General features: G+C 43.5%; 2 protein-coding genes and 1 pseudogene across 2 annotated transcripts in view; all 3 read right to left on the minus strand.

The window, feature by feature from the left end:
* Positions 1 to 17,710: 17,710 nt before the first annotated feature.
* Positions 17,711 to 18,188, minus strand: LOC120852598 (annotated as a pseudogene).
* A 12,201-nt stretch (positions 18,189 to 30,389) lies between these two features.
* On the minus strand, positions 30,390 to 46,690 carry LOC120852599 (proteinase-activated receptor 1-like). Its single transcript, XM_040225929.1, has 2 exons — positions 46,454 to 46,690; positions 30,390 to 31,664 (listed from the first exon to the last, which is right to left on the minus strand). The coding sequence occupies exons 1-2, from the start codon at positions 46,539 to 46,541 to the stop codon at positions 30,469 to 30,471; spliced, it is 1,284 nt and encodes a 427-aa protein (XP_040081863.1). The 5' UTR covers positions 46,542 to 46,690; the 3' UTR covers positions 30,390 to 30,468.
* An 11,116-nt stretch (positions 46,691 to 57,806) lies between these two features.
* The window catches only part of LOC120852603 (ras GTPase-activating-like protein IQGAP2), a 309,398-nt gene continuing 295,115 nt past the window's right edge, over positions 57,807 to 72,089 (minus strand). The window contains exons 31-36 of the mRNA XM_040225934.1: positions 70,994 to 71,081; positions 68,853 to 69,065; positions 66,234 to 66,394; positions 64,525 to 64,662; positions 62,474 to 62,582; positions 57,807 to 58,757 (exon numbers count right to left, since the gene is read on the minus strand). Of these exons, the coding sequence (XP_040081868.1) occupies positions 58,644 to 58,757; positions 62,474 to 62,582; positions 64,525 to 64,662; positions 66,234 to 66,394; positions 68,853 to 69,065; positions 70,994 to 71,081 (823 nt within the window). The 3' untranslated portion in view covers positions 57,807 to 58,643. The remainder of the gene's footprint in view (positions 58,758 to 62,473; positions 62,583 to 64,524; positions 64,663 to 66,233; positions 66,395 to 68,852; positions 69,066 to 70,993; positions 71,082 to 72,089) is intronic.

A 72,089-nucleotide genomic window follows, 5' to 3' on the forward strand; every position in this document is an offset into this window, starting at 1 on the left:
CCCACCGAACAGAAGGGCCCACACAGCCCATAGGGGGCGCTCCTGGAGCATTTAACTCTGGTGATCAGAACGAAGTGAGTTGCTAAGCCCCAGAGGATAAGATCACTTCCCCAAGTGGTTACATCTCCAAGAGATGGGACCAAGTTACCTAATACATAAAAATAAACACAAAGACTGGCAAAATGAGGAGACAGAGACATATGTTCCAAAGAAGGACCAAGACCAAATCCCAGAAAAAGATCTAAGTAAAGTGGAAATAAGGAATCTAACTGACAAAGAGCTCAGGCTAATGGCCAGAATCTAACTGACAAAGGGCTCAGAGTAATGGTCATAAAGATGCTCAATGAGTTTGAGAGAAGAATGGATGGAGCACAGTGAGAATTTTAACCATGAATTAGAAAATATTAATAACAAGAAGAACCAAAAAGGGCTGAAGAATACAATGGCTGAAATAAAAAATACACTAGAAGGAATCAACAGTAGATCAGACAGTACAGAGAAATGGATTAGAAAAAAGAGTAGTGGAAACCACTGAAGCTGAGCAGAAAAAAGGAAAAAAGATTAAAAAGAAAATGAGGATAGTTTAAGACAGCATCAAGCATAGTAACATTCACATTATAGGTGTTGCAGAAGGAGAATAGAGAATTTCTCCATTCCAAATAAACGAATGGAGAAATTACTTGAAGGTACAATAGCTGTATATTGTCACCCTGCTTATTTAACTTATATGCAGAGTACATCATGAGAAACACTGGGCTGGAAGAAGCACAAGCTGGAATCAAGATTGCCGGGAGAAATATCAATAACCTCAGATATGCAGATGATACCACCCTTATGGCAGAAAGTGAAGAGGAACTAAAAAGCCTCCTGATGAAAGTGAAAGAGGAGAGTGAAAAAGTTGGCTTAAAGCTCAACATTCAGAAAATGAAGATCATGGCATCCGGTCCCATCACTTCATGGATGGGGAAACAGTGGAAACAGTGTCAGACTTTATTTTTTGGGGCTGCAAAAACACTGCAGATGGTGACTGCAGCCATGAAATCAAAAGACGCTTACCCCTTGGAAGAAAAGTTATGACCAACCTAGACAGCATATTCAAAAGCAGAGACATTACTTTGCCAACTAAGGTCCGACTAGTCAAGGCTATGGTTTTTCCAATAGTCACGAATGGATGTGAGAGTTGGACTGTGAAGAAGGCTGAGTGCCAAAGAATTGATGCTTTTGAACTGTGGTGTTGGAGAAGACTTTTGAGAATCCCTTGGACTGCAAGGAGATCCAACCAGTCCATTCTGAAGGAGATCAGCCCTGGGATTTCTTTGGAAGGAATGATGCTAAAGCTTCAGTACTTTGGCTACCTCATGAGAAGAGTTGACTCATTGGAAAAGACTCTGATGCTGGGAGGGATTAGGGGCAGGAGGAGAAGGGGATGACCGAGGATGAGATGGCTGCATGGCATCACTGACTCGATGGATGTGAGTTTGAGTGAACTCTGGGAGTTGGTGATGGACAGGGAGGCCTGGCGTGCTGCGATTCATGGGGGTGCAAAGAGTCGGACATGACTGAGCAACTGAACTGAACTGAACAATAGCTGAAAATTTCCCTAATCTGAGGAAGGAAACAGACATCAGGAACCACAGAGAGTCCCAAACCAGAAAAATCCAAAGAGATATACATAAAGACACATTGTAATTTAAATAGTGAAAATTAAAGATAAAGAGAGAATATTAAAACAACAAGAGAAAAGCAATAAGTTACATACAATGGAGCTCCCATAAAGCTATCAGTTGGCTTTTTAGTGAATGGTATCATATACTCAGAGCAATGAAAAAACCTACAACCAAGAATATTCTACCTGTCAAAGCTGGCCTTAGACTGGAAGGAGAAAGAAAGAAGTTTCAGTTCAGTTCAGTCATTCAGTCATGTCTGACTCTTTGTGACCCCATGAATTGCAGCACACCAGACCTCCCTGTCCATCACCAACTCCCGGAGTTTACCCAAACTCATGTCCATCGAGTCGGTGATGCCATCCAGCCATCTCTTCCTCTGTCGTCCCCTTCTCCTCCTGCCCTCAATCCTTCCCAGCATCAGGGTCTTTTCCAGTGAGTCAACTCTTCACATGATGTGGCCAAAGTACTGGAGTTTCAGCTTCAGCATCAGTCCTTCCAATGAACACCCAGGATTGGTCTCCTTTAGGAAGGACTGGTTGGATCTCCTTGCAGTCCAAGGGACTCTCAAGAGTCTTATCCAACACCACAGCTCAAAAGCATCAGTTCTTCAGCACTCAGCTTTCTTCACAGTCCAACTCTCACATCCATACATGACCACTGGAAAAAGCATAGCTTTGACTAGATGGACCTTTGTTGGCAAAGTAATGTCTCTGCTTTTTAATATGCTCTCTAGGTTTTTGTCATAACTTTCCTCCCAAGGAGTAAGCATTTTTTAATTTCATGGCTGCCAAGACCACAATGAGGTACCATTTCACACCAGTCAGAATGGCTGCGATCCAAAAGTCTACAAGCAATAAGTGCTGGAGAGGGTGTGGAGAAAGGGAACCCTCTTACACTGTTGTGTGGGAATTCAAACTAGTACAGCCACTATGGAGAACAGTGTGGAGATTCCTTAAAAACCTGGAAATAGAACTGCCTTATGACCCAGCAATCCCACTGCTGGGCATACACACCGAGGAAACCAGAATTGAAAGAGACACGTGTACCCTAATGTTCATCGCAGCACTGTTTATAATAGCCAGGACATGGAAACAACCTAGATGTCCATTAGCAGACGGATGGATAAGAAAGCTGTGGTACATATACACAGTGGAGCATTACTCAGCCATTAAAAAGAATACATTTGAATCAGTTCTAATGAGGTGGATGAAACTGGAGCCGATTATACAGAGTGAAGTAAGCCAGAAAGAGAAACATCAATACAGTATACTAACGCATATATATGGAATTTAGAAAGATGGTAATGATAACCCTGTATGCGAGACAGCAAAATAGACACAGATGTTTAGAATGGACTTTTGGACTCTGTGGGAGAGGGAGAGGGTGGAATGATTTGGGAGAATGGCTTTGAAACATGTATACTATCATGTAAGAAATGAATCGCTAGTCTAGGTTCAATACAGGATACAGGATGCTTGGGGCTGGTGCACTGGGATGACCCAGAGAGACGATATGAGGAGGGTGGTGGGAGGGGGGTTCAGGATTGGGAACTCATGTACACCCGTGGCGGATTCATGTCAATGTATGGCAAAACCAATACAGTATTTTAAAGTAAAAAATAAAATAAAATAAAGAGCAAAAAAAAAAAATTTTTTCATGGCTGCAATCACCATCTGCAGTGATTTTGGAGCCCCAAAAATAAAGTCTGACACTGTTTCCACTGTTTCCCCATCTATTTCCCATGAAGTCATAGGACCAGATGCCATGATCTTCATTTTCTGAATGTTGAGTTTAAGCCAACTTTTTCACTCTCCTCTTTCACTTTCATCAAGAGGCTTTTTACAGATAAGCAAAAGCTAAAAAAGAATTCAGCACCACTAAAACATCTTTACAAGAAATTTTCAAGGCAGTTTTCTAAGTGGAAAAGAAAAGACTCAAACTAAAAATATAAAAATTATGAAAAGAAAAGTCTCATTAGGAAAGGCAAACACACAGTAAAGGTCGCAAGCACTTGATTGACCGCTTATAAAGCTAGTAGGAAGATTAACATACAAAAGCAATAAAATCATCTATATCCATAATAAGGAGCTAGGGGATACATAAAACAAACAGGTAAAATATCATGTAAAAATATTAAATATTGAGGAGAAATAAAAATGCAGGCCTGGCAGAATGTATTCTAACTGAAAAGACCACCAACTTAAAATAATCATGTATATACATAGATTGCTTTAAATAAGCAAACACGTGAAAGTGATAGTCACTCAGTCGTGTCCGATGCTTTGCGACCCCATGGATTGTACCCCACCAGGCTCTCCATCCATGGAATTCTCCAGGCAAGAATACAGGAGCGGGTTGCCATTTCCTTCTCCAGGGGATCTTCCTGACCCAGGGATCAAACCTGGGTCTCCCTCATTGCCTGCAGACGCTTTACCATCTGAGCCACCAGGGAAGACCAGGCTAACCATATGCTGCTAAACAACCAATGGGTCACTGAAGAAGTCAGAGAAGAAATTTAAAAATACCTGGAGACAAGTGAAAATGGAAACACAATGATCCAAACAGATGGGACATAGAAAAAGCCGTTTTAAGAGGGAAATTTCTAGCACTATGAGTCTACTTCACGAAAGAACAAAAATCTCAAATAAACAATCTAATCTTACACCTAAAGGAACCAGAAAAAGAACAACAACAACAAAAGGTTAGGAGAAGAAAAGAAATAATAAAGATCAGAGCAGAAATAAGTGAAATAGAAACCAGACAAATAAAAATTCAACTAAGAGTAGGTACTTTGAAAAGATACACAAAATTGATAAACCTTTAGCCAGGCTCATCAAGAATGAAAAAGAAAGGGCCCAAAGTAACAACCAGAAATGCAAGAGAAGTTACAACTGATACCACAAAAATACAAAGGATCACAAGCAATCACTATGAACAATTATATAGTGATACAATGGACAACTTACTAGGAATGAATAAATTCCTAGAAACATAAACTTCCAAGTCTGAATCAGAAAGAAATAGAAAATATGAAAGAAAAAATTACCAGTAATGAAATTACATCAATAACAGAAAAATTTCCCAACAAAAGTCCAGGACGAGATGGCTTCAAGATAAATTCTACCAAACGTTTAGAGAGGAGTTAATACCTATCCTTTTCAAACTGTTTTTAAAAGTGCAGAGGAAGGAACACTTCTAAATTAATTCCGTGGGTCTCCCTGGTGGTTCAGTGGCTAAGACTGTATGTTCCCAATGCAGGGGGCCTGGGTTCAATCCTTGGTCAGGGAACTAGATCCCACATGCTGCAAATAAATAAATAAATATAAATATTTTAAAAATTAATTAAAAAACCTCATTCTATGATGCTGGCATCAATCACCCTGGTACCAAAATCAGACAAAGATAGCACATAAACACACAAAATTATAGGCCAATATCACTGATAAACATAGACATAAAAACCCTCAACAGAACATTAGCAACCCAAATTCAGAAATACATTAAGAGAATCATATCCCAACATCAAGTGGAATTTATGCCAGGGATGCAAGAATGGTTCAATATCTGTAAGTAAATCAGTGTGACACATCAGATTAACAAACTGAAGAATAAGTCATGTGATCATTTCACCTAGCCTACTTCTTGATTCTTGATTTTAGAAAGTTTCTATTGATTTCTAACAATGAGCGATTAGAATTTTATTTACCTAGACTAAATTTAACTTTCTTCTCCCTTGCCTCATAATCTTGTTAGCCATATTATGGTTTTGAATTATTTTAACTGATTATTTTCATAATTCTAAATATTTATAGTTCAACTTCTATTTCTTCTTCATTTTAGACACAAACTACAGACTCTCCACAATGTATCTTGGGAATATCAGCATCTCCATTCTTTCTTTCTTTCATCTTCTCTTCATCCTTCCACTCTCAACCTCTGCCAGATTACCTTCATCTTAACTTGATCAAAGCTGATAACATTTTCATTGTTCTATAATCACTGAATTTTCCCTGTTGGGTAGCCTCTAAAAACTGAGAATAAGTAAACTGATTATTTTATTGAAGTGTTGAAGTGTTAGTCACAGTCGTGTCTGACTCTTTGTGATCCCAGGCTCCTCTGTCCATAGAATTCTCCAGGCAAGAATAGTGGAGTGGGTAGCCATTCCCTTCTCCAAGGGATCTTCCTGACCCAGGAATAGAACCCAGGTCTCCTGCACTGTAGGCAGATTCTTTACCGTCTGAGACAACAGGAAAGTCCTGGGGCTCTTTATTTTTAGCAAAAGAGGAAAGCCAGGAAGCCAGGGCTCATTATTTTATTAAAACTTTGTAAATACTGTTCACTGAAAAGCTCAGGGGTTTTTTTTGTTTTTTTTTTTTTTTTGCTTTGAACCATGATTTTGCTTCCTTCCCCCTCCATGGAATGTCATATTCCCTAAGCCACTGTGAGAGAACGTATCTAGCATTCAGGCATAAAGATTCTTTTGTTACACTCCATTAACTGCCCAAGATCATGCTATAATTCAATTTGCTTCATATTAGGATTGTTAATTTCGTACAGATTCTTTTCTTGGAGTTTCTAACTACATCTCTAAGTGAAAGAAAAAATATGACTTTGCCACCAGCTTTTCCTGCCCTCCTGCCTACAGCTTCTTACTTTATATGTGGCCTGGAATCCAGTATTTTCTTCTTGATGATACACTTCTTGCAGCCCAAGGACTTTAACAATTTATGTAACGCTCACCCTGGTTTAGTTCCTCCACTGCTTGAACTGCCTATCTGCTCTTCCCTTGGGTTTCTCCCCTTTTCACTGGAATAACATCCTTAAGTAACTTCTTAAGAAAGAGTATGTAGCTGGAACTCTGCTCAATGTTATGTGCCAGCCTGGATGGCCGGGGGACTTGGGGGGAATGGATACATGTAATATGTATTGGAGTCCCTTCAATGTTCACTTAAAATGATCACAACATTATTAATCAGCTACACCCCAATACAACATGTTTTTGGTGTTAAAAAAAAAAAAAGGAGGCACTAAGTCTAGAAAAAAAAAAAAAAAAGAAAGGATATGTAGCAAGGAAACGTTATCTGACTTCTGAACATGTCTTTATTTGCCTTAATTTTGGCATATGTTTTGGATGAATAGAATTATAGATCCTAAATAGTTTTCCGACAGCATTTTGCAAATCTGTTCTCACCTTTTTCTCAGTTTGCCCCTTCTAACATGCAGACTCCAGTTCAATCCCCTCTGGGCATCTGTCAGGCAGAAAAGATCCACCCTCCATGTCCCCCCTGCACCTAACCCTGTGCACTTCATTCTGTGTTTCCTTGTTCATGTCCTCTTCCCATCTCCCAGAAATTTGTGAAAATGTATCAACTGCTGATGCCCAATAGATCTCTCATTATCCTTGTAATTATGGGTTTATACTCTTAAGTTCTTTATCACTTCAATAGGATCTTGGGAAAGAAGGATAACCAACATACATGCTCGGTCACCTTCTTGAATCAGAATTGCATATAAATTTCATTTTTTCTTGCCCTTTTCATTAAAAAAATAAATATCAGAGCTGTATTTAACTCTCTTTTGCTAAATGCAAGGACTTTAATGATACCATGTTTATACGGTAGTTTTGCAAAATTGTTTTTTTGCAATTCTGGACATTTCGGAATTACTAAAATATTAATTGATGATTAAGGGTGAAAAAGAGTATAGAAGGAGGGAGTGCCTCCCACAAGTCAGAGGATACAGCCTTGTTTATTTCTCAGAACAAGCACGCATTAATCCACAAGCTTCCTGGAACAGTACCCTTTATAGAAAAACCATTGTTCCCAATTCTGATAAGTTCATAATTTCCAAGAGGAAAACAGATACAAGCGTTTATATTTACCACCAACTAAAGTGCAAAGCAACTGAGGAATACAGCCAATTAGCAAAGTCTTTATAAATCATAGTACCCCTTTATTTTCAGTTCTAATAATTTGTTCATTTGAACAAGTGCATGCATGCTTAGTTGCTCAGTTGTGTCCAACTCTAGCCTGCCAGGCTCCTCTGTCCATGGGATTTTTTTTTTCAGGCAAGAACACTGGAGTGGGTATTTTCCCATTCCGTTTCCTCCTTCAGGGGATTTTCCTGACCCAGGGATCGAACCCTCATCTCCTGCATTGCAGGCGGATTCTTTACCGCTGAGCCGTTGCGGAAGGCTGTTTTAACAAAAATCTGTCTTAATAAGGTAATCATGACTGTAAAAGAATGGCCGTGTTTAGTCTCCACAGAATACCTTTTTTGTAAGGACCGAAGATCAAATTTTCATATTATTTAGGCATGGAATCTTATTTGAGATCAACGATATTTGACTACATATAATAGTATAAAAGCTACATATATTATAAAAGGAACATAGTAATAGTACTCTGATCTCTTTAATATTAAGCAGGGTCCACAGATGAATTAGTTCTCTGTACGAATATCATGTTTTCATATTGATGATACCCTTTTAAAGATAATATAATGTATGCGTATCGTAGATGGTGAGAATGACTGCAATATAATCGAGTACTGCCCAGAGGCTGCTGGACCCACATTTCCCTCTTTTGATTTGGGGCTCTAAGTTGTTTTTGGAGCAAATGAGAGAAGAATTGAGGGTTCAATCCCTGGGTTGGGAAAATCCCCTGGAGAAGGAGATGGCAACCTGCTCCAGTATTCTGGCCTGGAGAATCTCGGACAGAGGAGCCTGGTGGGCTACAGTACATGCGGTCCCAGAGAGTCGGACACAGCTGAACGCACACACACACGTACACAGAGAACAGTCAAGGGAACTGAATGTGTGGATCCAACCAGTCCATCCTAAAGGAAACCAGTCCTGAATACTCATTGGAAGGACTCATGCTGAAGCTGAAACTTCAAAACTTTGGCCACCTGATGCGACGAACTGACTCATTCGAAAAGACCCTGATGCTGGGGAAGATTGAAGGCAGGAGGAGAAGGGGATGACAGATGATGAGACGGTTCAATGGCATCACCGACTTCATGGACATGAGTTTGAGTAGGCTCCGGGAGTTGGTGATGGACAGGGAGGCCTGGCGTGCTGCAGTCCATGGGGTCGCAAAGAGTTGGACACGACTGAGTGACTGAACTGAACTGAATGTGTGGATGATGAGATTATGTTAGTGATGCCAGGGCAGGCTGCATGAATGAAGGTTCCAACATGGTTCCAACAGAGGGAAAGGGTTAGAGAACAGACTCACTACATGGCCAATGCTGTACAGATGGGCTGAGCTCAAACAAGAAAAGCAAATGACAACCACTCCAGTGTCCTTGGCTGCAGAAATCCAAGGAAGAGGAGCCTTGCAGGCTACAGCCTGGAGGTGGGGGACGGACTGAGCAACTAATACCTGACTTGACTTTAAAACTACACTTTCAACATAAAAACCAGTAAGACAAAACTTTGAGCAAATAGAATAGCCCTGGGCTTACATGTTTTTATGTTTTCAGATAATGATGAGTGATTTGAATTTTGAGACCCCATTAATAATTAGATGACTGCCTTCTGCCTATAGAACAGAGGACCAAATATGTACAGGCTGTGCATGTGTGTACATGCTGAATTAAAGTGCTGTCTAGCTGCCTGAGGACCTCTGTACAGGCCCATGACTGAGGCCATGAGATGACTGGGGGCAGAATGACCTAGAAGTCCGCTGCATCTCACTCCAGATCAGAGGCAAAGGGTTTAGGGTCGGATCAAGAACCACCCACCCAAGGATGTGACTTATTTCATCCTCCTTCCTGCTTCCACTGAGACTTAGTAAAAGCACCTAGAAGGAAAGGAGACAGGCAGGAAAGGATGGATGAAAGGAAGGGAGAGAGGGAGACAGCAAGAGAGCAACATTTGTGAGATGAGACTGAGCTCCTGACGGTGGAGATCTGGGTCTGGTGGTTCTGTTTTATATAGACTTCACACACTTTTTCACTTAGTAAACTCTCAAGGTGTCTGTTCCCCTGGGAAACAAATGACAAAGCCTCAAAGAACCCAAGATCAGATCTTCTCTGTGACACCCCTGAAGAGCTCTACATCCCACTATTGTTGGGATGTAGCTTTTGTTGGATTAGCTTTTGTTGAAACTGATCGCCTGGGCTCTTAGCCACTCTCCACCTGATTTGTGACAGGATAAGGACAATATTTCAGGTTGCACATCTGATGGTCTCAGGCCAAGGGGAGAGAGAGCTAACACGGAAAGCTCCACCAAGATTCATTTTTAAAGCAATAAGCTTCTATCCCACGAGCTGCCATTTATTCAAAAGGTCATCTGTTCAGGTCCTTGGCCACTTGGCTTCCTCTAAACCATTTTGCAGATAACCTAACTTGGGAAAGAATCTCATGCCTGGGGTCAGTTTCTTTTAGGGAACATTTACTTAGAATTGGAATGAGCTGGCTTCCCTGGAGGGCCAGTGGTTTGACTTTGGCCTCTGGTCTGGCAGGGACTCGCGGGTACACAGAGTCCTGGGTATCTGTCTGTCTCCCTACATATCTTGCTGTTGAAAGCTACCAGCATGTAAGTACCTTGCATCCCTACCGACCTCCACCTGCAGTTGAAATGATCAGAGACAAAATTTTTGGCAAAAGATTCCCAGCTGTGGAATTTGCAGTTGTTGGTATGTAGTCAGAGCCTGGGTCTGTCCATTTTGTAGATCTAGGGTGAGGCAGAGGTTGAGATTCACCCGCTTGGTTTTCTTCCCTCATACAAAGGACCTTTCTAGAGTTGGTTTGGAGCCACACTAAATATGTATGGAGGGCTGACTCTTAATTGAGGACAGCCACGGGGCAAATGAGCTTTAAAAATTGCCACTCATTCCACACATGTCCCAGAGGTATTACAGCCTGGGCACCGCAGCCCATTTTAAGTTTTCCAGGGTTTTCACACTGAGCCCAGAGCCGATTATTAGTTGTCTTCCTTGACTTGCATCTGACAGGGCTTTTACCTTCTTCCACTAATAAACAGGAGTCTTTCCCCCAGACAATGTGAAGAACTTCTTCATCACTCAGCCCAAGGAAGTCTGTCTTTCCTCTCCAGATCCCTCTCTTGGATAGAACCAGGAATCCCAGGGGCCCCCTTGGGATGCAGTGGGCAACCCTGGGATTCCTGGGCCTACTCAGGAGAGGAATCTGGGAGGTAATTGTCATGATCAGTGCAAAGGGCCCCATTCCCCACTGCTCTCCTTGCTTCCACTGTATGTACCCAGGGACAGGGTAAGAGAACCTTCAAGCATCAGCTGCCCACCCCACCATGCCCAGAAGCCCTTCCACTTTCCAATCCTCTGAGCAGGCTCACAACCACTCCAGTGTTCTTGCCTGGAGAATCCCAGGGACGGGGGAGCCTGATGGGCCCCCGTCTACGGGGTTGCACAGAGTCGGACATGACTGAAGCAACTTAGCAGCAGCAGCTGCAGCAGGCTCACAGTCCTCTCCCTCGAATAACAACCCAGTGATGGTTAATTCCTTGCTAAAAACACTCTAAAGAAAAAGAGTAACAAGGTCTCTTCTACAAAATGCATTATAGACATAGACCAGAGTTTTAGAAAATCTTGAGGAAGGCATGCACCTCAAATGTTGGCTGAAATTATTTTTACTATAGTGGTATGTTTTCCAAAGAAAGTATAAATATCTTGTGCTATCCAACTATAAAAAGCACAAATTAAACACAAACAAAACTAAAATAAACAGCCAAATTCAATTTAACAATATTGATGGAACATGTCAGATAATAAGATTTTAACTGAAATGGAACTGCCACTTTTAGAAGTAATTAAAATAACTGTTGACATTTTCTGAGCAAGTTCCTGGCCAAAGTATGAAGCGACTTATTTATGTAACTCCACAATAGCTCCAGCGCTCAGTACTGCTGCTGTACGTCCTGCACTCAGTTGCTTCAGTTGTGTCCGACTCTTTGCAACCCTTTGGACTGTAGCTCACCAGGCTCCTCTGTCCATGGGGTTTCTTAGGCAAGAATACTGGAGTGGGTTGCCATTTCCTCCTCCAGGCATCTTCCTGACCCAAAGATTGAACCAGAGTCTCCCGCAGCTCGTGCACTGCAGGCAGATTCTTTCCTGGTTGAGCCATCTGAATACTACTGTTAGTTCCCATATTCCTGAGAAAGACAATGGGCCCAGAGAGGTTAGATTATTTTTCAGAGGAGGAGATTCATCTGAAAGGGTGCAGAGTCCAAGCTTTGAACCCAAGATATCTGACCCAGGGCCTCTACCTCTTCTCCACTCATGCAGAAGAAGAGATACCAATTTGATATCTTCATATGGATTCTGAGAACATTCTCCAAAAAAGTCCAATTCACAGAGACTCAATCTCCCGTTCCATGTAGTGATGTAGTGATTATTTGTAATGATTACCAACTTGTGTTGAGATGCATTATATGAACAAGTGAGTCATGTGCTAATCTGACTTCAGAAATTTTTGCCATGGCCTCTGTGAGAAATCATTGATCTCTAAATAAAGGTCGGTAATAGGTTATCTTACTCGATAATTTGCTGCCCTGGTGAAGATGTTATAAATGATGTCTCTGCTTTCCCAAATGGTCTAAAGACAACTGTAAGGCTTATTTGCCAAATTAGTGTATTCTAACTGGATGGCTCTTTCCTTCTACATGAATGGAGGTAATAGAAACCTATGACTCTGCTAAATTTCTTTTATGTAAATAAGGAGTATGAACGTCTAGGTCTCTAAATGAATTCTTGTGGCTCCCTGTGGAGTCTGCTCCCAGAAGCCCACAGCCCCACACTTGCTTCAGAGTTAACTCTAAAAACATACACGCTACTACATATAGAGTAGGTAAACAACAGGCACCTACTGTAGAGCACAGGGAACCCTCCTATTTATCTTGGAATAATCTATAACAGAAAAGAATCTGGGAATTCTCTGGTGGTTCAGTGGTTAGGACTCAGTGGTTTCACTGCTGGGGCCTGGACTCAATCCCTGGTGGGAGAGCTAAGCCGTGAAACACAGCCAAAAAAAAAAAAAAAAAACAGAAAGAAAGAAAGAAATCCAGGAAATAATATATATTTTCAACTGAAGCATTTGCAATGTACACGTATACGTGTATAACTGAATCACTTTGCTATACACTTGAAACTAACACAACATTGCAAATACTTCAATAAAAAAAAAAATCTCAGGAGGGCTAAAGTGAATTTGGGGATTAATACAGTGCAGCAGATGCTGTCAGGGCCCTGCCTGCATTCCTTGAAGGTCACTGATTCATCGTCCTTCTCTGGCTGACTTTCAGCTGTCCACCTCTGCACTGAGGATTTTTTTTCTGAAACCATTCACTTTCCTGAATGTGGTCCTGCTCAGAAGTCGAAAAGTGATGGGGAGTTAACACCCCCACCCCCGACCCCAGTAGCAATACCTCGGCTTCCCTGGCGGCTCAGTGGTAAAGAATCTGACTGCAGTGCAGGAGACCTGGGTTGGATCCTTGGGTTGGGAAGATCCCCTGGAGTAGAAAATGGCAACCCACTCTAGTATTCTTGCCTGGAGAATTCCATGGACAGGGGAGCCTGGCAGGCTATAGTCCATGGGGTCGCAAAGAGTGTGTCTCGACTGAGCAACCAACACTTTCACTTCACTTCTTCCCCTGACTCCAGAAGCAACACTCAATCTGTAACTCTTGGGTGCTGGTGTAGGAATGCATCAGCTCCTTTCCCCTCAAGAGGGCTCACGTTCCCAGTCTCTCTGAGTTTCCCTGCTGGTTTCAGCCACAGGCACCTGTGTGGCAACCAGGAGCACAGCATGCCCCTTGGCACCGAGTCCTTACCACTTGCCCATCTCAGGTGCTCCCTGGACTCACCAGATAAGCCTTTCGTACTTGCACTTTGTCTCAGGATCTGCCTTTGGAAAAATCGACATGACCACAGAAAGATAAGCTTCAGTTATGCAAACCTGCATGTATTTGAAATCCAAGAAAGAGTGAGGTCTACATCAAAAATCCACGCACCTTTTCTCTTCCCTGGGTGTTCGTGTTCATTCACACACACACGTTTCTTCTCCTTCCATTTTTCCATTCCTCTTCTTTTTTTTTAACAGCAGTTTGGCTCATAGACTACTTAGGAACAACCAGGCATTTTCCCTTGAATCCTCCCAGCCCCTCAAATCAAACAATATTTTTTAAAAAGCAGCTATCTTCACCTAGCATTCAGATTTCTCCTAAGGCTTAGGAAAATGCCCTAAAACCCACAAACTCTCTTAGCAAGAAGGGCTGCACAAACCTTCCCCTTGTGGAGTGTTCCCTTGGCTGTGTGGATCTGGGTTTTCAAGAGTCAGCTGGATGGAGAATGGAGCCTAGAGGCCTCCGTTGCTGAGCTGGTGGCCGCCCATCACCACCCACTGCAGGAAGCTGCTGGGAATGGGCGCCCTTGGGCCTGGGTCTGGTTGGTTCAGCGCTGCGGAAGCCCGGGTGGATCTACTTGTCCCGTCTCGGGGATGCGCGGTTCAGTGACTACCGTGGTCCCCATTCCAGAGAGAGGCCCGGGGCCTCTGCTGTGCTGGGAACCTCTTCTCCCTGTCAGGGGGGTGGCCGCAGTTGCCAGCAGGGCACAAAGCCTTCAGCGCCTTCCCCAAGAACAAACATCAGAAGCACTTGCTCAGCACACAGCTTCCAACCATGGGCTCTGATTCCTGAGTCAGCAGGGAGGGGCCCGGGGCTCTGTGCTTCACAAATCCCCCAGCTGATTCTCATGGGCAGGCATACTAGGGAAACCACGGAGAGGAGGGCAGGGGCAGGTTCAGAGCAGACAGAACCCAGCTGGTCCGGTACATTCCCTGAGCGGACAGACCCTCACATCCAGAATGCAGGGAGGGGGAGTCACTGCTCGCGTGTGGCCTTGCCAGGGCCTGGATGACTTTGAGAATTCAATGAGGTGCTTGAACAAACAAGACTTGTCTAAAGCAACCCTCACAGCCCGGGTGATCTTTTCCATGGCACTTAGGTTTGCTTCCTGGTTTGCGCTTCCCTGGTGGCTCAGACAGTAAAGAATCCGCCTGCAACATGGGAGAACTGGGTTCGATCCCTGGGTCAGGAAGATTCCCTGGAGGAGGAAGTGGCAACCCACTCCAGTATACTTGCCTGGAGAATCCCCATGGATGGAGGAGCCTGGCAGGCTACAGTTTATGGGGTTGCAAAGAGTCAGACACAACTAAGCATAGCACAGCTTAGGTTTGCTGTAGTACCTAAAAACTGGAGTCATCAGTCATTCCTCCCATTTGAGTTAGGGAATAGAAATGAGGAAGCAGAGAAAAATGGGCTATCAGACACCAGAAAGGGTAGAGTTGAAGAAATAGTCTTCATTAGGAATTACTTGCATTTTTTTAAAAATCAAAGACAATTTATATTGAAACTTCTGGGATGTTCCAAGGGTGCGAGATCTTCCTCTTTCTCCAAAAGTGGCACAGTGTGAAATGTCTGCAGTTGGCTGGGATAAAGCAAGAGCCACAGGTCTGATTGGTTGGGGGCCGGACTTCCTGACTCTCAGCCTTCCGAACCCTGCTCCCGATTCACCTTTTCCAACCCTTCTCCCTTCCCACCAACTTCCTAGTCTCAGATCATAGACCTCAGCACTCTGCTCAGAGACACTGAGAAGCTCACCACTGCCCTTGAGATGAAGACAAGCAACTGTGAGTGTGAGCCTCAGCACCCCTCTTTGGCCCTACCCTAAGTCCAACCTTACCTCTTCACTGCTCATTGTGGGCCCTCTGTTCTTGCACTGTCAGGCTACTGGAGTTCTCGGAACGTGGTAGGTACAATCCCACCTCTGAGCATTTGTTCTCCGTAGGTTTTTGCATCTCTTGTGTCTCCTGCACTGGCAGGCAGATTCTTTTCTGCTGCGCCACCTGGGAAGCCAATACTTGGATACTAAGCCAGGATTATTATTATGATGAGCTTTTGGACATTCAGATTGCAATCATGGCTTCTTCTTTTTTTTTTTTTTTGACTGTCATAATTTTTTATTGTGGTAAAAACACAAACATGAGAGCTACTCTCTTACCCTAAATTTTAAGTGTGCAATACAGTACTGTTAACTGTGGCCACAGGCTGGTACAGCAGATCTCTAGAACACGCTCTTCATGTGTAACTGACGCGATACTTTCTTAAGTCTGGGGGAGACCATAAAGCTAGTGGCCCAGTTCTGAGAGGTGGTCCAGGGCTGTATCAGGCATGCTCTCCTCTGCCTCTTTCCCTTTGTGGATGAAAGATAAAAGAAAGAGTGGAGGGTTCACAGCAGGGAGCGGCATTTGTATCATCAGAATGAGGCACGGCTTCTGTTCTCCATTCCTCCCCTGTCGCCACACCTTTGCATGTGACGCTGAAATTCCTTTCCCTAAAGAGGCACTGCCCATTTCTCCAGCCCCTCAAGTCTAGGATGGCTTTGTGTCTTGCTTGGGACGTGACTATGGTGTGGCTGTCCCAGTTTCAATCCTAAGACGTCAGGAGGTCCTGTGTGTTTCCTCTTCTCTTGCTCCTCCATTGTCATGAGAACGCGCCAGGAGCAGCATGCTTGAAGGTGAGAGGAGGGGTCCGCAGGAAGTCAACCGAGTCATCCCAGTGAAGGCTGTCCTGCACCAGCTAAGAGATGCCCAGAGGCGTTGACAGAACTGCCTGAGGACCCCAGAGCACGAGCAATACATACTTATTAATATGCGTCTCTGAGGTCTCATGTGGTTTGTTACACACTAGTACCCGACTGATATCTCTATATCAAAAGGAGTTTTTAAAACTCGCAAATCCAGGGACTTCCCCGGTGGTCCAGTGACTGGGACTCTGGGTTCCCAATGCAGGGGCGCCTGGGTTCAGTTCCTCATCAGGGAACTAGATCCCACAGGCCGTGACTAAGACCTGGTACAGCCAAATAAATAAATATTAAAACCCACAGATGCAACTTAAAAATAAAGCAGCCTACTGTATACTCTCCCTTTGCCCCCTAAAACAAAGAATGGGTTTCTAGCTTGTTTGGAAATATATCCAATACTTAAGAAGTTGTTAACTATGGTTACTTCTGAGGAAACGACAAGGATTGGAGGGGAACTTTCACTGGACCCTCCTCTTGTTCTTTGGGAATTTGAACCATGTGAGTGTTCCCTGCTTTTAAAACTGCATTAAAAATTCTACATGAGTACAGAGCACTGAGCTATATCTCTAAAGGAGGAGGTACCCATTTCCGTACATACAAAGCAACGTCAGTGACAGAGACAATTATTGGTAAAGCTAAATCTTGCAGTGAATACAGTCAGATGTCTGGAGGCAATATCTAGGGGAGACTATCTAGAGAATCTTGAAAGTGCAGGAACTTTGCAGATAGAAGTGCTGATCTACAGCATAATTCTGAAGAACTTTAGCATTTTCACAGCTAAACTGTGGTTTCCTGCTTGCTGACCAAAAAACATACCAGATTAGAGACAGTTCTGTGGCTCTCAGGGTCATCGGGGCATAAGGATCACCCCTGCCTCTTCTTTCAGATGTAAATAGTTCAGGTCCCACCACAGAGACTGATTATAGGTGGGAGATGTGGCCCCAAAATGTCTTATAGTAAGCAGCTCAAATAAATGTTCATGGACCTCATTTTGAGAAACCCTGTATTCACTACTATGTGTTCTCATCTGCCTTCATTGTACAGAAATCATGAGCCTTTGGTGCCTGATTCATTCTCCCTAAGTAGGAGATCATTTAATATGACAGGTAGTAAAGAAAAAAAAAAAAAAAAGGAATAAGTGAAATTAAGGACTCAGCAATTTGGGTCAAGAAAGGCAGAAGTGAGTTAAAGAAACAAAGCCCCTGGCCCTTTTTTGTTTCTACCCTGAGTCAGAATATTATTTTAATAGTTACAAAACGTTTTTTTTTTTTTTTAAACAGAATCAGTATAAAATAGCTGTTGATTTCTCCATAATTATCAGAATTAGTTATATGTGAGGTCTTGGCTAAGTGAGGCTGAAATCAACAAAAGTCTTGGACTGTTGGCTCAGAAATCCTCCTGGGAAGTCCACCGTGCTGTCAAGCTCAACTCTTAGGAGATGAGCTAGTCCATCTTTTAAAAGGTATCTTTTTATTCATTCTTTGCAGGCTTGAAGTGAATTTGGCAGTGTTCATTAAACACCTTCCGGCTCCTGTCATCGACCACTTCTTCAACATTCAGTCCTGACTGCATCCGTTTCAACTTTGTCTGTTCTTTTCTAACTTCCTTTAATAATGTTAAACCATCCAAATTCTATTCTGTCTCTTCTCAGAGCTGTTTTACTACTGATAAGGTCTGCGCTATACAGTTTTTTATGCCTCTGTCCCAACTGACACAGGCCACCATCAATGACTCAAAGCTGCTTACAGATTTGGCTGGCATTAATTTTCCCTGGGAAGGACCCTGTTGGAACCATGGTGTTTAATTCATGCGCTATTCTGTCATCAATTGCCCTCACCTTGAGTACTCCTGGAACTCGGTGAATGCCTCTCAGCTCACACTGCCACTGGGCACCTCCATATTGGACCTAAAGCCCGTTTTTAAAAAAAGGAGCTTATGGAAGAATTGATCAGATTTTTCAAATACTAGGTAATATATGGGTTACATACATAAATTCATTTTTAAGAATAAGAGGCCTGACATAATTATGCAACAAAATCAGTCAGAACAAAGGTTTCTGCTTTGTTATGAGTAAATAATGTTTGCTCCTTGATAAGGAAGGAGAAACTCCAGAGGAAAATAAATGACCAGCCCTTTTGATACAAGTATAAAGTCTATCAGAGAAAAAAGTACAGCTCTGGTTATGTGTGTTAACAAAATGTTGTACTGAATGTTCTGGTAGCTGTTGAGGACAAATAAAGACACTCTTGGCTTCAGAGTCTGGCTAAAGACATTTTTATGTTTTCAAGTTTTGTAGAATTCCAGGGTTCCACAAGATAATTATGCAAGAAGCGTGAACCTGTCAAATGTAGGTACAGACTCATAGAATTTTCTAACATTTTCATCTCCTGCTTGAATAACATATCAAGCACGAAATACTAATTGGTGGCTAGGAAATGCTCCAGAGTGTCTGCTTCAAAATTACTGTAGATTAAAACAAAGAAAAAAACTAGTAGAGGAAGTTCTACCTTTGTACCTTGGGGAGAAAATTAAGAATGTAGTATCAGGGTTTGTTTTTTGGTTTATTTGGTTTTTGTTTTGTTTTAATGTGCACTGCATTTTTGTTAGAGAAGTAGTACATACTCGGGCTTCCCAGATGGTGCTAGTGGTAAAGAACCCGCCTGCCAATGCAGGAGGCATAAAAGACACGGGTTGGATCCCTCGGTCAGGAAGATCTCCTGGAGGAGGGCATGGCAACCCACTCCAGTATTCTTGCCTGGAGAATTCCATGGACAGAGGAGCCTGGCAGGCTGCAGTCCATGGGGTCGTAGAGTCAGACATAACTGAGCAACTGACATTTACACTTTTTCAGAGTTGTCTTGTTTTAAACTGTAGCTATTTGATTATTACTGAGATGCAATATTTTCCCCATAAAAGTTATAGTTCCTCTTTCACTATCTAGTATTTTTTAATTTTTTTTCCCTATCCACTTGTAACAGGGCTTCTATAATGGAGAATTTGAGGTTCCCGGGTGGCACTAGTGGTAAAGAACTCACCTGCTAATGCAGCAGATGTGGGTTCAACTCCTGGGTCAGGAAGACCCCCTGGGGTGGGAAATGGCAACCCATTCCAGTTAGTATTCTTGCCTGGAAAATCCCACGGACAGAGGAGTCTAGAGGGCTAAGTCCATGGGGTCTCATGGAGTCAGACACGACCGAGCACACACACACACAATGGAGAATTTACCCCAGGTCAACTTCCTAGATCTTTGTTTTCTCCCAGGCACAGACAGAATCGTGACTCCTATCAGGATGATCCTTGGGCTGACTCATTTGCCTGAGGATTTCCAAAGCTGCTCATTCCAGCACCATCAAGATGGAAACTCCTGAGGCTGACTAGCATCCCAGCATGTCCGTGAGGTCACCATTTCCAGCCAGACCCAGAGACAAGCAGCATATCCACATCTGCTTTCTGGTAGCTAGAAGCTGCTGCTATCTGCCAGGCACTATCTTTACAAAAGGGAGTCAGGAGTTGCCGCTCTAAACCCCCAGCCTCTTGTGGAATGGTTTTATGTATGAGATTAGAACCTTTTAAGCTATCTTTCCCCTTGGCGGGGGGAGGGGAGAGGGAACCCACAAGGGGAGCAAGAAAGATATCACCTAAAACAAATTTTGATTAAGCACTTATGCGACTGCTGCATTAGAAACTGCCCCAGAAAGTGATTGCAAGGATATGAGAACTGAATTTTCTGAGTGTCTGGACCTCTGAGCTGGCCCAGTTTTGCCTCAGGGTCATATCTCAGGGCCCTGCTACTCAAAGGATGGTTCAAGGACCCACAATGTCAACGTGGTCTGGGAACTTGTTAGACTCACAGCCCCGTTCCCTCCCAGACCTACCACATCAGCCTGGAGTCTACTGATAATCCAAATACATGTTAAATTTGAGAGGTACTCGTAAAGCAGTGGTGTCAATTCTGGCATAACACATTTAGAATCCCACAAAGGGCTTGAATGTAATATGAATGTTCAGGCCCTGCCCCCAGAGAGCAGTGACTGGCCTTGAGAATTGTTTAGAAGCTCTCCAGCGATACCCTGTGCAGCCAGAGATGAGAACTGACCTAGAGTTTCTAACAATTCCTTCTAACAAGGCAACATTGATTAAAAAAAAATGACAACTCTCTCTGAAATGTGAGGTCTACAAATTCCATGCTTCTTAGCTGTTACATTTTACAATTAAACCCCCAAATCAGCTCCTGGAGGTGAGGGAAACACTGAAAAAGACATTTTTTAAAAAAAACTTTGTTTTGGCCAGTTTCAAGAGCAACTAGGTATCTCAGATAAGAAATGAAATATCACAAAAACACAAAACTGGAGAAGGAAATGGCAACCCACGCCAATACTCTTGCCTGGAAAATTCCATGGACAGAGGAGGCTGGTGGGCTACACTTCACAGGGTCACAAGACAGCATGCACGAATGAGGGGGCAGAAGGAGATGGGCTGGTAGCAATAAACAGGTAGAACTAAAAAAAAGCACACATCTGCAAAACAACTGAAGTATTGCTGCTACATGCTTCTTAGTAATGACAATCCCTGCCTCGGTGACACAGCAGCACACTAAAATGACCCAGTTTTGTGGTAATTAAGATGGGTAAGGCTTCCCTGGTGGCTCAGGAATAAAGAATCCACCTGCCAGCATAGCAGATGTGGGCTTGATCCCTGGTCTGGAAGGATCCCACGTGCCTTGGAGCAACTAAACCCATGCACCATAACTGCTGAGCCCGCGCTCTAGGGCCCGGGATCCGGAACTACTGAGCCCGCGGCCCCGGATCTGGAACTACTGAGCCCGCGCTCTAGGGCCCGGGATCCGAAACCACTGAGCCCACGTGCTGCAACTGCTGAAGCCCAGGTGCCTAGGGCCCACACTCTGTAACAAGCCACAGCCACGGGAAGCCCTCATATAGCAACTGGAAAGTAGTCCCTGCTCGCCACAACTAGAGAAGAGCCTGTGTAGCAATGAAGACCTGGCACAGCCGAATAAATAATTAAAACATTAAAAAAAAAGGGGGGGTAAAACAGCCCGGCTGGCCCTGCCACCGCCCGTCTTCAGGCTACCGTAAAAGCAGTTTCAAAACGAATTCTCCAGTGTTCACGAGTCACTTCCCGAAGTGATGAGCGGCCCACGGGGTAGAAACCTCCTGTGCTATCTGAATTCAAGATGCTGCTGAATATGGCACCTGCTTTTTAATTCTGGCTTCTTCTGTCCAGAAGACCAGTGTGCAGTGCCCAAGAGTGTGTGTGCTGTTCTCTTAATAGAGGTGCTACACTGGGTGGCATAGTGGGCAGCTGATGGAAACGAGGCCTCACATAAAGCTTTTCATTCACTAGCCACACGGGCCCTGCTGCCTGAAGTCAGTTCCTACTGCTGCAAGACACTGATCTCCCAGCTAAGAGGCTGCCAGAAACCCAATGGGATGGCCTGTAGCTATACACCAACTGTTCACCTCTTTGTGCTTTGTAATAGGACCAGTTTCCATGTCATCTTGAAGGTAACAAAGTTGGGAACTCTTGCATAAGAGCAGTGTTTTCAGATTCTCTTGAGACTTTAATATGCCTAAAAATTATGAGGACCCTAAAGAGGTTTTGGCTTTTTTTTTTTTTCATGTAGGTTATATCCAGTAGTGTGCTGGAGTCTGCTGGTACCAGTTCACGAGAATGCAACATTCAGGAATTTTTCAAGCCAACTGTTAAAACACTGGAAGCTTAAGATTGGCCACCAAGGGAATATTTATACCATGGAAATTGGCAAATGCTATTAATAACTATCAGAATCTTTTTTCTTTTTTGGGGAGATTGGGTTTAACAGCAAACCACAGATTCTATTTACATTTTAGACATTAAAATGGAGAATTTTTGAAAATGCTTCCTATAAAAATAACAACAAACCCATTGCTCAGCCATAAAAAGAATGAAATCATGCCATTGGCAGCAACATGGATAGACCTAGAGGTTATCATACTAAGTCAGCTAAAGACAAATACATCACTTTAATGTGAAATCTAAAAAGAATTATACAAATGAACTTATTTATGAACAGAAATAAGCTTACATAGAAAACAAATTTATGGTTACCAACATGGAAAGAAGTTGTGGGGTGGTAAATTAGGAGTTTGGGATTAACAGATACAAACTTTCACACATAAAATAAATAACAAGGTCTTAATGTATAGCATAGGGAACTATATTCAGCATCTTGTAACAATCTACAATAGAAGGAATCTGAAAAATAATAATATGTATATATGTATAACTGAATCATTTTGCTGTATACCAGAAACTAACATTATAAATCAACTTTATGTCAATAAAAAATAATTTAAAATATAATGACAAATCCATTACATGTTAACATAAATACCATATTTTTTACAAAGAAAAAATTTCCCCCAAACAATGATTTAATGAGGAGTTACCTTGGTTTTTATTTCAGCAAATCTCTTTAACAGCTGGCTTGATAGAAGAGTCAGGTTTTCATATCTTGCTTCTGCATTCAATCTGGCATGTAATCACATGTCACCTGGCCTCTGGAGAGGAGCAACCCCACGTCCAAGGAGTGGCGGCTGCACAGGCACAGGAGGGCTGAGAGGAGGTACTCCACGTTCAGGGTCAGGAGGGGTGAGCTTGTCCCAGGTAAGGAGCAGCGGCCGTGCTTTGCTGGAGCAGAAACCCCAGGTCCAAGGTAAGAGAAACCCAAGTGAGACAGTAGGTGTTGCGAGAGGGCATCAGAGGGTAGACACGCTGAAACCATAATCACAGAAAATTAGCCAATCTGATCACATGGACCACAGCCTTGTCTAATTCAATGAAATTAAGCCATGCCATGTGGGGCCACCCAAGATGGACAGGTCATGGTGGAGAGGCCTGACAGAATGTGGTCCACTGGAGAAGGGAATGGCAAACCACTTCAGTATTCTTGCCTTGAGAACCCCATGAACAGTATGAAAAGGCAAAATGATAGGATACTGAAAGAGGAACTCCCCAGGTCAGTAGGTCCCCAATATGCTACTGGAGATCAGTGGAGAAATAACTTCAGAAAGAATGAAGGGATGGAGCCAAAGAAAAACCAATACCCAGTTGTGGATGTGATTGGTACTAGAAGCAAGATCCGATGCTGTAAAGAGCAATATTGCATAGGAACCTGGAATGTCAGGTCCATGAATCAAGGCAAATTGGAAATTGTCAAACAGGAGATGGCAAGAGTGAATGTCAATATTCTAGGAATCAGTGAACTAAAATGGACTGGAATGAGTGAATTTAACTCAGATGACCATTATATCTACTACTGTGGACAGGAATCCCTTAGAAGAAATGGAGTAGCCATCATGGTCAACAAAAGAGTCCAAAATGCTGTACTTGGATGCAATCTCAAAAACGACAGAACGATTTCTGTTCATTTCCAAGGCAAACCATTGAATATCATGGTGATCCAAGCCTATGCCCCAACCAGTAACGCTGAAGAAGCTGAAGTTGAATGGTTCTATGAAGACCTACAAGACCTTTTAGAACTAACAACCCCAAAAGATGTCCTTTTCATTATAGGGGACTGGAATGTAAAAGTAGGAAGCCAAGAAACACCTGGAGTAATAGTCAAATTTGGCTTTGGAGTACGGAATGAAGCAGGGCAAAGGCTAATAGAGTTTTGCCAAGAGAACTCACTGGTCATAGCAAACACCCTCTTCCAACAACACAAGAGAAGACTCTACATATGGACATCACCTGATGGTCACACACCGAAATCAGACTGATTACATTTTTTTGCAGCCAAAGATGGAGAAGCTCTATACAGTCAGCAAAAACAAGACCAGGAGCTGACTGTGACTCAGATCATGAACTTCTTATTGGCAAATTCAGACTGAAATTGAAGAAAGTAGGGAAAACCACTAGACCATTCAGGTATGAACTGAATCAAATCCCTTATGATTATACAGTGGACGTGAAAAATGGATTTGAGGGACTAGATTTGATTGAGTACTTGATGAACTATGGACGGAGGTTCGTGACATTGAACAGGGGATCAAGACCATCCCCATGGAAAAGAAATGCAAAAAAGCAAAATGGCTGTTTGAGGAGGCCTTACAAATAGCTGTGAAAGAAGTGAAAAGCAAAGGAGAATAGGAAAGATATAAGCATCTGAATGCAGAGTTCCAAAGAATAGCAATGAGAGATAAGATAGCCTTCCTCAGCAGTCAATGCAAAGAAATAGAGGGAAAGAACAGAATGGGAAAGACTAGAGATCTCTTCAAGAAAATTAGAGATATCAAGGGAACATTTCATGCAAAGATGGGCTCGATAAAGGACAGAAATGGTATGGACCTAACAGAAGCAGAAGATATTAAGAAGAGGTGGCAAGAATACACAGAAGAACTGTAACAGCTTCAAGACCCAGGTAATCACGATGGTGTGATCACTCACCTAGAGCCAGACGTCCTGGAATGTGAAGTCAAGTGGGCCTTAGGAAGCATCACTACGAGCAAAGCTAGTGGAGGTGATGGAATCCCAGTTGAGTTATTTCAAATCCTGAAAGATGATGCTGTGAAAGTGCTGCACACAATATGCCAGCAAATTTGGAAAACTCAACAGTGGCCACAGGACTGGAAAAGGTCAATTTTCATTCCAATCCCAAAGAGAGGCAATGCCAAAGAATTTTCAAACTCCACACAATTGTACTCATCTCACACACTAGTAAAGTAATGCTCAAAATTCTCCAAGCCAGGCTTCAACAATACATGAACCGTGAACTTCCAGATGTTTAAGCTGGTTTTAGAAAAGGCAGAGGAACCAGAGATCAAATTGCCAACATCCACTGGATCATCAAAAAAGCAAGAGACTTCCAGGAAAACATCTATTTGTGCTTTATTGACTATGCCAAAGCCTTTGACTGTGTGGATCACAATCAACTGTGGAAAATTCTTCAAGAGATGGGCATACCAGACCACCTGACCTGCCTGTTGCAGGTCAGGAAGCAACAGTTAGAACTGGACATGGAACAACAGACTGGTTCCAAATAGGAAAGGGAGTACGTCAAGGCTGTATATTGTCACCCTGCTCATTTAACTTATATGCAGAGTACATCATGAGGAACGCTGGGCTGGACAAAGCACAAGCTGGAATCAAGATTGCTGGAAGAGATATCAATAACCTCAGATATGCAGATGACACCACCCTTATGGCAGAAAGTCAAGAGGAACTAAAAAGCTTCTTGATAAAAGTGAAAGAGGAGAGTGAAAAAGTTGGCTTAAAGCTCAACATTCAGAAAACGAAGATCATGGCATCCGGTCCCATCACTTCATGGGAAATAGATGGGGAAACAGTGTCAGACTTTATTTTGGGGGGCTCCAAAATCACTGCAGATGGTGATTGCAGCCATGAAATTAAAAGACGCTTACTCCTTGGAAGGAAAGTTGTGACCAAACTAGATAGCATATTCAAAAGCAGAGATATTACTTTGCCAACAAAGGTCCATCTAGTCAAGGCTATGGTTTTTCCAGTGGTCATGTATGGCTGTGAGAGTTGGACTGTGAAGAAAGCTGAGCGCCGAAGAATTGATGTTTTTGAACTGTGGTGCTGGAGAAGACTCTTGAGTCCCTTGGACTGCAAGGAGATCCAACCAGTCCATCCTAAAGGAGACTAGTCCTGGGTGTTCATTGGATGGACTGATGTTGAGGCTGAAACTCCGATACTTTGGCCACATCATGTGAAGAGTTGACTCAATTGGAAAAGACCCTGATGCTGGGAGGGATTGGGGGCAGGAAGAGAAGGGGACGACAGCAGATGAGATGGCTGGATGGCATCACCAACTCGATGCAGATGAATTTGGGTGAACTCTGGGAGTTGGTGATGGACAGGAAGGCCTGGCATGCTGCGATTCATGGGGTCGCAGAGTTGGACACGACTAAGTGACTTAACTGAACTGATACTTGTGAGAGAATCAGACCAAAACGTTATCTTAGTATTTCAAGACAGTTCTGACTGGGTGCATATTCTGAAAGGGTCTCAGGGACTGAGAATCACAGAGCTAGAGCATTTCTCCTCTCTGCTCAGGTCACAGCTTCCTGACCTGCGACTCCTTCATAAACCACACTCAGTGTATCCTGTGGTTAATTATTCTCCATGCACATTTATTCTAGCAGTTTTGACACCCAGTTATGCCAATTCTGCCAGGAAATTACTGTTCGTGACTGTTTTCCCAGTTAAGTTCATGATGGCAGCGAGGTGAGAAGCTACCAGTGGAAAGGCCCAGGCCTCAGGGAACAAACTTCCTCAAAAACATTGCTTCAGTTTTTCCATTTTGCTCCCATAGCTTAAGACTTCCTGAAGGACATACTGACATTTTTCTTCATTTCTTAAATTAAGAACTGTAACCTCAAATTTTCCTTGTGTATATTTAACATTCAAGTATTCCACTTCCTTTTATATCCCATTTTTGACTTGGTGGAAAAAAACATACTTTTTTGGGTTAAGAAAATTCAAATGTTTTTGGTTTCAAGCATATTTTAAAAAATGACAATGGAAGAGCTTAAAGGTCATTCTCTGGTTTGAGGACGGATCCTATTTTCTGGTGACCGTGGCCTGAGCTGACTTCATTCAATAGACCCATTCCTGAAATACTATGCAGACTCCAGGCCTCAGGAACTTGAGTTCATGTGTTAACTTACAAATGCCGTGTGCTGAATAATCCTTCTTAGTTGAAATAACTTTTCTGTTGACTATGCATTTAGAAATACATTATCAGAATTTGGGGTTGACTTTCAGCTCTCATAGGTACTTATAATTTTACTTTTAATTCCTCCTCCTCCCTCTGCCCCAGGGAGTGTTGGACGGCAAAGGACTGTCACTCAAGAGCAACCCTTCCTTAAGTTTCAATCTCTGACATTGGTTTCTCTCTTCACTAGGAAAAAACTGCAGACTATCCAAGATGCTTATAACCCAGGAATCCAAACGTACTCTCAATGATATAACCTTAAATTTTCCTAAGAAGGGATTGAAAAAAAAAAAAAAAAGACACAGAAAGTTTTATAATTATCTACCAAAGCTTTTGGTAGAAATTGTACTTTTCTTTTTCCCTTCCAGTTCCATTCTCTGTGCCCCAAGAAACTCAACTTTATGGGCTATATCACGCAGATTCCCTTGACCTTGGGGTGCAGGTTAAAATCAGGAGCAATGGGAGGCACCAACAGAAGTCAAGGTGTGGGGAGAGAATGTCTGTGTATCTGCCCCCGCTCCCCCACCAACCAACCTGCTTTGGGCCTGGGGTGTAACAGCTTTCCTTAACCGCTAGTCCCTGGGGCTCTTCACCAGCTCTTGGTTACGGGAACCCTAGCAGTGAGTGTGTGCTAAATCGGTTCAGTGGTGTCTGTGTGACCCTATGGACTGTAGCCCCCCAGGCTCTTCTGTCCATGGACTTCTCCAGGCAAGAACACTGGAGTGGGTTACCATGCCCTCCTCCAGGGGATTTTCCCACCCTAGGGACTGAGCCCATGTCTCTTGTCTCCTGCACTGGCAAACAGGTTTTTTACCCTTAACCCTGGCCCACACCTCTGCAAATCATCTCTTTACTAATGGCTTCCCTGGCGGCTGAGTGGTAAAGAATCTGCCTGCCAATGCACGAGACATGGGCTGATGGACGGTGGAGTCTGATGGGCCACAGTCCATGGGGTCACAGAGTCTGAGGTGACTTCTTGACTAAACAACAAACAGCTAAATCCTTAGACTGGCCTTCCTGCCAGGCTCTAAAGACACAATAATATTTTATTCCAAACAAATATCAAGCAACCCTTCAGGTTTATTAATAGAGGTTATACACATTTAAAAAAAACAACATAAAAACAGTGATGTAATATTTTATAAGCACATACTGATAATACAGTAATGGGTCTTATTAAGTCAGATGTATTTCAATATAAACAATGAATAAACAGTGACAGTATATCTTCACTAAATTAGATAAAATGAATATAGTAACTAAATTAATAAAAACAATGTTAACTTTTACTTATAATACATACTTTTATGTAAATTATTCAATAGCATTTGGAAACAGTTTGCTCTTTTGAATAGGTAAGCACTTGTCTTACAGCTGTTTGTTTAAAATGTCAACATTTTTTCATAAGGAAAAAAGACATATATCAACATTATTTTTAATTATTTTGCTAAATACATGAGGATATTCTATACTTGATACTCATCATAGGGTTAAAAAATGCTTTTAAAGTCATTTCATTAACTCTTAAGAAAAGTGAATGGAAAAAATGGAGAATATTTTCCTAGATTTCAAAGTCAATTCTATTTCTACTGCCATTTCTGACACAATTAATGCTTTTTAAAAAATCTGATTTCAGTATGTACTGAACAAAACATTGGTAAATAGTGTCCAATTAAGTCAGACGGAAGGACTTACTTTTTATCCTTAGTTGATGTTTATTTTTTTCAATCTTTTATGTACAACTTTGCTTTCATGTTGATACATAGACTGATGATTATATTATATACAGAATTTATAATTATCTTCCTTGAATAACACTATAATAGAACATTTCATATTCTGTGACTAAAGGACTTATTTTTAAAAACATGCTTCCTGTAATATATTATGTTTTCATCTCAAGTTATAACCACAGGAAGCAGTAACCCAAATGTTCAAAGTTCTTCACCCGCCAGGCTTGATTATGTGGCACTTGCCTGGTGACATCTGGCTAAACGCACTTCTTTACATACTGATGCGCTTCTTTAACACTTGTTGCACTCTATGTCGGAGAAGGCAATGGCACCCCATTCCAGTACTCTTGCCTGGAAAATCCCATGGATGGAGGAGCCTGGTGGGCTGCAGTCCATGGGGTCGCTAAGAGTCGGACATGACTGAGCGACTTCACTTTCACTTTTCACTTTCATGCATTGGAGAAGGACATGGCAACCCACTCCAGTGTTCTTGCCTGGAGAATCCCAGGGACAGGGGAGCCTGGTGGGCTGCCATCTATGGGGTCACAGAGTCGGACACGACTGAAGTGACTTAGCAGCAGCAGCAGCAGCACTCTATGTGCTGGTCCACTTTGTTATTCTCCAGAGTAGGTTTCAGTCTGACTCCACTCTGTCTGCCCAGCACCCATGTGTGCCTAGAGCACACGATGACTGTCCATGTTTGCCCTGCAGCTCTGACAGTGTCCCTTGCAGCCTAACTGCTGCAGGCAGACGTGCCTTCCTTCTCCATTCTTAAAATAGGCAGGGAAGTCTTTTACATTCATTATCTCTTGGGATGGCACATCCTACTCCACCAACTTCTAATAAACATGATAAGCTCACAGCCAATCCTTGAGGGAATCCCAGCAGAGGATAGCAAACACGTGGCCCTGTCTTGTATCTACTGCCTGGAGTCCTTCATTTGGGGGAGGGGGGCAAGATGCTTTGAAAGCCAACCTCAAGTCACTTGTGGGACTTCTGCTCATTCTCAGTTTACACCCGTGGCATGTAACACAGCAAAAGTGCTACTCACATCATCTGTTTTCATCCGCTTTAATAATTTTAAGAATTCAAACTTTGATATATTTAACAAGAAAAACAAAAGAACTTTCTCTACACACAGCTAGTACTAAGTCTCATCCCTCAACAATTTAAACATTGCTGTTGAACAATTTAAAAATACATTTATTTGCAAAAGCTGTGCAAGTCCAAACTGTAGAATCCCTCACTACTGACCGGCTTCTTCAGATGTTCCGAGTTAAAACCTAAACTTCGCATGTTAAACCAGAAAATCAGAGTTTATTTCCATAGTCTCTGGTGAAAAAAGAGAGGGTTTCAAAGTGCCTATTCTATACTGTACTGCAAATGATATAAGAACATGTGTATCAATTTACACATACACACATATATCTATAATAAGTCATGTAAATATATGAAAGCAGAGACGCTTAGTTCTTGTGGTAACACTGGCAATGCTCTCTTGGAATAATGTTTTCTATTCCTGTTACTTTTGTCTGAAACTAACAAATATACAAGCTCTCGTAGGGAGGCACATAAATCACAAGTTTGTTGTTTTGGATGGTGAAGAAAACAATTTTTTTTTTTTGGGGGGGGGTCAGGGATGAAGTTGAATCCGCAGGTGATTTGCTTTTTTAACATTTTCTTTTTAACTCACTGTCCGTCCCTCTTCCTAAGTTAAGAGCTTTTTGTATAGGCTGCTGCTCAGGTTGCTAGAGCAGGTGTCCATTTTACTTGGCATCAGCTGACCACTGCTGTTACAGCTGCTGGGATCTGAACTTTCTCTGCAGTGTAAGACGGCGGAGAGGTGCCTCTGGCACTCCGAGGAAGCATAGTAGTATATCAAGGGGTCGATGCAGCAGCTTATGCTGCTGGCACAGACACACAGGAGGTAGGCAAAGTAGGCGGCCTCTGTCAAGGAGTCACGGGAAAGGAACGCATAGTGGAGAAGCAGAAGGACGTTTGTGGGTCCAAAGCAAAGAATGAAGATGCAGAAGACAGCCGCCGACAGGAGCAAAGCCCGGGACTTCTTGTTCTGGTTGGCAACCGCGGAAGAGCTGAGGCATCGGATGATGGACACGTAACAGACTGTGGAAAGGATCAGCGGCACGAAGAAGAAGACGGCGGAGAAGGCGGAGAAGTAGTACGAGTAGTAGTCTTCCAGAAGCTTCTGCCTGAGCACGTCGTGGCAGGCGGTGATGTTGAGCCCCGGCACGTAGGTGGCCTGCTCCTGCAGGAGCAGGGGCGCCACCCCCGCGATGGCCACGGCCCAGATGGCCAGGCAGATGAAGGAAGCGCGCCCCAGGGTCCGCCAGGAGAGCGACTGGATGGGGTACACCACGGCCAGGAAGCGGTCGACGCTGATGGCCGTCATGAGCATGATGGAGGCGTACATGTTCCCGTAGAAGGCCGCCGTGACGAAGCGGCACAGGGCAGGCCCGAACCTCCAGTCGCTTCCGGAGAAGTAGTAGCTGATCTTGAATGGAAGCACACACACGAAGAGCACGTCTGCCACGGCCAGATGCAGCATGTACACCACGGCCGGCTTCTTGATCTTCATCTTCAAGACGAACACCACGACGGCCATGATGTTCAGCGGAAGGCTGACCAGGAACACGCCCGTGTAGACCGAGGGGATAAAGACGGTGAGCCAGGCGCTGGTCAGATATCCCGAGGCAGCTTTGGAGATAAACGCAGGGGGTGACTTTTGAAGAGGGCTGCTTCTGTTGCCTGGGCTTATCCTGTCTTCTGTGAGTTCACCTTCACTCGGGTCCTCGTCCTCTGGCAGTGGGATTAGTTCATATCCGTCATTGGAATTCCTGAGAAAGAAAGACCGGGGACCCACAGTACCGTTTGTTGCTTCTGTCTCTGAAAAGTAAAAATAATAATAATAATAATAAATGAATTAAAAAGGCAAGAGACAAGGAGAGAGTACACTTGACTTTTGCTTTTTGTTTCTTCCTGGGAGAGTCGGTGAGAAAGAGCAGGTGACACTCAAGTGGACAACAGACTTTATCTGTGTGTGTCTCTGTGTGTGCGCTCCATCGCATCTGACTCCGAGTGACCCCACGGGCTGTAGCCCGCCAGGCTCCTCTGTCCACGGGGATTTCCCAGGCAAGTATAATGGAGTGGGTTGCCATTTCCTTCTCTAGGGGCTCTTCCCGACCCAGGGATCAAACCTGAGTCTCCTGCACTGGCAGGTGGATTCATTACCACGGAGCCACCAGGGAAGGCCAGACTTCATCAGGGAATTAGCTAACTCAAGATAGTGTACCCACATTTTGTTCTGGCACAAGCAAACACTTTTCAAGCTCTGCTCCTCGGAGAGATGAGGTGAACCACAGACTTTCAGAGATCTCTCCTGCAGATATTAGGACAGGCTGAGTACAGGCTGATGTGAAAGAAAAAAGCCGTGACTTCTTTTCTATGCGAGCCACTGTCTCTATAAACAAATCACCCCAGGCTATGTGACTTCTCTTTCCTCCATAGGCCTGCAGGTATACATTTTTTTCCCCTTCATTTGGTTTGTGGCCATCCCTTGAGATCCATTCTCCCTCATGGAAAAATCAACACAGAAAGTTGAGGGAACATCTTAAAGCTTATGGAGCTAGAGGTGACTTTGAGCAAGACTGCTGCTGCCGCCAAGTCGCTTCAGTCGTATCCAACTCTGTGCGACCCCATAGACGGCAGCCCACCAGGCTCCCCCGTCCCTGGGATTCTCCAGGCAAGAACACTGGAGTGGGTTGCCATTTCCTTCTCCAATGCATGAAAGTGAAAAGTGAAAGTGAAGTCGCTCAGTCGTGTCCGACTCCTTGCGACCCCATAGACTGCAGCCCACCAGGCTCCTCCGTCCATGGCATTTTCCAGGCAAGAGTGCTGGAGTGGGGTGCCACTGCCTTCTCCTTGAGCAAGACTGAGGGGACCCAGTTTCCGTGACAGTTATCCAGGTGATAGAAGCCCTCCTTTACTAGTTCTGGCTTGTTTACACAGTAGAATGTCCCAAATCTCTCATCATCTTTGGGTCCAAACCACAGTCCCTCAGGTTACTGTCTAATAAAACCGCAAGGCACCTACCACTTGAGTCATCTTCCCTGTCTCCCTCCTCAGTAGGTCAGTGGAGCCACACCAGTTCTAGGTCAGTGCCTCCCTCAACTCAGTTCCAAAATGTCACATGCACCCAAGCAGGTGCCAGGCCAGCCAGGCTCTTTTGAATGTCAACTAGAAATCACCATAAAGGCTCTGCTGCAAACATCCTTCCTTTATCACCCTCCTCCACCAAAAACATCCAGTGGAAATGTTCATCACAGAAATGCAGCATTTAGCTGCTGGAACTCCACCAGCTTTTGCGTCCCAGGATTAGCACTGTCATTCTCTCACTGAGGAGACTTGGACAGAGAGCCTCTGTTGGGCTTTGGGGAGCTGAAGAGTGGGGACAGAAACCCCAGGGGAAAAGGATGAGGCTTCTGTCCCTGGGGGCGATTACCACAAAGGCTGGACACACATGTCACTCAGAAGTGAGGTCCGGGGAATGAGAACTGGCTGGAAATGAGATAAGTACAGTGAATTTTCCAGCTTTCAGTTTTATTTTTCAGTAGTGGAACGTTCCTGCAAACAAAAACTTACACAGAAAAGCATGGTGCAGTAAAAGAGAGAGTGCTGCTTCTGGAAGGTCCTTATCAGACCAAACTATCTCCTAGACAAAAATTACACAGACTCTGGATTCCTTTCCTCCCCGGAATCAATGACCTGAAGTTATGTAGGTTCACAGTCGTGTTGGAGAGGGGAGGGATGGGTCTTGAAAGAAAAGATGGCAACCGATGGGTTTCTGGCTTTCAGTGGCTTTTAGCTTGAGAGGAGGCCAAAGTCAATGCCATGAAAGATAGCTGAAACTCAAATAGAAACCTCATAGTCTCTGTGGCCCAAAGAACTAGAAGACAGTGTTCAGGGCAACCACAGTCACTGGAAACTGAGGGAAGAATCCAGAAAAGAGCAAGCGGAGAGGCATGGAGAGCCGCAGAGTCCAGTGTAAATTCTGCCCCAAGTTTGGGGCACACTCAGGGGAGATGTGAAGCTGCTTTGCTATACTTAAAAGAATAGAAGAGCTGTTTGAGCTTTTTTGCTCAAGAGGAAACATTTGCAGTTTGAGTTCAACCAAATTAACTGCCTGTTAAAGCAAAACCAGCAACACTCTAGAGAAATAAGACACAATCTTGAGTGTTTACAGTAGGATAATGTTCAGCATACAGTTAAAAATCATTCGCTATAGAGAGAATCAGGAAAGTGTGACCCAGTCTCAAGAGAAAAGGACAGTCAATGGAAACCAATCCCAAGATGACACAGATGTTAGAACTAGCAGGTAAGGATTTTAAAGGGTATGCTGCAACTATGCTTAATGAGGGAAGAGAAAGATTTCATTGAAATGAATGAAGAAATAGAAAATAGCAATGAAACCAACCAAAGGAACGTCTAGAACTACAAAATAAAACACAGTAGATTGGCATCTATTTCCAAAATGAAGAGCAAACCCAGAATGGCACCAACTGATAGACAGTAGAACAGGGCCTGGTACTGAAAGCTCGAGGTCAGATGGCCTCAGCAAGAGCACGAATGAGTTGATCTGTGCCACAGGAAGAATAAAAATCTGCAGTGATGAGCCTGAGTGTACATAGATATCGAAGTTGTTCCCTAAGGGTGAGAAATAGTTCCTGTTTAACCTCCAAGTCTCTCTAGTACCCTGCCCCACAGGTAGGAGGTGTGGTCCTTAAATTGGCTTTTAATTATAGATTTGCATTCTAATGCTGGCTCTACCGGATGGCTCAGCGGTAAAGAATTCACCTGCAATACAGGAGACGCAGGTTCGATACCAGAGTCAGAAGGATCCCCTGGAGTAGGAAACAGCAACCAACTCCAGGATTCTTGCCTGGGAAATCCCATGGACAGAGGAGCCTGGAGGGCTACAGTCCATGGGGTTGCAAGAGTCAGACACGACTGGGCGACTGAACAACAGCAAACAAGTGGCTCTACCAGGAGTCACTTACCTCCTCTGAACTCAGTCTCAGGATCACTAAAACGGGAAGATCCGCAAATCTGGCAGCTTGGAGCATCATACATGAAATAAGGATATATGTTCACTTTGTAATCTTCAAAAATTAATCAGTGGGAGAAATTATTATCCTTCCCCATCACTTCAATGTAGTTTGTTTTTTGCTCTCAATTGTTTTGAGAGAAAAAAAAAAAGCAAAGAAATTAAGATGGAATCTGTCTTCCTCTTCCCTCCCTCAACATATGACCGTGTTTAGTTTTTCAGTGTGACGAGGCTGTAAGGTACACAGCCCCAGCATTCAGAGCCGTGAATCAAATTTCAAATTCACGACCTTTCCCTCAAGGATCACTTCCCTCCTCTTGTGATGCATCTAATTTGCTCTGTGTGTCTTGATCCGGTCACGTGGGAACCAGACCCTGGTTCAACGGCCCCCATGGGATGGAAGTGAGGCTACCCTTGAAGTTATGAATGTGTGGGAGGTGGAAGAAAAGAAATGAATGAGTTCTGGCACTTTAGGACCACAAAGATATGTGTCCTTAAAAATGCTGACCCACAGGAACCTTAAAGTAACATGACTTACTGCTGCACAAAGTCCTTTGGGGGCTTGGCCAGATTGAGGACCTGTCATGTCACGTACAGAGGGGAGAAAAGCACACGCATGCCTGTGTGCAAGCTACATGAGCATCAGGACGTGACCCAGAGGAGGGACACCCTGGAAAACCACGAACACTCACAACTCAACTCTTAGATGCGGTCACGTGGCCTGAACATCAAACTGTCATGAGGCTTTGCTCTGTAGCTAGTGTTGGTTGGCCAAAAATTTCATTTGGCTTTTGCTGTCATAGCGTATGGAAAAGCCCAAGTGAACTTTATGGCCAACCCAACACTTTGGGAATCAGTATTTGTTTTCAAAAATTTCTCCTCTGGCTCGGCCTTCGTGGGCAGTATGGTGTTTACGACAGAAACTTTATGCCCACTCGAACATGACATTTTTATAGGCTGGAGCCCAGGAAGAACGCATAATCCCATGATTAGATATCATTGCCTAAGGTATCACCTTTTCTTGCCACCACAGATTTTGATATTTTGGCCTTTATGGGATTACAGGACGTCAGCAAATTTTGTTTATTTAACTGTATACCAGCATCAAAGAGAGAATAAAACCAATTCCAGGTGACTAGATAAATCCAACTAGCTTGTGCCCCTTGGGCTGAAATTTGAGTTTGGGAATCTTGCTTTTACTTTAGTCCCAGGTCAAGGAGAAAGTGCCTGTCAGCAGATCAAAAATGCCTGTAACCATCTGTGTTTTTATTGCTAAGTTATGGCTTAAAGGGATTGGGGGCAGGAGGAAAAGGGGACGACAGAGGATGAGATGGCTGGATGGCATCACCGACTCGATGGACGTGAGTTTGAGTGAACTCTGGGAGATGGTGATGGACAGGGAGGCCTGGCATGCTGCGATTCATGGGGTCGCAAGGAGTCAGACATGACTGAGCAACTGAACTGAACTGAACTGATGGCTTTAAAAAAAAAAAAACTAGGACAGGTCCTAAAATAGATCCTCATATTTGTTGCAAAAGTTTCACTTAATTCAGGTTTCTTGAAATGGCTCTAGAGTAATTTTGATTGTTGAAGATAGAATATTACTAATGAGTTTGAATGTGGACTCTCTAACTCTGGAGACTTCCAGAAATTATAAGTCAGGCATGGCACTTTTTCTGACTTTGACGAGATCTGGCCTAGAAGCAGAGTGGTGCCCAGATGTTCTCTCAAGGTCCCTCATGATCCTGGGATTTATACCATGTCAGCCTCCCAGAATATGTCAGCTTTAGTTCTGACTCAGAGCTCTGGCCTAGAGGGCTCACCCTTGGTGGGTTAAGAAATCAGAAATCCCAGGACCTTGCCTACATTCATAGAGAAGGATAGCTGTACCCTACACTTCTCCACCAGTGACTCAACACTACAGGCTAAAGAGCAATCAACAAGGGGGTGATGGAAGAATAATGGAAACATACTAACTCCAAGCAGAAAACAACATGAGTGGGATACTCCACAGTCTCAGATCGAACCACGCATTAGGAAAAAAAGTGCTCCTTAAAGAAACTGCTGGTGCCAGATGTCGGGGAGGAAGTGCACAAGATGAGCCCTGAATGTCTTCAAAGAACATTAGGGTCAGGTCAGAAAGACTCTGAAGTCAGTCCAAGGGCCCTTCCCAGTGGCCAAAGGTCATTAAGAGAATAATGACAGAAATGCATGGAAATGTGGGAGAAATGCCATATTTGTTAAGATCTATTAGAAAAGGCAGAGGAACCAGAGATCAAACTGCCAACATCTGCTGGATCATGGAAAAAGCAAGACTTCCAGAAAAATGTCTACTTCTGTTTTATTGACTATGCCAAAGCCTTTGACTGTGTGGATTACAATAAACTGTGGAAAATTCTTCAAGAGATGGGAATACCAGACCACCTGACCTGCCTCCTGAGAAATCTGTATGCAGGTCAGGAAGCAACAGTTAGAACTGGACATGGAACAAAAGCCTGGTTCCAAATCAGGAAAGGAGGATGTCAAGGCTGTATATTGTCACCCTGCTTATTTAATTATATGCAGAGTACATCATGAGAAACGCTGGGCTGGAAGAAACACAAGCTGGAATCAAGATTGCCGGGAGAAATATCAATAACCTCAGATATGCAGATGACACCACCCTGATGGCAGAAAGTGAAGAGGAACTAAAGAGTCTCTTGAAAGTGAAAGAGGAGAGTGAAAAAGTTGGCTTAAAGCTCAGCATTCAGAAAACTATGATCATGGCATCTGGTCCCATCACTTCATGGGAAATAGATGGGGAAACAGTGGAAAGAGTGACAGACTTTATTTTTCTGGGCTCCATAATCACTGCAGCCGTGAAATTAAAAGATGCTTGCTCCTTGGAAAAAAGTTATGACCAAACTAGACAGCGTATTTAAAAGCAGAGACATTGCTTTGCCAACAAAGGTCTGTCTAGTCAAAGTTACGGTTTTTCTAGTAGTCATGTATGGATGTGAGAGTTGGACTATAAAGAAAGCTGAGCGCCAAAGAATTGATGCTTTTGAACTGTGGTGTTGGAGAAGACTCTTGAAAGACAGGAAGGAGATCCAACCAGAGGATACTAAAGGAAATCAGTCCTGAATATTCATTGGAAGGACTGATGCTAAAGCTGAAACTCCAATACTTTGGCCACCTGATGCAAAGAGCTGACTCATTGGAAAGGACACTGATGCTGGGAAAGATTGAGGGCAGGAGGAGAAGGGGACGACAGAAGATGAGATGGTTCGATGGCATCACTGACTCAATGGACATGGGTTTGAGTAAGCTCTGGGAGTTGGTGATGGATGGGGAGGCCTGGCGTGCTGCAGACCACAGGGTTGCAAAGGGTCAGACACGACTGAGTGACTGAACTGATGAGTTCATAATTATACTTCAAGGAAAATAAAAACTTTTTGGGTCACTTTCGAATGAAATGAGGGGACCCAGTATGAAAATTGGTAAATAAAGGCCAGATTCAGCATTTATCTTGCCTTTTCTATATTGAAAATATTTTGGGGAAGCCAAATAGTCAATGAAGGAAACTTCTACTTTATAAAATAATCCCAGCTTATAAACACAGAAACAATGACAGATTTAGAAATGCATCTTGAAGTGCTTAATGAAATAAGATTTAGTCCAAAGATCATTAGTCTCTTAAAAAAAAAAAAAAAACGTGAGGTGTAAGGATAGGTTAGGTGATAGGAACTCTCTGATAACTGGGTCACCTGACCACACCAGAGTCCACTGCATAACCTTAAGGTCTCAAAAAGAGAGATAGGGCTTTTCCAGTGGTCCAGGGGCTAGGATCTGCGCTCTCAGTGCAGGGGACCTGGGTTCAATCTCTGGACAAGGCACTAGATCCCATATGCTACAACTAAGACTGGTGTAGCCAAACAAAAACAAACAAACAACAGGTGATGTAACAGGTGTGTACACAACACCACTAGGTCAGGCAGTCTTGGAGAAAAACCAAATAAGTCAGGTTAAGCCTCCAAATGGACCACATTATAGAACATGCATAGGAGAGAAAGGCATGCTGAACAGCCCTGCTAGATAGACCCAGTATATAATAGGAAAGTCTAGAAGAGGGATGACCCAATTTCTCTGACACAGAGCCTTGAAAAAAGAGGAGAGGGAAAACTATTACAGATTAAAAGAGACTTAAGGATACATCAACCTAATGCAACAGCAGACCTCATCTGATTCCAATTCAAATAAACCAACCGAAAAAGTATTTATGAGACAATCAGTGAAATGTGAACACTGAGCATTCGAATAGTTCACAATATTAAGAAACTGTTGTTCAGTCTTTTTAGGTGTTAGAACGTCATTGTGGCTACATGAAGAAAAGAGTTCTTATCTCTAAGGATATATATTTACACATGAAAAGATACCATGTATCTGGGATTTGCTTTAAAATTGTCCATTTGGAGAGGAGGAAAGTGAGGATACAGATAAAGCATACAGCAGGTAATTATACTGCCCACTTTGGGTAGCTTTGAAAATTTCCATAATGAAAAGTGAAAAATAAAAGAAGAAAAACACTTTATGCACGTTTACTAGCCACCAAAAACTAAAGACAACAGTTTTCTTTTGCGTTTCTCTTTCGTGTTAGTTTTGAAGGGGAAAAGGTGCTTGAATGTTTGTGTGAACACAGCTTTACACTGAGAGAATTCATGTGATACCAGTCCTTCCAAGGCGTTTCTGGAATATGGAGGGTGCGGGTATGAAGAACACATTTGTTGAGCAGTTACTTTGTGCTCAATATTTCACTTACCTACCTCATGTAACCCCAGTATTTTTATGAGATAAGCGTGACAGCGCCTATTTTACAGACAACATGGGTGCGCAGAGAGGCTAAATGACTGATCGAACGCCCCACAGATAGAAAGCGGGGCAGCCGAGGCCTGAGCCACACCTGCCAGGTTCTGAAGCTCATGCTCTTTGAACACCACTTACCCTGTCTCTTCAAAATCTGTGAATTCAGGACCTACTCCTGAAAGGACGCTTTTCTTCTCTAGCATTTCAGCAAACAACCTGCCCACCCTTCGGAACTATACACAGCAACTGGGACACGGCCGTGTGAGGGTGTGAGTTCGGCCGATGATGGGCACAGCTGTTGCTTGGGAATCACAAATCCTGCTGACCTTGGCGACACACCAACCACGTGCCAACAACCCAGCCCTCACAGACAGGACAGATGTAGCAAGAGATGGTCAAGGACAAAACAGAGAAAGATGTTTAGAATACTGCTTCAGATGAGGCAGAAGCAAGTAAGTGAGCAAGCAAATGAACAAAAATCTCTGCTGAGGACAAGCCAGCATTACAGAGTAAGATAAACCCTGACTGTAGAGTGAAGATGGGATGGCCCCTGCCTGGGGCGGCCCCTGCCCCTCCCACCCTCTGGAGCAGGCAGGGAGCATCGCAAAGCAAACCTGGGGGGAAGCTGGGGGCGTAGGGGTTACAGGAAGCAAGGCCAACCAGAAACTGTAAACACCAGAGTACCCAACACCACTGCAGGTGCTAAAACGTGTGTGTGGGCCCCTCCTGAAGGCCGGGGCCCGACTCAACTCGTGGGGTCAGAAAACTAGCAGGGCCTCTGGGAAGGACTCTGATCCTGGCTCTCCCCATTTCTCCAGGCCCGTTCTCCACCCAGAGGGACAGGCGTGGGGCTACAAGACGCCGAGCTGACAGGAAAACTAATTTACAGTAAAGGATGTTTATAATCACCAATTTCCCCAGAAGCAAACGTTTCCACACCCCGACCTCAACCCCACCCAAGTCCTACTGCAGCTTGTAAACCCCAACTGAAAGAAGCTACGTTCTAGAGATGATAGAAACGGTCATAAACAGTACTTCCTGGAAAGCAGAACTCTTCTTGTAAGGCCACAGAAGCTTCAGTTCTGCTGACGGCCGCAGGACAGCACGCTGCGCCAGCTGTGCCAGTGTTCAGGTGATGCTAGAGACTTGACGCTGCTTATGAAATCAATGCATGGGACTGTAACAAGCTTTTAAAAAGAATCATGTAGAAAGTGTCAGAACGCATAGCACATGGTAAAGCTGAGTATTGGTTGGGAAAACTTTTGTTACTGTACACCATGACTGTCCCTGGGCATTTATTGAACATACAGTTAGCAACTGTGTCATCATGTAAAGCATATTCCTTAGAGTTCTTACTGCTGATCAGCAAAAAAGAAAACACTGGAAAATGCTCCTCTATAATACACAATGCCTGACTTTTAATCCACCACAGACTTGAAGTGTAAACAGATGAGATTAGATTAGGTCCTTTCATTAAGTTCAATAAATTTGGAGTGCAAATTTCAGATTATTCCTGTTATTTCCAAAAGCAGGTTCTTTTGAAAGCAAATAAAGGTCTGTAATGGCCTGGTAAGTGGCAAAACATCACTGGATGCCTTGGGATGGAGAAAAAGGCGGCATCGCTTCATGGGTTTTCCAAGCACCATCCCAAGGTAAGGGCTTCCCTGGTGGATCAGTTAGTAAAGAATCTGCCTGCAACGAGAAAGACCTGGGTTCGACTCTGGATTGGGAAGTTTCCCTGGAGAAGGAAATGGCAACCCACTCCAGTTTTCTTGCCTGGAGAGAATCCCCATGGACAGCGGAGCTGGCGGGCCACAGTCCGTGGGATCACAAAGATTCGGACACGACTGAGCGACTAAGCACACACACATCCCACGGTCAATGTGGGAGAGGTTGTCGGGGGGAAGCTCGGTCTAGACAGAGAACTGTGTATTCTGACAGTTTTGGGCATAAGCATGAGGAGGTGAACAGCAGAATGAAACAAACCACAAAGTAGGGAAACAAACAGAAAATTCTCAATGTCGAAACCGTGAGCCCTGGATACTGTCATCCTAGTCAAAAGTAAACCTAGGCTGGGGTTCCTGATGATCCTTCTGGGGTTCTGTGAGTATCCCACAGTAAAGGGGATGCAATTCCCCAGATACAAAAGGCTGCACATGATATGATTCCATTCGTGTGTGGAAATACGCAGAAGTGGTGAACCCAGAGCAAATCAGTGCTGCCAAGAGCTGGAGGCAGGGGATGGGGCTGAGCGCGTGATGGTGACCAGGTTTCTTTTTGAGGTGATGAAAATGTTTTGGAACTAGATGGAGGCGGTAGGTGTTCCACACTGTAAGTGTGCTAAACGCCACTAACTGTAAACTTAAAAATGGTTAATTTTACTTTATGTAGATTCTACCTCAATGTTAATTATTTTTATATCTATAGAGTTAATTTTGATATTAATGTTATTTCCCAGTTTGGTCCTCTCTATTTCTTCCGGTGGGTTCCAATTGTCATGCAGCGTCAGTCCCTAACTCTAACATATCTTCATTCCGTGCCCCTCCTCCGCACTGTGTGTCAGAGAAAGACTGCACTTCTGCGTCATATGCTCAATCGCACAATCTTATATTGTTTAATGCAATTATTTAAACATTCTTTCACTCATTTCAGCGTAATCTTTTTATACAGTTTTGAAAGGTTCCTTTCCATTTAAAATTATTACAAAATATTGGCTACATTCCCTATGTTGAACAATATTGACCTCAATTTTAGAAGCAGAGGAAGACAGGAAGGAAGGAAGGAAGGAGGGAGAGGAGGAAGGAGGAAGAGAGGAAAAGAAGGGAGGAAGGGTGAGTTTCAAGGGAAAAGAAGGATGTGTGTCCAGAATGAGAGTGAGACGAGAGAAACGCAGGGTCCTAGGGACTCCAGGGTCTCAGCGGAACTGCACCTCGGGCTCAGCTGAGTCCGTTTGCTGCAGGGACAGGACAGGAGTGAGCTGCCCGAGAGAGGAGAGGGGGTACAAGGGTACAGGGAAACGACGGCCGGAAGCAGGCTGGCAAAGGAGGAAGCTCGGCTGATGAGCTGCAAGTCAGGGCTGACGGCACACTCGTCTGTTTAGACATAAAAGGTAGAGAAACGCTGAGCTAGAAAGAAGGGAGGGCACAGACATGCTGGACTGAAAAGGAGGAGGCAGGGCTGGAAGGGCAGCCAGCAGAGAGGATGCGAGAGGATTCCTGAGGAGGGGCCAGAGCGCCTCAGCACCTGTCCTCACACGCAGGAAGCGTGGGCCAACCGCAGGACGTGTCCTGTGGACACAGCGCCCCAGTCACCACGGAGCGAATGAATGGAAAAAGGAGGACGGGAAGGGGGACGTTTTACGTGATTTCGATGCTGGGGTAGAAAGCGACTTGCTGAGTCATAAGAAATCTGACTTTCAGAGGTTTCTGCTTGGCTTCAAGCAGCTTCACTGTCTCGTTTTGTGTCGTTTGTTGGGCGGAAGATCAGAGCCTCTCAGTAACGGCCAATTAACCTGCACATTCATGAGGGGGGTCCAGTCACAGACTGCCTTATCATCTGCATCAGAGAGTAAAGGCAGGGTACCACAGTCGATGCATCTACGTTTACTGAACACCTCTGTGTGCTGGACCTGGGCTCCGCAGCCAACGGGGCCCAGATTCTGCCTTCCGGGATCCTGGGAAACACAGCAGGGTTATTGCTCTGCTGTCAGAGGGGCTGGGGGGTCTGGAAGGCTTCCTCTTCACAGTGGAAAAGGCCTCTGGTCAAATCTCAGTTTCACTTGTAACTGCACGTGTGACTTAACCATTTGGGGGCCTCAGTTTTTACCAGTAGAATGGGGATGCCATCTACTCAAACGGTGGATACAGGAGTAAGTAAAATTGTGTCTGTAATGTATCTAGGCAGGGTGTTGGCTGTAGTAGGTTCTTGACTTAAAGTACTTGTTTTTAATTAAATGTGAACAAGTAGGGTGTGGGAAGGGCAGAGGAATAGCCTGGGGACAGAAGCCAGAGAAAGCATAGCTCCTGGGAGGTGGAACTACAGGGTGGGGGGCTGGGTGAAGTACAGGTAATGTAATAGATTATGTAATAGGGGAGGCTCAGTAACAAGGGAGGCTGGGCGGAGGCTGGGGACCCATCCTGCAAGGGAAGAGGCACCTTCGTCTATACTAAGGAACTGAGCTTGACTTTGTGGGTAGGAAGGCAGTACATGGAATCTCCCATCTGACCCCCTCTGCCACAGTCACCATCAGCGCTTCTGGCACCTTTTACTCTCCAGACCTTTATAGAATCAACAGACATCACCTCTAGGACACTGACATGCTTTGATGAGAGAGTCTCACTTATACTGCTTGGACAAAGGAATGTAAACTGGTTAATGAACTCAGGAATTTCTCAAGTATCTGCTGAGTGAACATCTGTTCTAGATGCCAAAGGGATAAATGGAAGTTTATAATCTTTGCTGAGAGATGACAGACCCACAAAGTGGAAAAGCCACTTTGCAGGAAAAGCCAAAACGAGTGGGGACAAGTCTGAGAGTGCTTTGAGAAAGCTCAAACTGGTGGGCAAGGCTTGTCCTGGAAGGATTTCTTATGACTGGGGTCTTGTGATTCCTTCCACCAGATAAAGGTGGTTAATACACGCATTGTTTAGAATTGCAGGTGCACAGTGATAATAAAAAGCAGAGTTATTTTTGGTTGATTTTATGGGGCTTAAAACTCTCCAAAGACAACTGCTGCTGCTGCTGCTAAGTCACTTCAGTCGTGTCTGACTCTGTGTGACCCCATAGACGGCAGCCCACCAGGCTCCCCCGTCCCTGGGATTCTCCAGGCAAGAACACTGGAGTGGGTTGCCATTTCCTTCTCCAATGCATGAAAGGGAAAAGTGAAAGGGAAGTCGCTCAGTCGTGTCCGACTCTTAGCGACCCCATGGACTTCAGCCTACCAGGATCCTCCCTCCATGGATTTTCCAGGCAAGAGTACTGGAGTGGGCTGCCATTGCCTTCTCCGTCCAAAGACAAGATCCCACCTATTTCTTGCATCCAGGATCCCCTCCTCCTTTTGGAATTTAGGTACTCTGTCTCTGAGACTTAGTTTCAGAATTGTCGAAAGAGGATACACATGTGAGGGGGTGAAATGAGACAATGTGTAGTGAAAACGCCTCTGGGCCCAGGGTTAAATACACAATACAACACTTAACAAGAGTGCCTTTTCTTTCTCATCCTCTTTTCTTCTCTCTCTCATAAAGTGGTCCCAGAATCCAGGGTACATGAATTGGCCAGTGTTATTCAACTCTATCTATAGCAGCGTCTTAGCATGCAACATTTAGGTGGATGTGTGTAACAAGCGTGGGGAACAGCAGTCTGAACTTCACTCCCTAACAAGAGGCCAAAAACCTTCCTAGGGAATCCACTGAGAAGAAAGGTTACACAGTGGCTGCAGCATCTGTATAAACCTATTCTCTACCCCACCATCCAAATCTCAAACAAAAATCTGTGTTCTTAAGAGCACATCCCAGAATAAATCTTTAAAGTGATCTCTGACATCAATGTCACCATACACAGTTTTTCTGGAGTTCTCTGCTCTCCCAAACATTGCAAGAGATAACGTGCGAAGTTGCTGCAAAACTTTGGGCTCCTGTGGGGGCCTCTCAGTGTTCTGAAAAGGCTCACCTCCAAACTCACCCTGAGCAAAGATGGAGAGCAGAGAAAACAGTTTCTGTGTGTTTCTGTCACCTCTCCGTCTCCAACTGCCTGTATTCCTTCCAAGTTGCGAAAACAATACAGAGTACACAGTGTTTCACAGATAAGGAAAACAGCTAGCATTTGTTACTACTCGGATTAAAAGAAGCAGTCAGAAAGCTTACAAAGTTGTATCGCTATAAAGAAATAAAAGCATTTTCCCCATCCCTTTCTATCTAGGCTCTTTCCAGGCAACAACGTTTCTGCCCTGTTTTATTAAGGGGGAGAGGTTGGAAAATACATTTATTTGCTCAGACAGCCAGATACTTAAAAATACACGCAGGGCACAGTAATAAATGTATTCTAGGTGAGAAACCTCCGTCTCCCAGCAGATCAGAAATTGAAATGGTTTCATCCCACAGGGGCTGAGGAAGCCGTTTGTGAGGAGCTGGATTGTTGCCTCAACTCGCTTGGAAGACTGGGTCCTAGGAAACAAGCAAACAAAGCCCGCCGACCACCGCCTCGTGGCGATCTAGCTATCACTCGGTATCCCGCACCACGACCACCCCTGATACAAGGCCTGTCTGTGCCCGGCGGGGCGGCAGGTCCTGATTCTCCACTGAACGGCCCACGGGACCAAGCTTTTCTCTACACCTCTTTCCTCGCCTTCAAAATGTGCAAGAAAAGCCGTATGAACAAAACAAAACTTCAGCGGGAGCGGTTCTCCACCTCATCTTGGGGGTGGGGGGGAAACCCCCTCGGACCTGCTATTGGTGGAGCAACGTGAAACCCCTTTCTTTTCGGGGTGGTCCTGGGAGAAACAGGCCCCGCAGTGACAACAAATGCGACGAGGTGCCTCGTCTTCCCCAAGACAGCCCGAGCCCTCCTCGTCCACCTCCCACACCCTGCACGCTCCAGAAGTCGGTGCAGAGAGGTCCGGGCCGAGCCCGCAGCGGGCTCCCGGAGAAGGGGCGGTCAGGGGGTACCCCCGGAGTCCCGCGGACGCCGGGGGCTGCGGGACCGGACGGGAGGGGAGTTCGGGGCCCACGCTCACCTGGTCTGGGGCCTCGGATGCGGGCCGACACCAGGGGGCTGCACAGACCGAGCCCCGCGGCCCAGAGCAGCAGCCACCGCGGCCCCATTGTCCCGGGGCTCCGTGCGCTCGGCGGGGCCGGGGCGGCGCGGCTCGGGGAGGCTGGCCCGCCGCCCGGAGGCTCAGGCAGCACGCGCGGAGTCTAGAGATCGGCCGCGCGGGCAGACTGAGCGCTCGCCTCTGGGCAGGATGAGACAGCTCGGCACGTCTGGCGGCGCCGGTCAGGAAAAAGGGCCCTGGGGGCGCGGGCGGGGGCGGGGCGCGCGAGCGCCGGGCCCGGAAGGGCGCCCCCCGGCGGCCAGTGTGCGCCTCGGCGCGGCCGCCGCCCGCCCGCGGTCCCTGCGCCGTCGCCGGGCCAGCAGGGGCTCGGCCATCTAGCCGCCCCTCCTCGCGCTTTGGGCCGCCCGCCCCGCGGGGGAACCCGAGTGAGAAGTCGTTTCCTCGGCCCGTCGACGTGGGCCCGTGAGCTATCAGCCGCTCACCCGGGGAGCACGGACTTGAGCGGAGAACCTCGGGTCGCGGCCCCCACCAGCCCGCCCCTCCCCGGGCCCGACTCAGGCCGAGCGCTGCGCCGCATCGGGAAACACGGGAGCTTGGCCCCAAGTGTTAAAGCGACTCGTGCTTTTGTAACTCGGGGTTAGTGGATTTGAAAGTTTATACGTCTATACAGGGTGGCCCGCGGATGAGAAGCTCTTCGCTTTGAACAGAATTTTTGACGCTTCTTATTCGCTTGCCTTGATTTCGCCCCTTAGATATTTCATAGGTCGGGCACTTCGTTCTTTGACACGCGGGCTGCGAGTAGGTATGGAATCATCCGGTCCCAGGAGCCGCTTCTCCGCCCTCGCGCTCGGCACGGCTGCAGCTCTGGGCTCTAACCCGAGCTCAGCGGAGGCGCGCGCCCGCTCCACCTGCGCCGCGGTGCCCGGAGGCGGGCGGGCTCGTGAGGAAGGGCCGCCCGGGAGCCCAAGCGCCCGGGTGACTCTTGAGGCCGCTCACACTTTCCCGGGTTTGATAGAGTGGCCAAATTCAAGGCGCAGGGCGGAGACCCTCGAGCCCCGCGGGCAGCAGCGGGCCGACGATTTCGTGAGAGCGTATCTGCAGAGCGCGTCTTTCAGACCGCAAAGGGAAACGGGTCCCCTCAAAAGGCCCTTTCTGGGAAAGTTTGCCCGCAGCCCTTTCTCCTCCCAGATGTGGGGGTGTCTTCTGCACCCTGGGGCTGATAAACTGCTGTTGAGACTCACTTGTCGGGTTTCTAAGCTTTTTAAAAAGCTATTCCTCGAGGAGAGCCCTGAAGCCTAAACCCGCCAAGACCATCTGGTTCTTCCTGTGTCCCCTCATCGTTCTCAGCGCACAGCGCCCTGTTTGTTGTACACAGACGTTGCTCAGTAAATTACTGCATAACCTAACTAAATAATGCTATTAAAATGCTTATTCAGTTCTCCAAGGAAAATATATCCAATAGTAGATGTAAACCATAAAAATTGCACGCTTCTCCACTCTATCGACATACTATTTTTCAGCATCCCTCCCTAAGATGCCATTGGTTTTAAAAAGTCATTTTAAGTACCACAAGCAAGAAAAAAAAATGCTGCCAGTTAAACTGTGACATACCTACGCTTGTAAGAAACACCTCAATTTCAGGACTGTTTAAACACGAAGAGAACATCTCAGAATCAATGGTGGTGGTTTAGTCGTTAAGCCCAACCCTTGCAATCCCATGGACGGTAACCCATCAGGCTCCTCTGTCTACGGGATTTCCCAGGCAAGCATACTGGAGTGGGTTGTCATTTCTTTCTTCAGGAGATCTTCCTGACCCAGGGATTGTACCTGAGTCTCCTGCATTGCAGGAGGATTCTTTACTGACTGAGCCACCAGAATCAATGAAATACAGTGTTAAATATAAAATTAACACGTGCAGCCAAATATGTTCAAGGATATAAAATGAAAAGTATCTTCAGCCTTCCCTTCTAAGACCCACATCTGCATGGTGACCACTGTTCAAAGTTTCTGTCCATTACTCAAGAAACTGTAATCACATACAAGTATATATGTATGTGAAAGTGAAAGTCTGCTCAGTCCCGTCCAACTCTTTGTGACCCCATGGACTGTAGTCCATGGAATTCTCCAGGCCAGAGTACTGGAGTGGGTAGCCTTTCCCTTCTCCAGGGGATCTTCCCAACCCAGGGATCGAACTCAGGTCTCCCACATTACAGGCAGATTCTTTACCAGCTGAGCCACCAAGGAAGCTCATGTATGTATGTATAGCTTTGAAAATGAAATAACACTCTGAGTAAACTTTTAAATTTTATCTGTTTCATTGGTGGAAAATGTTTTTAACCATTTTCTAAAACTGTGAAGTTTAAAATAACTTTTTCTCTTTTTTCCCCCCCTTAGTTATTAGAACAGAGCCTGGTAGGCTATAGTCCGTAGGGTCACAGAGTCAGACATGGCTGAAATGACTTAGCACATTAGAACAGAATGTACCTCTAGTGACCAAAAAAGAGCTTCAGAAATAATGAAATGCTTAAGTTCTTTGTGCGTATCAACTGAAATATCTTTTAGGGTGGGACTGAAATACACCGAGCAAAGAAGAGTGGAACAGAATGAGCTATTTCCTCCTCACTTGAGTATTTTCTAAAGATTGTGGATTGCTAATTGAGCAGCCACCAAAAATTGAGCGTGCCTTCAAAAACTTGCCTTCAGAAACAGTGGTTTTGACTTATAGCACACGCAAGTGCAGGCTCCGGACCCCATCCAAGGCCTATGAAATCAGATTCTACACTTTTACAAGGACCCTCAGGTGATGGGTAGTATCTGAGGGGTTTCAGACCAAAGTTTTCAGTAACAACATTCTAAGACAGGAAGATCCCCTGAAGGAGGGCATGGCAATCCATTCTAGTATTCTTACATGGAGACTCTCATGGACAGAGGAGCCTGGTGGGCTACAGTCCATGGTGTTGCAAAGAGTCAGACACGACTGAAGCAGCTAAGCATGCCGGCATGCACATTCTAAGACAGGGTTCTCAAACACCTGGATCAGAATCACCTGGCAGGCTTGTTAACCCCCCTCCCCCATTGTTAAGTTCCATTTCTAGATTCAGTTGAGTCTGGGAAACGGACTGAAAATTTACGTTTTTAACCAGATCCCAGGTTATGCTGAGGCTGCTGGGGACACACCTGAAAACAACTGCTTTGAGAGAGAAAAAGAATTGAACAGGATTTCATACAGTTTTTGTATTACTTTCTTGAAATGATATGATGTTTCAAGCATAGAAAACTACAGAACCTAATACCCATGGTATTTACATATACAGTATTGTTTAAGATTTTTTCTCTACACTTTTCTGATTCCATTCATTTTCCCTGCTCAGAAGAGTAACTTTCTCATCCACGTTATTGCACTTATAGTATAGTTGTGTTTCCCCTCAAATTTTTTTTTTCAGTATAGCTCTGTATGTTTTAAATATTTACGCAGAGTAACATACTTTAAGAATACTTTTGCAGTTTGCGTTTTTTGAAATTTACCTATATGGTACATGTATATTTAATTTTTTAAACCTATAGCATTGTCTTATATTATATACCACATTTTATCCTTCTAAAGCCATCTATTTTATCTATAGTTTTGACCTCACTTTCATTCCTTATATAATGTATTTTTGCTTTTTTTCCCTTTAATGGAAATGACCAGTTTTTTTAAATGCCCATCTTGTTTTGTTGCTTTTATTGTTTTTTGTGTCCTTAATTTTCACACAGGCTTTAAAAATTTCCCTCTTTCGACTTCCTTTGGATTTACTCTTAACTTTCCTAACTTTTTGAACCATTTAGCTTAATTTTCACTTCTCCCTGCATTTTGTAAGTTTTGATATGCATCTCAGGTATAAATATGTATAAACATATGCAGCGCAGGTATAAATATTTTGTCAACTTCATTTTACCTTCTTCAATCTGTAAGTTATTAGAAGTTTTGATTAATTTCCAATTTTGTATTATGGTCTGTTGGTGATATGCTGTTTTCTCTACAAAAATTCATGTATTTGTGTGCTCTTTAGAGCTTCTTGCAAAATGTATCAATCTCTCTACTTCATTTGTTCCCTGTTACCCATACCAAAATGTTTTTGTTGCCAGTTTTAGAGCAAATACATGCAGCTTCCCCAGAGCATCAAATTAACCTAACCAGAGGTGGCTACCCAGCATGTTAATATTCCCCAGAAATGAAATCTCCTCATTGCAGCATCACATACATCACTCACAACCACTTAACAGTGCTTCCCAGTTTCATTTTCTTTGAACTTGTCTGGCACTAAAATGAGTCACTAGCTGCCCTCTCATAGTGTTTTTGGTATTTAATAGTGTGTTTAAAACAAACACGCTATACAAATGGTGAAAGTTTTAAGCCCAAGATCCCATGAAAGCAGTTTTATTTAAACCCATTAGATGACCTACCTGCTTCAGTATTCCACTTATCCCTCCTCGCTCTGAAGCCCTCTAGGGACAACACTGTATCCCGAGAACTTGCCTTAGTAATTTCCTTTTGGAAGCTAATGGTGATGATATCCAGGCTTCTATGGTGTAAGATCAAATTGTATTCAAATTAGATATTCGATTCTCCAGGTGTTGTGCAGATACCTATACATTTGTTTTTCAAGCAAATAGTTGATCTGTAATCAAGGAATCCTATTTCCGCCTTTTGTTGACACAAACCTCCATTGGTATTTGGGGTTTAGAAGTAAAGTTAATCATTTCTAGCAGGTCAACAAGGCATTTCCGCTAATTACACCATGGACAGAATGGTAGCCTATCCTAGTGGTTTGGGGTGCTAGGACAAGGTCAAATTCAGTATTTATTCAAAAGAAACATCAGAAACTCGTTCCAAGTTATATAAGGTGAACTCAGTATCTTTCACTTCTCATATCTGTTCATTTCCCTTCTGAATTAGTGAGGATTCTCTGGAGAAACAGAATCAATAGCATATATAGAGATAAATATGTAACAGGAGATTTTGTATTGGAACTGGCTCATATGTCTATGGAAACCAAGAAGTTCCACTGTGACCTGCAGTCTGTAAGCTGGTAACCAGGAAAGCAGCGGTGTAATTCAATGAGTCCAAAGGCCTGAGAACCAGGGGAAGTGACGGTGTAGTTTCCAGCCTGAGAACTGGGGGGCTGCTGGTGTTAAGTCTCAGAGTCTGAAGGCTTGAGAACCAGGAGCTCTGGTGTCCAGGGCAGAAGACAGATGTTTCAGCTCAAGAAGACAAAGAGGGGAAAAAAAATAAATAAATAAAAAGAATTTCCTCTTCCTGCACCTTTTTGTTCCTTTTAGGCTCTTAACAGATTGGATGATGCTTGTCCACACTTGTGAGGGTGATTTTTATTTATTTGGCTTTGCTGAGTCTTAGTTGTGGCATGTGGGGTCGTTAGTTGTGGCACATGGGATCTAGTCCCCTAGCTAGGAATCACACCTGGGTTCTCTGCATTGGGAATGTGGAGTCAGCCACTGGCCCACCAAGGAAGTCCCACGGAAAGTATCATCTTTACTCAGTCTGCAGATTCAAGTGCTTATCTACTTTAGAAATACCCTTACAGATATAGTCAGAAATAATACCCTACTAGCTATCTGGGCCTCCTTTTGCCAGGACAAGTTGACACAAAATTAACCATCACACCCTCCAATGTATTTTAGCTAAGAGATTTTACACTCTAAGGAAATGACAGTGAGGCAACCTAGAGAATCTGTATGAGCTATTTTATTTGGAGAGTGCATATTCACTGTTAAAATGAGATAACCAGTAACTGTTCATACTGTTGGGGCCACTGGGGGGAGGGAAGAGACTGTCAGCCATCGTAAGGCAGGATGGGAACTGGGCTTGAACCCTGTTAGTCATCCTTAAAGAAAAACCAGGAAACCCCCTCCTCACAAGTGGCAAACAAAGATTGGAGGTAAAGGTCAGCTTATCTCAGATTAAGGATAGTGCCTGCACCTGCAGACTGTAATTATTCATTGTTCCGTACCTGCACGTTGTAAAACTAATTACTAACGTGTAACCAGTCATGTAGCTGAGGATATAAAACAGCCTTCTCTGAAATCACTTGTTGGGAGCCGTTAGGGTAATTAACCGTACTCCGTCTCGAGTGTCCTCCGAAGAGTGTTTGCGACTCCGGTTTCTACAACAATACAAGTGCCAAGAGCCATACGGGGGCACCTGAGAGGGGCGGGGATCAGTCTCCTTCTCAGCCCCACGGCAGGATCCAGTGCTGGGTGTCCCTGCCACTTACAAGGCCCTGCCAAGGCTCTGAGAACCGGAGCCTGGAACAGTCTCTCCGCTGGAGCTTACAGGGTGACTTAGAAGGCTCTATCTTAACCTGTTACTAAATCCTGGTTTCAGTAACAGAGGCAATGGAGTTTTTACAAATTGGTCAGCACTTAGACCACCCGATACACACCAGAATCTCTCAAAATAGAGACAACTTTCACCATTCAGAGTTGTGTGGTTTGCCTCTTGGAATGTTGAGGAGTACCACAAACTCCTACTTGACTACAGCCTGAGCTGTAAAAACTACATCGTGAATAACACCTCCAGTTAGTGCCTGACCACACACAGATACGCCAATATGTATCATAATATGTATCATGTGTCGCAGCATAAGGGAGATGTGCGTTAAAAATCAAAATTGAGTAAATTTGAAGATCTGATCGGCTTTATTCAGAGATTCAAGAATCAGACAGCAGCTCCTGTAGCAACTAGAGGGGAACTCCAGAGGGTTCTTATAGGCTGGAGGAGGGTGGGACAAGGAGGTATTAGCAAAAGAAAAGAGGATTTCAAGCCAGGCCATCTTCTTCTGGGGGAAGGGAACTGCAGGGGTCTTAACCATGCAGATTAGCTCCACAGTCTTGATCCAAAAGTTAAGATTGACTGTTTTATGGGTCACATTTCTGGGCAGGGTGAAAACTGCAGTCAAGTCTTGCTTTGCTGTGATGGGAGTAGGGAGAAAAAAATCAATTCATTTGGGGTTTGTCTTTTTTTTTTTTAAACATATGTCACGTCAGACAATGTTTTCACTGATTTGGTCTCTTTCTTCATCACAAACCTCCAGAATATTAAAGCATGCAAAGGCTTTCCCTCTTGTGGAGTTCACTAGAGCACATTCTTTGAGAGTAGCTAGAATCCTGTGACGTCCTTTCTAAGTTCTAGGTGCTGAAGAGCGGAGCTCAGGTCTTCTCTGGTGGCTCAGTGGTAAAGAATCCGCCCGCCAATGCAGGAGATGGGTTCAGTCCCTGATCCATGAAGATCCTACATGCCTCAGAGCATAAGCCATAGGCCACAACTATTGAGCCTGTGCTCTATAGCCCAGGGAACTGCAACTTCTGAAGGCTGAGCACCCTAGAGGTGATGCTCTGCAACAAAAGAAGCCTGCACACTGCGCTGCAACTAGAGGGAAAAAACCAAAAACAAACCCCTGCAGCAACGAAGACCCAGCACAGCCAAAAATAAATTTAAAAAGTTTCTTCTTTTTTTTTTTTTTTAATTTAAAAGAGGAGTTCGGGGGACGCATGGTCCCTCTCAGCATTTCAGACCAAAAACGATTTGTTAACAGTGGAACCGTGATCAAACACACATCAAGATACAGGAGTCAGCTATGTAAAAATGAAGTTAAGTGTTTCAATTCCTATGTGTCTTTAAAGCAAAACCAGTGTTTTCTTTCTTCTTCCTAGGAGGAAGGAAAGCTTTGAGCCCTGGGGAGGAAGCTGGGGAAGGGTAGCAGAACAGGCCACCCTAAACAGGCCTCTTTGACATAATCTTATATTGAGAAACTACAGACACAGGAGAAGCTCTGAGAGCAGAGTGGAAGTTCTCTGTGAAGGAAATTGTAAGGGAAATTCACACTGGAAAGGGGGCTTGCCAGGAAGAGTGCTATTACCAATGATAACTTTTGCCAGTCTTATCTGCAGGGCCTATGTTTCCTCTGCTCACCTTCCGGAGAATTGCCCCCACTCCCAGCTTCCTCACATCTTTATCTCAGTTGAAGATAGTGTCTAAGGTGGTGTGTGTGTGTGTGTTAGTTGCTCAGTCGTGTCCGACTCTTTGTGATCCCATGGACTGTAGCCCGCCAGGCTCCTCTGTCCATGGAATTCTCCAGGCAAGAATACTGGAGTGGGTTGCCATTCTCTTCTCCAGGGCATATTCCCGACAGAGGGATCAAAACTGGTCTCCTAAATTGCAGGCAGATTCTTTACCATTTGAGCTAAGATGGTAGCTTGAGCCATTTGGGGAATTTTTATGTAGTTTTCCTGAGTATCTCCCATGTTAATCAACTATTTGTTTTTCTTTTGTTAATCATTTAGCACAGGGAGTCTCAGTAAAGAACTCAAAGGGTATAGGGAAAATTATTTTCTCTCCCCTACACTGCCCAAGAGTCTTAGTGGCTCAGGGTTGTAGGGAGCAACTGTGCCCTGACGTGGGGGTGGTTCAGTCCTCATGAGAAAGGTGCAAGCCTTGGCTCCAGGGATCTTTGCACCCATGCCTCCACTGGCTCCCTGTCCTCCTTACCTGCTTCCTTCTCGGGGTCACTCATTCATTCACATCCCTTCAAGATCTCAAAAAGTAGCAATTGATAACATCTTTAACAATGACCTCATCTTGTGGGCCAAGAGAAAACATTCACAGCTTTCCTTGAGGGTGTTGCCATGATACAAAGATCTTCATCCATACAAATAATACTCAAGCATGTCACTCAGTGTTGAAATAAGTTAAGACAAGTCCCTTTTTGAGACACTGCTAAAGGTTGGGTTTTATTTCTAAACATCTTCCCCTAATTTTGGCTCCTCTTGTACATTTCCACTTAAAGTCTTTCCTAGAGGATGAAGAAGGAAGTTTAACTTACCACCTACCTCCTACAGGTTCCTGTTCCTCACCTAATGCTAGTTGGAGGAGACAGGGTTTAGTCTCAAGGTGAAGTTAACTGTATGTTTACTGATTGCTCTGATAGAAGTCTGTAGTAAAGGTAATGCATTAAAAAACCCAAATCTACAAGCTGTTGAGACAACATTGTTTCAAGGTATTTACCTCTGTCAAAAATCTGTATAACCTGAAACCATTGTTAAAGTAGCAGATTCTACTTTTTTAAATTTGAATTTTCCAGATTCTGTCTTACCTTCAAGTTCGTTTGTGCCAAACGTGTGCGTGTGTGCTCAGTTGCGTCTAACTCTTTGTGACCCCATGGACTGTAGCCTGCCAGGCTCCTGTGTGCGTGGGATTTTCCAGGCAAGAATACTGGAGTGGGTTGCCATTTCCTACTCCAGGGGCTCTTCCCCATCCGGGGATTGAAACTATCTCGTGTCTCCTGCACCAGCGGGTAGATTTTTTTACCACTGGTGCCATCTGGGAAAGTGAAGTGGCTCAGTCATGTCCGACTCTTTGTGACCCCATGGACTGTAGCCTGCCAGCCTCCTCCATCCATGGGATTCTCCAGGCAAGAATACTGGAGTGGGTTGCCATTTCCTTCTCCAGGGGATCTTCCCAACCCAGGGATCAAACCTGGGTCTCCCGCATTGCAGGCAGATGCTTTAACCTTTGAACTACCAGGGAAGCCCACCAAATGAGCATAGGCTAACCCAGTTTCTCAGCATTTCGTAATCCCCATGGAACATAAAGCCTGCTGAATGAATGAACAGAATACAAAGTGTCAGGGGTACTCTGGTCAGGGGTAGCCTGAGAGTCTGGATTACTGTTGTGGTAGAGACGGCTGGTTCGTCGCCAGCTATCACTGCTCCCGTTTCTTTACAACTAGAGCCGCGGGTTTTCCCGGGGCACATGGCTGCTGAGTTCCAGTTACAGACCTTACTGCCCAGCCTCTCCTGAAGCTAGCTGTGGTTATGTGTCTGTCTTGGCCAATGGAAGTAAGCAGAAACAACACATGGAACTTGGAACAAAAGGACTTGCCCTGGACCTCCTTCCCTGAATCAGTGACAAGGACAGAGCCCAGTGCCAGCCTGTGTCCCTGTAACTTAGAGGACTGCTCGCTTACCACCGAGAAAACAGACTTCCACCTTGTCTCCGTCACAGGGTTTGGAACTTGTGCTCACAGCAGCCACTCTTGAAAGGGAGCAGAATATGTATCTCTGGTAGAAGGAGTACTTCAAGCTGGCTAGTTGTGAAAAAACAGCAGATATAGGAGAAGCTCTGGAAACCAAGCAGTTACCCTTTTGTGAAAGACATTTACATTTACAAGGGAAATCTCCCGATTACCTCCCATAACTGCTTCCCTCCCACATTGTCTTTTGTCTTTAGCTGGAAATTTAAGGGGGTGGCTTGGGCTATTTGGGGGAGTTACTCATTTTACCTGTGTGTCTCACATGTATGTAGGATGTATAGGAGTTATTAAACTTCTCTTTTTCTCCTGTTAATCTTTTATTATGGGGGTGTGGTCCTCAGCCAAGACCCTGAAGGATAGATGGAATATTATTTTCTTCTCCCTATAAACTGTATCCTACATAGTACAGGTATAGGTGTATTACAGTTGACCCTTTAACCAATGTGAGGGTTAAAAGCCTCACTCACCCACCCTCCACGCAGTCAAAAATCTGAGTATAACTTTTGACTCCCCTAAAACTCAACTACTAATAGCCTCCTGTTGACCTGAAATCTAACCAATAACATGGGTGCACGCTCAGTAGTGTCTGACTCTTTATGACCCCATGGCCTCCCCCAGGCTCCTCTGTTCACGGGATTTTCCAGGCAAGAATACTGGAGTCGGTTGCCATTTCCTTCTCCAGGGGATCTTCCTGACCCAGGGATTGAACCTGTGTCTCCTGGGTCTCTTGCATTGGCGGATGGATTCTTTACCACTGTGCCACCTGGGAAGCTCCTTACCAACAACATAAACACTTGATTAACACATATTGTTTATGTTATATGTATTATACACTGTATTCTTATAATAAAGTAGCTAGAGAAAAGGTTATTAAAATCATAAGGAAAAGACATTTACAGTACTGCACTGTATTTATCAATATTGAAAGTCTGTCATCTGTTATAAAATAAATAATTTCTCAGTACCTATATTGTCTTATATGTTATAAAACACTGTAGATGTTATAGAGCTTATTAACACTAGGTATCAAAACTAAAAAGATGTCAAAAAGAAATTCATGTTTCGTTTAAACTGTCTATTGAAAAAATTCACATATAAGTGGCCCCACACAGATCAAACCTCATGTTGTTTGAGGGTCAATGGTACTTCTTTTCCCCAAAGGCCCCACCAAGAAGCTTCTCCTACCCACTAAATGATCTGGATTTATTCAGACAAAAGGCAAATTAATGTAATTCAGTAACATTTATTTTACATAAAGCAATTTTTCAAAGAATACATTTAAAAACCATCCAGATACTGATCTTATTGCATTACAAAAACTTGAGAGGCACAATGGAAATATTCAAATAGATTGTGAGGGGTGGAAATGGGGGCCTTCGATTGCTGTTCATGGTATTCCTTAGTCACTTAAAGGCTCTGGGTCCAAGAGTCTTTACCATGAGGCAGTAGTGCACTTCATTGAGTAGGAATAAATCACATAAAATATATACCTTTGTACAGAAAGTGTTATTGTACTGTCACTTTCAATTACTTATAAAACTCATTTTGAATTGCACAAAAGTTCTCTTTAAAATCGATAACTCCCAGGAGGCAGGGCTTAGAACCAAGTTATCTGTCTAAATAATTCATTACAAATAATTCAGCTTCCATTTCTCCACAGATCAAAACAACAAAAAAATCTATGAAGAGGTACATTATTTAAATGGGACATTTAAAATTCTTTTCATAGGAAAATAGGTTTACACATTTGTCCCTAGTCAGCTAAAATTATCTCTCTACTTTAAAACAAATCCCAGAATGTCCAAAGATTTAAATCAGACTACCCACACCACAGCACAATGTGGCAGTTTTTACAGGAATTCATTTTGTGTCTCATTCTACTGCAGTATCAGATTATCAGAAAGGCACATGGGTACATTCTTCAGAACAGTTTTGGTCTTGAAAAAAAAAAATCACACATTTATAAGCAGTGATCTCAATCATGTTTAGAAACAAAAATACCAAACAGATTCATTTCCTAATCCAGGTGATACAGAATCCGAGAGATTTCTGCAGGCACTTCACTTCCCGTAGAATTTCTTGTTCAGCAGGTATATGAGAAGGTTTACATTCACTTTAACTTTATCAAACATTTTCATCACAGCTACGCCTTCATACTGCATCTGAAGTAAATCCTGCAATTGCAAGGAACACCAATCACAGCTTCAACTTGACGTTTCCCACATTTAAAACACATTCTAGAAGAATTTGTTGACAAAAATAAGATTCAGTTGACCTAAGGATCTCAGTGGGGATTCTTATACTTCAGTGTGCATGGTAATCAGCTGCTTTATTAATGAAACACAGGCCAGTTAACACAGATTGCTGGGCCCCACCCCCAGGAACCTCTGATTCTGGAGCTCTGGGGGAGGGCCCAAGAATTGGCATTTTAACAAGTTCCCAAGGGGTGATGATACTGTTGGTTTGGGTGCCATAGTTTGAGAATCACTCATCTCAGTGAAAGAAAACAGATTTTTAGAACTGATAAGGACTGTATGACAGAAAACCAATACCATTAACATTAGATATATAATTAAAAGTTTAATTTTAATCGAAAAACTCAAGACACAGATGTGACAGCAAGATGAGGTATATCCTGTAGAAGAGCCAGTGTTTTCTAAAGTGAGAGTCAGAGAATTCACTGAGGAGCAGAAAAGAATACTTTAAAACTCCTCTTTATTTTTTTCCCTCATTCCTTAAGCATTCACATTTTCTGTGTATTTTATAAAATAAATTTTGAGTAAAGTGCCAAGTGCATGTATACTTTATAAATAAATATGTAGAAATGGGGAGAAATGATCTATTTATTGATGAAAATTGTGAGACTGACATTTGGAGACCAACGGACAAAGCAATTCCTCCTGATCTAGACAGACTATTTGTGTTCCTGTATTCTGTTCCTCATCCTCAAGTAAGATTATCACTCTGTGTTTCATCACTGCTGTGTAAACAAAGAAAAATTAATAAAATTTCCTTCATTTATAAATTAATAATTGGGTCACACCAGTCACACACATGAGACTAAGCAGTAACATTTTATAATAACACAGGACAGGGGCCCTTCCCAAACAGAAGATATCATTCCTGAACTGCCCTAGGCTCATATCCACGTCTTGTTTTCCTGCTTCTAGTTCTGAAAACTTCTTGCTTCTTAATGATAATACCTTGTGTCTACAATGAGCATGGCCACCTGCAGAAGTTGGAATCGTCTTTGAGAGAACGTGAGCTCTTGCCAGCTTCCTGCTCCACTTTCTCAATTAGCTCCAATTGCACTCAACTAAAACCCCTCCATTATTTAGAAATGCTTCTGGGATGGAAATGCCACAGGGAAGTGAAGTTCTTTGATCAAGAATGCTTTTGACTATTAAACAGGGTTGGAGGTTCACTTTTCCTTTGGGACAGGCAACATCTGTTAAAGTCTTGTGGAAAAGAACGAAACCATCATGGTTCAGTTGAGAAGGAATCATGTACAGAGGGAAATTAGCTGCCCACCCCGCCCCTCCATGTGGGGAATGGAGGAACTCTGATTGAACTTGTGGTTCAAGACCAGATTTTAGTCTTAGCTCCACTATTTGCAATAAGATTGCAATAACACATAACCTAGCTGAAGTTCTGTTTTCTTGTGCGTAAAGTGGGGGTTGACACTGCCAACTCCACAGGTGTGTTCCTGGGTAGATGAGATCAAGGAGTCTGCAAACCCTTTGTAAGCCACTCTTGTCTGGTCAGGATCAACTGGAATCCTGTGAGACAGGCAGTAGAGCAGAGCGATGCAGGGTTTGGACTCCAGGGGCCCCTTCCATAGCATGCTTTCTGAACCTCAGTTCTTCATCTGGGAAAAGAATGCCAAGGCTGCAGCCTTCCATAAACACCAGCCATTATCTGTATAAGCAGAACCCCTTCATGTAAGTCATGCCTTCAGGATATAATCTTTATGAACCAAGGAAAGACTGGGTTGAAGAAAATCTAGACACATAGAGTTAGAAGGAATCTCCCTTTGTCCTTTTAGAAACGAAGTCCTTGACTCACACTAAGGACCTGCCCATCATATTTCTCTTTCGTAAAATTCACTTCATCCTAGAACTGTTTAAAAGCCATATGTGACAAGACGTCTGACTTTATGTCTGACAATCATTTTATACAGGGCTGGCTCTTTGGGCATTCGATCTGCACACAGTCCCCTGATTAGACCAAGGGCCTTGCACTTAATGTTCTGCTGTTACCATCTTGAAATTCTCACCAATTTTGAGTAAGGGGCTCTGCATTTTCATTTTGCATTGAGCCCTGAAAATTACATAACTGGTCCTGACGATATACATGAATGACTGAAAAAATCTGGAGCATGTTAGCCATCTACAGATAGCTCAGGAGTAACATTTGACAACTGTATGTCTAAGTGAAGGGCATGAACAGCTAATCCTACTATGGAACTTTAACAAAGGAGCAAGTGAAGCTGGATGTTTGCACCCATGTTAAAAGGAAGTCCTGTGGAATTCCCAGGGCCTCTCTAAACAGGTGTCTCCTGGTCACTGGTGATTCATCTGTTCAGTAGATGTTGATTGGTCTTGGGTCATTTCCTTCTTGGCAATCCATGATATATCTTTGCTTTAGAGAAGAATCACTAACCAAAGCACATCACTGCATTCTTTTCTCTTCCTCAATTTATCTAAATGTTCCATGGAGTGAGTCAAGACGTTCAGTTTAATTTTTAAACAGATACATTTAGTGACATTTAAAATACATTAGAAATCTATTTACTTAAGAATACTTTTCAAAATTACATAATATCTTCAATTTTCTCCAATTTACTCCATTATCTCAGTGTCTTTATCAAACCATTTAGCTTTTTTTTTTTTTTCTTCTTTCTTTTGTTCTTTAAGCTTACAAGGAATGCCAGACAGAAAAGAAGGGCCCTGGTATTTCACCCCATGGCTTCGGGGTGGAGGTATAACTTCCTTGATCTCAGCCACAGGTCAGGCAGGCAGTGAGCCTAGAACCTACACCATTCCCAGTGGTTTATCATGATGATTCATGTAGATGCCTGCAGAATACCTGGGAACCATTTTACAAGCAGTTTGGGGCCCAAGTAAATAGGGGATATTTCCATTTAAAACCTCATACAAAAAAGAAAACTCAACCACATCTCTAAACTGATCTAAAGATCTCTAAGGATCTAAACTGATCCTGTGCTAAGCATTAAGAAGTTGGAGTACATAAGAGTTTGCTCCAAACACCCTCCACTTTCTTTTTTTTTTCTTTTGGTGGCACAAACTATTTTCTCAGTTTCTATTCAACATATTTGGCTTAAATGTGATTCTTATTTTAAAAAATAGTAATAATTCAGACTGCAAATCTCACTTTTCTATTTATAGCCATCTGTTTTGCACAATGTTTTTCTTGCTTGTGATCCCAAAGAATTAACAAAGAAATTTAAGAAACTGATGTAAACATAATTCTAGGAAGGAGAAAGAAAAGGAGAAATGAGATCCAGAAAGTTTCAATCCTGGGTATATGTTATCTTAGAAATGCAATTTCCTAAGAAAAAGAAAGTTTCCAGCCTTTAATCAATAGCTCTGAATACTGTTGTGTATATTATTCTTTTCTCTAAGTTTCAAAGTGAAAACATGGCTTAGAAAAACTCAATGCTATGGTTTACCATTTAAAAGCAGTTTAAGTTCCAATAATTTGAAGAACCATAGCTTTTAAAAAATCATCAATACTTAAAGACAGGCAAATAATCATGGTACTGGCCTACAGCTAAATGCCATTGTTTGTCACGAAGAATGCAAGCAAGGGAAGCCAAGAATGACCCCCTTTATGAAACTCCCCCCAATATGCAGGAATTCCAGCTTACCTGAATATTGAGCTGAACCTTCTCCATCTCAACACCCAGGAATTTTGATCTGACATCGAAGATACCCACATCTTCAGTAGACGAGATATCAAATGTAACATTTTTAAACCTAATGAAGAAAGGACCATTCACATATGTGGAACTGCAAATATATGCTTAAAGCTGAAATGAATGGAATCCTCACTCAACCCCCTCAGTGGACAGGCTGCTGGGAAAACCCCAAGTAAGTTACCCCAAGTCTCCCATCATCTTTTCCTGATTTGGCTCACGGGAACTAGGAGATCTGTAGCCCGTAGAGCACTGGAGTAGGTGCTTTGTTACAAAAGAAAGGCAAAATATGACCCTAGGTCTTAAAGAGCATAAGATACAGTTGAAATTATATGAGATTCACATGCGAAGAGTTGACTTATTGGAAAAGACTCTGATGCTGGGAGGGATTGGAGGCAGGAGAAGGGGACGATGGAGGATGAGATGGCTGGATGGCATCACGGACTCGATGGACATGAGTCTGAGTGAACTCTGAGAGTTGGTGATGGACAGGGAGGCCTGGCGTGCTGTGATTCATGGGGTCGCAAAGAGTCGGACACGACTGAGCGACTGAACTGAACTGAACTGAACTGAACTGAACACAGAACTGTAAGTGTTGACTTGTATGGCTGACAGGAGGTTAGTTGTTTAGATGATTACTTTCATGGCAACTTCAAAGGAGAAGAAGCATTTTCTCTGAGTTGGTCTGAGTCAAAGAGAAGGTAGGATAGAATAAATGGAAGGGAAGCCAGGCCTTGGAGGAAGCAGGAGTTACAGAGGACCGCACGCAGTGAGTCTGGCCTCCCACAATGGGAAAGGGAGTGATGGACCATAAGAATCTGGTTCTTTAAAACAGTGACCCCAAGAGCGCCTGGCGTGGCGCCTGGGGGGAAGTTTCTCCTCCACTTCTAATACACACAGTAACACTGCTGCTGGAGTGGCTCTGACCCAAGCAAGGCACCATCTGTGGCTTTCAAATTAGAAAAGTCCTGTGTGGTTCTTTTTTAAATATTTATTTTCATTTCTTTGGTTGCATAGGGTCTTAATTGTGGCATGTGGGATCTAGTTCCCTGATCAGGGATTGAACCCAGGCCCCCTGTAACGGGAGTGCAGAGTCTTAGCCAGTGGACCCCCAGGGAATTTTCAGAAAGGTCCTGTTTTGCAACTGTAAATAACTCTCACTGAGCAAGACCAAAGGTTAGACTGTTTTTTTTTTTTTTAAATTCAACATATTTGTTTATGCCCAGCTACCTGTCTTCTCCCAATTATGGAAGGGGGGATGCTGAACCATGTGGCAGGAGACATATCCTTGCCTTTTACGAAAGGAACTCATAGAAACAAAAGCTGAATTCTGTGGTCTTTCCTAGGCTTGAAACCCTCTGAGGTTGGGGATGGGGGTGTTTGGCCCTAAGTCTGGGTCCCTACAGGTCCTAGCACAGTGCATGGTGTCCCAGAGCACTCAGACTGTTACTGCTGAATGAATGAGGGCCCTGGGTCATTCGAAGCCACATCACTCCAGCTCCCTGTTTGCCTTTAACAAAATTAATCTATTTTTTTCGGAGCTAGGCAGCAACGGTTTCTTTCTTGTCTTTAAACCCAAGGAAATACAAATTGATAGAAATAGTAAACCATTTGCTTTGAAAGCAGGCAGAAAATAGCACACTGAGTAAAATACCAAATTTTTAAATCCCACTTTCTTAAAAAGACAAAGCAAATAATCTACTTTTGAAAGTGCTTTGGAAAGGCAGCCTTGCATTCTCACCGCTATGACTCAGTACTTTTGGAGGGAAAGGCGAGGCTGGCAAAGCCATGGGAAACTCAGCCTCTTGATCAGTGCCAGGCCTGGTGGGAAGCCCAGAGATTACAATACGTGTTTTCTCCTGTCATCTGAAATCAAGGGGAAGCCCTGATAGACCCAGTGAAACTTTCTTCAAAGGCCACAGGAAGCTGAATTAATGTGAGTCAGATCTGATGTGCAAGATGAGAGGGTATTGTGTTCTGTGCAGATTCTGGGTGCTACTCACTGGTTTGCCTGAAGATCGTCTATGTCCAGGAGGACACCCTTCTCCTGCAGCTTTGCAGCTGTGTACCGCACTGGCTTTGCCCGCTTCATCCCTCTGGGTTCTCCTTTTCCATCAAGTTTAATTGATCTCCGAGTATTTCTGGCAACATAAGAACAGACCATCTGGCATGAAGGTGGCAAACTCAGATGTTCCTGGCAGCACAGCAGCCAGGAAAGCATACCCCCGTCCACCCCTGGCCTCCAGGTATGGAACCTGGGCAACTTTATATTGTGTGATCGTCAGTGACAACCATCCCTGCCCAGTGAAATCTCCTACTGAACTGGTTAAGGGAAAGCCATTTTCAATGTGACTCAAGTTCAAATTACAGACAAATATGCTTCATAACACTTGCACTCTGCTGTCTCAGGGGTATTGGACCACCTGGCTCCATTAAGTCACTCTGCAAGCAGCTGAGGTGCCGTGAAATGAACTGTGTACACACTCCTAAGGGAAGGGGTCATTTAAAGTGTTTAGTTTAACAAAGTTAGTTTATTTAACAAACACAAGATGGCCATCCTTCTTCCCAGTGCTTTCTAAATAATGCCTCACATTTACAGAATTAACCTTTCCATTGTGTTCCAAAATAAATTCCTCTGTTCCACGAGTATTCCAGTTAGCTCTCATTACAACACGTGTGAGGCTGGCACTCCCAAATCCCACTTAAAGATGAGAAAATTGAGACTTCAGAGAACACCGGATTGGTTCAAGATCACACAATGTAAGAGAGAATCCCAATCTATCTCACTTGACTGCAGAGCTTGTAAAATGGCTTGCTGTAGATGCAGTAAATATATAAAGAAAATCTCTCACAACTTTATTTATACTATATATTAGCTTGACCAACTTTCTTCCTCACAGAAAAGTAATTTAAAGGCTGCAAATGAATCAGAACTAGTGGGGTCCAGATAAATGAGGTTTAAATTTGGTTATATTCCTCCTTCAAATCTTCTATGATTAATGCAATTTACTTTTTTGTATAGTACAATTTTTTAATGTCAATTTGACTATAAATATTACATAAAAATAATGAATTACATATTTAAATGGGTAATTAAAATTTGATTAGGATTGACCTTATCCAGTGATAAGAATAATTATGAGCAAAGAATACTCATTACAACTGCCTATATTGTGGGAAAAAAAAACTATGATATGTGTGCTAATGGGTAATAGAGAACTGACAAATTTTGTCTTTTGTGTCAACATGACTTTTAAAAATCAGTAAGCAATTAAAAATCACTAAGCTGCATCGTGCAATAGCAAGTATCTGGCTTTAAACATTATCAAGCATATAAATACTGTTTACTGTAAATATCCCCAAGCATAGCTTTCTTTTTTTCTTTTTTAAATAATAGTGTTTAAAAGACACCTTTGACTAAAAAAGAAGGAATAATCAAAGTGCTTCCCCAAGTGTTTAAAGTTACTTGATTGAAACACAACAGGGTAAAACTAACTTTAATGCCAGTGTTTATAGAGAATTAACATGTTTCTAAATTCACTCCTGACTTCTTAGCTCACAATGGCGAATCATAAAACTGAGATTCTAGTTTCTGGTTATGTAATAAATCAAAGTTTGCTACCAATCCCAACCTGAACAGCCCAGGATTGTATATGAATTGATACCTTGTATAAATCATGACATTACAGAAGAATATATGATTTCAACTTACTTTCTTTTTAAGTTGTCTAAACAAGTCTTTATGTAAGTGTCATAATAATTAATTTGCTCTTCAAAAAATGCTGCCTTCTTGTTAAGTGCACTGAGCGTCTGCTGAAGTTTTTCCAGTTCAGCTTTTCGAAGCTTACGATGGATTCTTTGATTTCGAATATCCTACGGTAAAAAGGAAAGGCCATGGTATGAGATTTAAGCAGGAGTTTGCTTTATAATACTGCCCCTTTGGGACAAGAAGAATATCTAGTACTCAAATCACTCTTTGTGACTGTTACAACAGTTAGGGCTTCCTGGTGACACAATAGTAAAGAATCTGCCTGCCAATGCAAGAGAGTCAGGTTAACACCCCTAGAGAAGGAAATGGCAACCAATCCAATGGGCAGAGGGGTCTGGCCGGCTACAATCCATGGGGTTGTAAAGAGCTGGATATGACTTAGTGACCCAATAACAATAACAGTTTATTTTAGTTACTTCATTTTAAACTTTCAGCACCCAAATGTTCCCTTTTCACTTTAGAACTAGGAATGTCCATAGTTTACTTTGAGATATAAAGTGAAAGTGAAGTCGCTCAGTTGGGTCCGACTCTTTGCGACCCCAAGGACTATAGCTTACCAGGCTTCTCCGTCCATGGGATTTTCCAGGTAAGAGTACTGGAGTGGGTTGCCATTGCCTTCTCCAGATATAAGGTTGATGGAAAAGCAAAGAAGCAATTTTAGAGTAAGCATACAATTAATCTAAGGAGAGCTAGCGTTTTAAAAAGTACACAAGCAAGACTTTAGCAGGAGACAATTTCCTCAGAAAGTTTTGAATTATATATACTTTGAAGAGTGCTTTACCCTGAAAAGTATTATATTTCATCATTACATTAATTTTCTTTTCTTTTCTTTCTTAGCTGTCCGGCCAGGATTGTGGGATCTTAGTTTCCCAACCAGGGATCGAACCCTGGCCCTCAGCAGTGAAAGCTCAGAGTCCACCAGGGATGGCCCCATTTGTGAAATAAATTTTTTAAAAATATACTTTTTAATCTGAAAAATAGTTTCCAACATTTGCACAAACAACAACTGGGGTCTCAAGACTGAACAAATTCAACATGGATAACTATTAGTTGGATTTAAATAGAGTTCCTAGAGCATGAAGTTGGAGCAAGCTGCTTACAGCTTGCGAGAGACATGGTATAGTTAAACTTACAAACATATAATTCTTTTTTTTAAAATTCTAATTGTTAAATTAAGAAAATGTTTAAGAAAAGTGCCAGTGTATTATTATTTTTCCTCTGTGGACAAATTAAAAACCATTCCTTTTAAGTAAGAATTCTTCATTAAGTAGAATATTTGAGGGGATGCTTTCATGATAGTTTTTTTCTTTAAGACAAAAGCCTCAATTTCTCTACTGTACATTCCCTAAGAGAAGTATTTTCCAACCCAGAGTTACAGAAAAGGCACCACTTCCCTTGAGTCACTCAGGCTGGGAGGAATAAGCCTATTGCCAGTAATGGCCATAAGTTTCCATGGAAGAATAAAGCTGAGTCCACTTCCCTTTCAGAATTCTTTTTTTTTTTTTTCCTGATCATGTAACTGTCCTTAACCTCCAGATCCATTTTAGTTTGCATGTTTGGACAAAATAAAACAATGAAAAGAAATTTTTTAACCCAAAATATATACTTCCTTATCCTTGGCAAACAGATCTAGTCTTTTCCTGTGATGTTTCCTTGCACTAATTTGATATCCTTTTCTCAGGAAGTTTCTCAACTGTAAAAATATGGGATGAGAAAACAGAAACTAGCTTTTAAGTCTGAACTGCATTCAGGCTAAACTGACTAGAGACAAATTCTCTGGGACATAGAGGTGTCATCTCAGCGGCAGATCCTATGGGCAAGAGGATTATATGACAACTCATTACTCAAGAGAGAACTCTCCTGGAAGTGTCGCTTTTAAAGTTAGTAGGTATTGTTTAAAGCAACAGATGAAACTCATCTATTACGTTTCCTAAGCATTGATGTCTGGTGTGTTTCAGCTCTTCTGACAACTTGGGGGAGTTGCGCCTGAACGCTCAGCTCAGTGTCCTTAGCTGTGTCCAACTCTTTGCAACTCTACAGACCGTAGCCTGCCAGGCTGCTCTGTCCACAGGGGTTTCAAGGCAAGAATATTGCAGTGAGTTGCCATGTCCTCCTCCAGGGGATTTTCCCAACCCAGGGAGTGAATCTGCCTCTCCTGAGTTTCCTGCATTGGCAGGCAGATTCTTTACCACTGGGCCACCTGGGAAGCCCCTCAATTGGGGGGAGTTGTGGTTATTCTCTGTTAAAAGTCATCAACTGCTTTGAAACCTTAAAACATCTGTAATATTGAGGAGGACAGGAACCATATGTATATAACTATGAATCCTTCATGTCACCTACTGAGTCCCAGCATGTGAGCAATGATTAGCACAGACAGAGGATGAGATGGTTGGATGGCATCACCGACTTGATGGACATGAGTTTGGGTGGACTCCAGGAATTGGTGATGGACAGGGAGGCCGGTGTGCTGCGGTTCATGGGGTCGCAAAGAGTCGGACACGACTGAGCGACTGAACTGAATTGAACTTAACGCAAAGCAGAAAGAATACTCTTCCCCACAACCTTGGCAATCTTATTGAGAATGTCTTGGTATTTGTTTTTGGATGACACGTGTCCAGTCTGTTCCAATGTCCGAAGGTTCCTCTGGATTTTCCTCTTCTTCTGCTCGAGGGGCAGCTGTGCGTCTTCAACCATAGATAGGCCCTGCTTCATGTCTTCAGGAGTCCTGGAATCTAAAACCGCACGGTTCACCATGTCTGAGGCATGATCTGTCTCCTGGAAAGGGAACATCAAGATGTTGATTTATCTCTGATGTCCTGACCCCACAGGTTCAGAAGCTGCACAAGGTGAACCAACATCAAAATGAAAGAGGTCCTCAAGCCAAGGTCCGGAGACCTTAACCACATGCTCCCCAGGGGTTTTGTGGCAGGTCTTTGGGAAGGAATTACTTTGTTTTCCTAAAAACCAGAGCAGTGGTGGCAGGCCTACCCTGAGAAAAATTCTAAATCGTTATTTTATGGTTAATGTGACAAGTTATCTTAGTAACAGATGTATTCCAAGGGATAACCAGCATTTTATAATTCCGTGGATAGAAGGATTTCAGTATCGGATAGGCTAGTCCAGTTGAGAAAATTAAAGCTAAGATTATCCATTAAAACGTGGCCACGAGAACCCTGAAGATCCAGAACCCAGTTAAACGCTCACACACGAGCCATATTTACAGCCATTCATAAGCCGTGAAGGCAGGCAGAGACCTTTGTCCTGGAAAGGCAATCATTCTCCAACTATGAACTCTGAGAAATCTGCAGGGTTTCTTTGAACCAAAGAAATTAACAGCACGCTTAGCACAAAATTTGTTTCCAAATAAATGGTGAGTAAATGAATGAATCAAAACAGTTTGGATAGTTTGTTTAAAAAAACTATACGAGACTAGTGATCTTCACATGTCACTGTACTAGAAAACTGGTTGGCATAGTAGACAGAGGCTAAGACTATAAATGTTCTTACACATAGGAAAGACAGATCAACCTGGGGGATACAGGAACAGTAAGCCAGGTCAGTAGGAAACAACAACGGTAGCAGCCAATGTTGCTGAGCATTTAGTATATAACAGATATTTTTCTACTCACTTAACATGTTTTAACTGAGTTACTCCTGAACTGGGTGCTATTATTATCATTCCCATTTTACAGTTGAGGAAACTGAAGCATAGAAATATTTCTCGGTGCCTAGCCTTACACAGCAAGGAGGTATGGAGCTACATTTGATTTTGGAAGTCTGCACTCTTAGTGACTATGCTACATTTGGGGGGAAAGAAAATATTCTTAATAAAATATTAAGAGTTAAAATTCTCATACTCAGTATTATACTCTACCCACTTTGGTTATATATACTTTTATTAAAAACCATGACACAATGATTTATTCACAACCAATTAAATTAAGAATGATTCAGGAAAATCATGTGTAACCCAGCTAAAGTTCAAAAAAGTACAGAAGTACAAAGAGGTAACTAAATTGATAATCTTGTTAGTGTTTGTTTAGGGAGTGGCAATCATTGAAACTAAAGCAATAACACTGAAATTAATTCAGAACAAACTAAATAATGATGCATTTTAAAGGATGCTGATAAAAGTTTAATGCAAGATTGTTATGAAACTTCATTTACACCAGGATAATGGTGCTCTGATCTAATGGACTCAAGATGTTGGCTTCCGAAGCATTTGAAAAACAGTTTTAATGAGTAAGGCACTCGTTCATTTCTTCAAGTCGGCAAAAACACAAAATATGAAAGGTATTTTTCTATATCCTGTTGACTAGAACAATTCCTTAAGTGACTTATCTGCCTATCCACTGCAATGAGTAGTCTTCATTTTTAAGCAGTCCAATTTTTTCCCCTTTGTTCCCTACACTCACTGTTCAAAATTTACCATGAACATTCAGAGGCTCTGAAATACCCAGAACTAATCTTCTAGTCTAGGAGAAGATTATTTATTATAAATTCAGTGCCGTATTTTCCTATTTCATTTCTGTTGATATTCCATGGATTTTCTATATAATTGAAGTCAGTTCACTGAAAGTTTTACTTCTAAACTGTGTCAGACAGTTTCTCTGAGATAACAGCAAACAATTGGTGCAAAGATCTGTTACTAAAATCAACACATATCTAAGGCATTTATTATTTACACTCTAAAGGTCAATTACCTGTTTTGTACTTGCTGGTGTCTCTAAGATCTCTGTTAGTGTGCTTCCTGGTTGGTTCCGGATCACGTCAATGATCAGTTTTTTGGTCCTTACAAAACAGGAAAAGGAGAGACAGGCTTTCAGACAGCAGTCTTGATGCACAAAAATCTGTTTCTCCTGAGGCAGTGCAAAGATGAAGCTTCAAAGAGAATCCTTAAAAATGAAAGCGTCTCGCAGAACTTCAGGATGTCTGCTTTAAGGCTCCCCAAAGTTTGTGAATGCTTGATAATCAAAGTCTGGGTTTTATATGCTTGAGGCCGTCAGATTACAGGGGCTTCCCAGGTGGTGTTAGTGGCAAGGGACCTGTCTGACAATGCAGGAGACGTTAAGAGACCCAGGTTCGATCCCTGGGTGGGAAAGATCCTCTGGGGGAGGGCATGGCAACCCTCTACAGTATTTTTGCCCGGGAGTCCCATGGAGAGAGGAGCCTGGTGGGCTATGGCCCACAGGCTCACTCAGAGTTGGACACGTCAGATTACAGATTACATCCTGGGCACAAGTGTGTTGTAACTACTTTCTCGTTTTCAATTTCATCTGTGCTTTGGGGCCATGCTGTGGCAGCCGGTGGGATCTTAACTCCCCAACCAGGGATGGAGCCCGTGGCCCCCGCGGTGGAAGCTCGGAGTCTCCACCACCCGGACCATCAGGGAAGTCCCCCTTTTCTTCTTTTCAGACTGAGACTACTTTCTGATGACCAGGAGGAACAACTGGGCTCATCACTCTGGAAGGAGCAGCAATAATATCTAATGTCCTGACTTTAATAACATTTAACTTCTGAGCCTGTTGAAAACATCATAAGCTACTGGGAGCCAGACCAGCTGTTATTGTTGATGCTCTAAGGATGTTATGAAATACTGTGAAGGCCAGTGGGAATGCAAGTCCCGTGTGGGCTGTGAAGGCTCTGGCTGCCGGATGACACAGCAGCCGGGAGGAGGGGTGGTTGGGAACCTTGGATCTGGTGGGACTAAGCCATCGGTGAAGGTCCCTGGCCTCAGGTGGGAGAGAACAAGAGAGCTGCTCGGTAACAAGAGCTGGAAAACCACTCTGTCAGTGCCAA

The sequence above is a fragment of the Oryx dammah genome, unplaced genomic scaffold (genome assembly GCF_014754425.2).
Source record: "Oryx dammah isolate SB20612 unplaced genomic scaffold, SCBI_Odam_1.1 HiC_scaffold_26, whole genome shotgun sequence".
NCBI lineage: Eukaryota > Metazoa > Chordata > Mammalia > Artiodactyla > Bovidae > Oryx > Oryx dammah.

Coding starts and splice junctions, on each gene's coding strand:
- LOC120852599 (XM_040225929.1), bottom strand. CDS start 46,541: ATGGGGCCGCGGTGGCTGCTGCTCTGGGCCGCGGGGCTCGGTCTGTGC. Junction 31,665..46,453: donor CATCCGAGGCCCCAGACCAG/GTGAGCGTGGGC, acceptor TTTACTTTTCAG/AGACAGAAGCAACAAACGGT.